The sequence below is a fragment of the Hyaena hyaena genome, unplaced genomic scaffold (assembly GCF_003009895.1).
Source record: "Hyaena hyaena isolate Hyena2069 unplaced genomic scaffold, ASM300989v1 scaffold_351, whole genome shotgun sequence".
Classification (NCBI taxonomy): Eukaryota; Metazoa; Chordata; class Mammalia; order Carnivora; family Hyaenidae; genus Hyaena; species Hyaena hyaena.
The window spans coordinates 755,461-822,976 of record NW_024080983.1 but is presented as its reverse complement, the minus strand read 5'-3'; the positions used below and the strand labels follow the sequence as shown (position 1 = coordinate 822,976).

Here is a 67,516-nt window from a genome sequence, read left to right as displayed (position 1 = left end):
GATCACTAAATAGGCAATAGAACATTCAAGGGTACATTCAAGGGTACCGCCTCCCGTGGGAGTTTAGTAAGGTGAGGAGGAATTGGCTGAGGAGAGTGAAGAGAAATGGCCATTTATAGTTCCTTCCGAGATGTTGGCTGCATGTAGACCTCAGTTTCTTGCCACGTGGGCATCTCCATGGGGCAGCTCACAACCTGACAGCGGGCTTTATTAAAGCTAGCGAGGGAGAGAGTCTGCTAGCAAGATGGAAGTTATATGACAACATAACCATGGAGACCACATCCTACCACCTTTGTTATACACTATTGGCTAAAAGCAAGTCACAAATTCCACACACACTCAAAGGGGGAAGATTACATAAGGACATGAATATCAAGAGGTGCGACCACTGGGAGCCATCTTAGAGTCGTCTGCTACCACTATCCTGCTCTTTAAGACTCCTAGAAAGAATTCTTTTCAGATAACCATACAAAGAATGCTGGAATGCCATGGTGCCATGGGAGCAAAGTGAAGACACTGTGAAAGGAGAGATGACCAGCTGGTGAAATGTTAGGGTTGATGTTCTGATTGGAATGGATCCAAGAAAGTACGGGAGGAGAGGAATTGGAGGTCTCAAGTGTAGGCAAGTCATCTGAAGAACTTGGGGGTTAAGAGGAACAGAGAAGAAAGGCTGTAGGTACAAGTAGATTAGGTCAGAAGTGTTTTTAAGATGACAGGAGAAATTATAGCATGTTTGTATGCTGATGGGAAAAATCCAACAGAGGAGGAAATTAGCATGATTCCGGAAAGAGGAGGTGATTGAAAGACTGATGTTATTTTCTAAGTTAGGGACTTGGGTAAATGTTGAGCAGTTGAGTAGAGCAGAGCACAGACAAGGTGCCGATATTGACAGAAAGGCATAGCATATGTGTACATTTATGGGAAGGTATGTGATATATATAGGTATAGCTTGTAAAGTTCTTTTCTGAACTTCTTTATCTGTCTCTCTCTTCCCTGGTTTTTTTTTTTTTTTTTTTTTTTTCCCCAAGCAATGTCATTAGCCGAGAGTAAGGGTTGAAAAGAAAGTATTGCAGATCTGAAATGGCAGGATCATGGAGAAAATAGGTTTCTATGCCAGTGAGGGAAGGAGGGAATTACGGGAATTTATTACAATTGCCTCACAGCATTAAGGGTCTTACCTAACTTCAAGAGGTATAGAATGGAGATGTTTCTGGGCTTCCAGAAGCAGAGGAAGAGCAGTTATATAAATGTGTATCATACTGATGGACTGTGGAATTTAAGCTAGGTGGAAATGAGTGAAAAGTTACGAAGGGCAATGAGCCTCGGTGGGGAGAAGATCATTGGAGTCGGGGTGCTGGAAGAAATGAGCTGTAAATAATGAGCACAGTAGCCAGAATGGGACGTTTGAAATGGAAACTGTGGAGTGGCTACACCTTTGATTATGACAGGGTCTAGCGTATAGCCATGGGAGTAGGGAGGTGAGACAAGCTGGAAAGCAAGAACATTTAGGAAGAGGAAGTCAAGTGAAGCTTCAGGGTGTTTGAAGCATTATCCACGTGGACAAGGAAATCACCAAGAATTATGGATGGGGTAGTATTTGAGACTGACAGTGAGCTAAGAGATAATATCTCCAGGAAAGGATGGAGAGTGACACCAATGTCTGTAAATAGTGGCAACAGGGAGTGGTTTAGGAGAGTATGATTCAAATAGTTCATAGTTCTGGGGTGGCAGGGGAGGGGGCAGGGCTGGCCATTTTCAAGTTCATTACAAAGACAGAATGTTTACTGTTAATCTGATATCAGCTTGCTCCTCTAAACACCTGAAGCCACTATAGCTAATTTTAATCTCTTACCGAATTGAAACATTTGTTCAGATAATCAGTTAATTTAGTAGTCATCTGTGACTGACCTGGAAGTGGATCATTAAGCGTGGTGATTTTCCTCAAAGTAGAAGTATAAAATTGAAAACTGGGAATCATTATTTTTTTAATGTTTTTGTAATTTATTTCTAAGAGAGAGAGACAGCGTGAGCAGGGAAGGGTCAGAGAGAGAAGGAGACACAGACTCTGAAACAGGCTCTAGGCTCTGAGCTGTCAGCACAGAGCCTGATGCGGGGCTCGAACCCACGAACTGTGAGATCATGACCTGAGCCAAAGTCAGACGCTTAACCGACTGAGCCACCCAGGCGCCCCAACCATTCTTATACTTAGGCATGACAGCTGTGTCCTCAGGAAGCCAGCTCACTGGTTGTCTCTGCTTCTTTCCCTGTTGCTAGAGAGCCTGATTGTATAAGTTATATGGGGTGTGTGTGGGTGTTTGTATGTGTGTGTGTTGGGGGAGGCTTCTTACAAGAAACAATGGTTTGTATTTTCTTTGTGCTTAAGCATGATACTTTTAGAGTATTTTATAAGAGTTGAAGACAATTATAACTAAAAGTCAGATAAGCCAAACCGATGTGGCAGGTAAAGTGGTTGTTTTGTTGTTGTTTTTTTAACGTCTATTTATTTTTTAGAGAGAGAGAGCATGAGAGAGCAAGAGAGAGAGGAGGGGCAGAGAGAGAGGGAGACGCAGAACCCAAAGCAGGCTCCAGTCTCTGAGCTGTCAGCACAGAGCCCGATGTGGGGCCTGAACTCATAAAGCTCAAGATCATGACCTGAGCCGAAGTTGGATGCTTAACCGATTGAGCCATCCAGGCGCTGCAGGTAAAGTGTTTTTCTAAAGGCATTGTCATCACACTATGCATCCGTCCCTTACAAGCACTATTTCTTGTCTCTTTCTGACAGTCTCACAATTCAGAAACTTCTTGCCAAGAATAATTGCAATTTCTAGGGAAAGGAGAAATTTTTTTGGACTGTCCGGGAAGTATACTCATCTGTACCATTCTCTCTGCCGTAGCTTGTTGGACTTATTTAGAATCATGTTGTTAGCATAAATAGATATGATTTATAAACAAGGACAATGAATGGTCACTAACCAATGTATTTTCTATGAAACCTTCGCCCCAAACTATTGCCTGATCTCTCTCAGTGACGGTACCTGTAATCCCACAGCTATTCAAATTCTCTCTAAATGACTTACCACATCATTAGAGATCACAACTCTCTCCTGGACAAAATCAATCCGTTTAAATAGGAAATGATTTGCTCCCAGATTAACACACCATTAACATTTCAAACTATTGACTAAACGTGTCAGCCTTTCACATTTTAAATAAACAGGCTTGCAGTTACCAAAATGATGAGGTGACCAAACCAGTTTTGGTTGGTTTCATGCTATTTGGCAAAATGGCATTTAAAAAAATTGATGCGAGAAACGATTTCCTTGCTATTCCTTTGGCTCTGCTTCTATGTGCTACTTAATGTGAGTTGGAATTAATCAGCTATTGGGCATCCTTTTTCTAACATCTTCCTATAAAGTCTTGATCTTTAAAGATATAAGGTTTTAGTTCCTGAAGATGCTTTGGAAATGGTGATTGATTACAAATACAAGAAAATAAGTCACATAAGGCAATATTCGACTATTAATTAGCCACTTAAAAGCTTCCATAACAATGAATTAGTGTCTAAATTGCCCAGTGGTACTAAGTTAGGTTTTTAGAAATTGGCATGAGCTTTCTTAAATTGATAATAACTTTCTTTTACTCCTGAGTGCATATATTGTGCCATTTATTTCTCATAATTGAGGCTGTGCAATTAATTTGGATGTCAAAACTGAAGCTCAGAATGTTAAGTAACTTGTCCAATGTCATGTAGCTGGCAGAGGTGAGATACAGATTCCAAAGCGTATGTTCTGTTTGCTGTGGAGTTACACAGGCCTTTGAAAAAGAACTCGATATTGATTGGTGATACATTTTGCAAGACGGTTTTTGATGATTCTGGAAAAAAATTATTACTCATCATTATTAGTCGCGGACAATCACCTATTTGTATATTGTGTTATCGTTATTATGCTACCTCAGTTTCATTTTAAACTCATATCCACCATCAGAGATGGGTAAGGTCAGTATATTTAGCTCAACATTACCAATAAAGTAGCCAAGAGATTACGTGGTGTTGCCAAGGTCGTAGACGAAGCAACAGAGCCAGGAATCAGGAATCAGGTCCAGACGCCTTGTCGCTGAGATCCTCCACACACCATGCTGATAATGCCCTTTGGATGCCATTGTCATTCACTCTGCTTGGGCCCTGACAATCCGTCTTTCGCAGTTGCCCTCATTCCTCCATTTGGTTTCTCATACCTGAGCCATGGCCTCCCTTCCATGGTGCTGCCTGCTGTCCGTTGCTCTGGCTCAGAAAGCCTTCTCTGTGCCGTAGGGCTTCTTCCAGGCTCCGGGCATGAAAACCTGCCTCACTCGTCTCATCTAATTCCTTAGGATCGAGTTGTTCTGGAACAGAAGAGAAGGAAAATCTCTTGGGGGATATGGTCCCCAGGTGGAGGGAAGCACACAAAGACAGCTGCATCCCTACTTAGTTTTCCCTTTGTCGTTTGCTGAAAATAAGTGCGGGGCTGAAGCTATAGAAGTCAGGGTCTGAGGCCGGCAGATACTGAGGGGCGAAATCTCAACAGAGGAGGGAACCACAGAATGGCGACTCCGCATTCTGTGTTTCTCATAAAAGGTAGAGCTGGCTCCCTCCAGAGTGGCACAAAAACAAGGCGAGACTCCAAGGAACCCAGCAGAGATTAGCAACTAGGACATGAAGGAGCTGAACAGCGATCCCGCTTGCTTTGTGTTGGAGGCATTTTATTTGCATAATTATGTGTTTAATATTTAATTTTCTTCCCACGGGGAAGAAAAAGTGTACAGCGTGTTTTTTTCTCGCTCATCAACCTCTGGATTTCTTAGACTATATTAATGTAATATAGATATCATATATTTTCCGCTATGTCTGTCTGTAATAATTGTTTTTACGGGGCTCCTGGGTGGCTCAGTCGGTTGAGCGTCCGACTCTCGCTTAGGTCATGGTCTCGCGGTTCGTGGGTTCGGGCCCCGCGTCGGGCTCTGTGCTGACGGCCAGCTCAGAGCCTGGAGCCTGTTTCAGAGTCTGTGTCTCCCTCTCTCTCTGACCCTCCCCTGCTCACGCTCTCTCTCTCTCTCCTAGAAATGAATAAAAAACATTTTAAAAAAATTATTGTTTTTACATGGACATCGAGTTTTATATCCAACTTAAGTTTGCTTTAAGTTTGAAGCTTAGCCCTACACCCGTCAATAGCAGGTGGTAATCGTAAAGTTTGCAGCTCTGTGCAGAGAGCGTTAAGTGGTTGAGTTCAGTCTTCTTAAAATCACGATTCTGCATCCACGGGTTATTTGTTTGAAATGTGTTTTTGAGTGTGTGAACTCACGTAATGCCCTGACGGGAACAATGGCAAATGACATGACCAAACAATGCAGAAACGGAGAAATACAACTAACCAGGAAGAATGTGCAACTGGGCAAAGTGTTCAACCTGATTAGTTATCACTAGAATGAAAATTAACTAACAGTCATCACATTTGAAACCTCAGAAAATAAAAGTGCTAATACTCAGGGTTGGCACAGAGATGGGAATATGGGTCCTTTTATACATTGCTGGGGGTAAATGCAAATTCGTAAAAGGTTTTTGGCGTGCACTGTGACAAAATGTATCAAATTTCTTAATGTGGTCATATACATTTTTCTTTAAAAATTTTTTTAATTTAAAAAGATTTTAAATGTTTGTTTATTAAAATAGTTTATTGTCACATTGGCTTCCATATATATATAACATATAACACCAAGTGCTCATCCCCACCAGTGCCCTCCTCCATGCCCATCAGCCCCTGTCGCCTCTCCCCCATACCCATAAATGTTTATTTATTTTTGAGAGAGAGAGAGAGACAGGCAGACAGAGGGTGAGTGGGGGAAAGGCAGAGAGAGAGGGAGACACAGAATTTGAAGCAGGCTCCAGGCTCACAGAGCCTGATGCGGGGCTTGAACTCGTGAACCACAAGATCACGGCCTGAGCCAAAGTCGGGTGCTTAACTGACTGAGCCACTCAGGCGCCCCCACATCCATTTTTCTGATGAGATGTTATAAATATTATATGTGTTGCTATAGACATACTTTAACATAGACCCTTGGTTCAAGAGTTTCTTCGAGGCTAGCAGCTCTCTAGCGTTGTCCTCCAACACCTCAGGACCTTCGGACCTCTTTAAACTCTTAAAATTAATTGAGGAGAACCCCAAAGTGCTGTGCTATATACACATACACACTTATGTGTATATATACATAAACATACCATATTATATAGTAAACTAAAAAAATCGATATTTATGTCATTTCATTTGAAAATAATAAACCCATTACATCGTATTAAAATATTTTCATGAAGAGTAACTATATTTTCAAAAATATTAATAGGAAGAGGAGCATATTTTTACATTTTGCAAATCTCTTTTTAGTGTCCAGATCAAGAGCAGCCAGTTGGGTTCACGTATCTCTTTCTGTTCTCAGTCTATTGTGTTATAGCATATTGGTTGAAGTAATTGTTTCTAATATATACATTTGAAACAAGAAATTTCACTTTATTAATGCTTTAACTGCATTCCCAAAATTCTGATATGCAGTATTTTCATGAACATTCAGTTTGAAATATAATTGTTATTATTATTTTTTATGTTTGGTGTGTGTTTTATTTAGACCAGTGAGGTCTTCAAAAGAAAAGTTCAAATTAAGTTTTCTGAAATCTCCAAGTATCTCTAATGACAAATGTAGCTTTTATGTTCATTTATTTTCAGGGTTCCCCTTTTTCCTGTTAATTTCATACTTTCTCGTTAGTTATTTGCTGCTTTTAAGAAAGTGTGGGGACATTTCATAATATATATGTGTATCAAATCATCACACTGTATACCTTAAATTTATGCATGTTATATGTCAGTAATATTTCCTTAAAGCTGCAGGAAAATGGCAGCAGGGTATATGGTCCATGTGTAGAAATTCAACTTCTTTAGTTTCAGAAGTGTTGGACTGAATAAGCTAGCCCCCGGTTTGTACAAAAGGAAATAACTTTAATAACTTTTAAATTATTAGGGGTTTTTTTCTTTTACGTTTTAGAAATTCTGTTTGGCTGTTTTATAAATCCCCCCAGTTTTTTAAAAGAATATATTTCTTCTTTTTCATATATTTCATTAAAAAATGTAATCATGTATTTCATTTTCTCTTTAATTAATTAATTTTTACTGAAATCTATTTTTTAAAATTCAGGTTAGTTAACAGAGAGTGTAGTATTGGTTTCAGGAGTAGAATGCAGTGATTCATCTCTTACCTAGAACCCTCAGTGCTCCTCCCAACAAGTGTCCTCCTCACTGCCCATCCCCCATTTAGCCCATATCTCCCCACCTCCCCTCTAGCAACCCCTTGTCTGTTCTCTGTATTTAAGAGTCTCTTTGGTTTGCCTCCCTCTCTGTTTTTATCTTCTTTTTCCTTCCCTTCCCCTATGTTCATCTGTTGAGTTTCTTAAATTCCACATATGAGTGAAATCACATATTTATCTTTCTCTTCCTGACTTTTTTCACTTAGCATAATACACTCTAGTTCCATCCACATCGTTGCAAGTGGCCGGGTCTCCTTCTTTCTGATAACCAAGTAGTATTCCATTACATATATACACCACATCTTCTTTATCCATTCATCAGTCAGTGGACATTTGGGCTCTTTCCATAATTTGGTGATTTTATTTAAATACGAATACACTAGGGGTGCCTGGGTGGCTCAGTTGGTTGAGCGTCCGACTCTTGGCTTCAGCTCAGGTCATGATCTCATGGCTTTGTGGGTTTGAGCCCCACATCGGGCTCTGTGCTGGCAGTGTAGAGCCTGCTTAGGATTCTCTCTCTTCCTCTCTAGCTGCCCTTCCCCCATTCATGCTGCCTTTGACTCTCCCAAAATAAATAAACTTAAAACAATTAAAATATATATAAATACACCTAAAGTTTAGATTTTGTATTAGATAATTCCATTAGTACAGATTCTGGGCTGTCTCATTGTAGAGTTTATTGTTTCTGCTGATTCTGGTTGGAGGTGGATTATTTTCTGCTGTATTATGTATCTGGGGACTAAAAAACTCATAGGATCCAGCTCTTTTTGTGGAGATCCTAGAAAGCCTGAGTTAAGGACCCATCTCTCCTCAGGATATTATAATGCATTTTTCTTCCGAGACCACCAGGATGCCACTCAACTAAAATCAATTGATTTTAATTTTTTGTCTTCCCCCGCCATGCTACAGGGGGGATGTAAATTTGAGCCCTCTCCTCTGCATAAGGATTGTGCTAATGTTAGGCCTTTTCAGAGGAGATTTGTTTTTCACCTAGGTTCCAATAGGAAACAGAAATTTATTATCTTTTTTTTACTGTCTTGGGGACTTTCCTCTCAAGTCCATCTTTTCACTGAAGGTGTAGATTTTTTAGAATCCCAAATTTATGCGGGGGATTTTAGCCTTATTTCCTTACCTGTGGAGGCTCGGGGCTTGAACTCTTTACTTCACTTTGCTGGTTAATAAAAAGTCTCTTGGGGTGCCTCAGAGGCTCAGTCATTGAGCATCCAATTCTTGATTTTGGTTCAGGCGGTGAACCTAGGGTTGTGGGCTTGAGCCCTGCATCAGACTCTGCAGTGAGCGTGGAGTCTCTCTCTCTCGCTCTCGCTCTCTCGCTCTCTCTCTCCCCTTCCCTCTGCCCCCTCTCCTCTGCTTGCACACATGTACTCTCCCTCTTAAATAAATAAATGTCTAGTGGTTACCCAGATGGAAAAAACTTGTAGGGATTAGCGTTGGTTTAATATGCCGATTCTCAGCTTCTTCAGTTTGATTCTTCATTAATATAGTGTGAGTTCAGATATGCATTAAAAAGTTGTATTTGATATTTTATCTGGCCTATCTATCCATTTTATACTGGAGTGATTTTAAAGTTAACTAATATACCGCTGGAAAGAGCAGTCTCAAAAAGATCTTTTTAAGGACCTTTTTATGAATATAGTTTTCAAGGTTGTGGTGAAGGGAATGCCCTCTGAGCTCCCTCAGGGGTTATTAGCAGGTACACATGGGGAGGGCATGCAAAGCAAATCTTTCTCATTGGGTTCATTCCATACATTATACCCAGAACTTTCTAACATTTCAATTATATTTACCATGACTACCAATACTAACATGTTTTAGTTGACTGGGTAAACAGAAGCACTCTTAACTTTCTGCTGGCCATCAGCAAAGGATACCTATAATGATCATTTTAACCCAATATAAAAATGCTTTTCTTTGACAAATTAAAAATGTCCTGTGATCTACGCCGTTTATGGCTTGCATTCTAGCATTAAGCTTTTTAATTAATTGCCCAGAGAATACTGGGATCTGGCTCTATTATTAGACAAAGGAGAACACTGGCTTGTTCTCAGAAGGTGTCTCCCCAATGGTCGTGTTAGTATCTGAGAGCAAGAGGATAGAGAGGGATGCTTACATTTATTAAGGGAGGCTGGGATAATCGGGCGGTGGGAATTCAGGCTCAGGAATACCCTGAGAAGTCGGCATCGGCTGATATTACCCTTCCTATTATCTGTACCCAGCTTGTTCACGTTCAACGTGATAACTCCCGATAGAGACTTGGGGCAGCTATGGATTTAACAGGAATTGTGAGTTGGCAGCTGCCAGGGTCATGGTAAGTATTTGGTGCTCCTCTTCCTCAACCCTGTAAATGAAAGAGACAACAGATTCATTTAGCATGCTCCTGGTCATATAAATCCTTGTCTTGAGACTAGAATTTAGAGGTTTGAGAATCTTGTCCTTCTTCCATGAAGTGTCCAGAGCTGTTGGAAGCAGCCATCTGTACCCCATGGCCCTTGAATTAATTTCTGCATATTGTCCTAAAAAGTGACAATCACTCCCCCAAATCGTACCTTCAAAGATCACCACATTCTAGGTGCCTGGATGCCTAATTTAATAGTCCATTTTGTCACTGTATGCCATGGGCTACTGTGTGATTATCCACAGATGTGAATGTCATCTTTCATAGCACTCAGTCCACACTAAGCCAAAGAATCAATCCTAGATTTCCTGTATTTCCAGGTGTCTGCGGCATGCGGCACACCCACTGCAACACTCTCAGTATCGCCCGGTGTTCTTGGTTGCAAAGAACAGAGGCCAATCCTAGTTGGCTTAAATAAAAAGATCAAGTGTATGGAAAGGCTGCCAGATTTCTCATAGAACCGACATAAGTGAAGGAGAAGTGAGCTCAAAATATAAATAGGGGCCAAGGGAGACTAGGGCTTGCCTTCAAGTGTGTTTAGATAATAGATAGCTGAAAACAAACTAAAAAAAAAAAAAGACACATGAAAAGTATAGTGAGTAAAGGCACGGTTTTAAGTCCTGGTATGTCGTGTCAACAGGAATTGGTCAAGCCGGGAAGCAAGTGACTTCAAGAAAGTAAAAATGAGTTTCAGGAGAACCAAATCAAATAGGACTCTTGCATGTGCACACAGTGAGCAGATACAGGCTGCAAGACTGGAGCTCAATCCAACTTGGAAAGAAAAAGGCAAATAGGAATGAAGTTCCCATAGCAAGCTAGCAGGGTTACGTGAACAGCATATTAGGACTATGGCTACAACCGAACGGCAAAGCTTTGCAAGCTTAAGTCGTAATCTCAGAATACCACTCTAGTTTGTATGAAAAGGTAAGGGGTTGCATGATGAAAGTCAGAAGTAGAGTCTATTTGATAGCTCTTTTGGGATTCCAGCAGTTGCAGACAGCAGCTTAAACAACGAGAACAACACTGAATAGCCAAAGGTTAGGTTAAGTTAGATCAGAACCATTATTTGGTTCTGATATTGAAATTTTATTACGAGAACCGTAAAAGCACTAAGAGTCTCTACTGTATTTGGGGCAAAGCTCTGGCATTTTGGCTTTTAAATTTCATAGTCTAGGTGGTGCCTGGGTGGCTCAGATGGCTGTGTGTCGGATTTCAGCTCAGGTTATGATCTCACAGCTTGTGAGTTGGGGCCCCACACTGGGTGGGCTCTGTGCTGACAGCTCAGAACCTGGAGCCTGCTTAGGCGTCTGGGTCTCCCTCTCGTTCTGCCCCTCCCCTGCTCGTGCTCCGTGTCTCTGTCTCAAAAATAAACATTAAAAACATTGCACAGTCTTCCTTTCTAGCTAAGTTCTTCAAAACATATTCAAGCAAGTACCCCTCAACAATTACCACCTGCTCTTGCATTTGAACTTTCTTTACCTAAGTAGGTAATATCCTTAATATCTGTCATTCTCAGCACGATTAGCCCTCTTATTAACCTATAGAGGGAAAACCGGGTGAAATCATGGTCTGTTTTCTTCATTTGTCCATTTATACAGTTTGGTCCAATTAGAAGAGACCTCGGTGGGAATTGGTTATACTTTGAGCTCAAAACATGATGTTTGAATACTACAGATTTGGGGGAAAATAATCATTGGTTTCCCGACAGTCATGAACTTTCTCTTCTAAAGAGCAAATATAAACTCTCTTTTAAATTGGAATATTATTTTCAGTACGCAAACCTGAAAGCAATGTTAAGTTTTATATCTAAATTCAAAAGTATCTTCCTTGTTTCAATCTGCCAGTATTGATACATAGGTTTGCGTCAAGCATTCTGTTTGACTTTTTCAGTGTCAACCTGAAATGGGATTTTTTTTCTAAGATTGATATTAAAAACTTGACTTCTTTCTTGCCAAAATGATAAAAAAAAAAAACATTATAAACAACAACTTAAGATGTTGGTTCTAACCAAAAGCAAAATTAAGATAAGTTCAGTGATTTTAGGTTTTATTTTTCCAATGTATCTTAGGTCTTTGGAGAAGGATAATTTGAAAAGTTTAGTTTTGGGGCACCTAGGGGGCTCAGTCGGTTAAGCGTCCAACTTTGGCTCAGGTCATGATCTCACGGTTTGTGGGTTTGAGCCCCGCATTGGGCTCTGTGCTGATAGCCAGCTCAGAGCCTGGAGACTGTTTCAGATTCTGTATCTCCCTGTCTCTCTGACCCTCCCCTGCTCATGCTGTCTCTCTCTCAGAAATAAATAAAAAACATTGAAAAAAAAAGAAAAGTTTAGTTTTCTCCTATGAATAATCAAATCTAAAGATTCAAAATTATGTGCTGTAGCACTTATCATACTGTATTGGTATCATACTCTATGAACTGCTAGGAAAGAAGATATAGAAGATATAGGAACCAACCTTCAATATGGCTCCCAATTATGCCCCTGTGTTGTACTCTCCCAAGTGAATCAGGGCTGATTCTCTGTAACCAATAGAATACGGAAAAGTGGCCATTTATGACTTCCGAGGTTGTCATAAAAAGCAATATGGCTTCCACATTGGTCTCTTTTTACCCACTATAGGGAAGGCCAGCTTCCGTGTTAGAAGAACACTCAAATAGCCCCACGGAGGGGCCCATATAGACAGAAGCAGTGTTCTCCTTTTCTCAGACAGCACCACCTCGCCAGCCATGTAAGTGAGCAACTTTGAAAACTTCTCTCCCAGCCACAGTCAAGCCTTCAGATGATAGCAGCTCTGAAAGACATCTGATTTAGAAATGGAACCAAAACTGCCCAGTGAAGTAGTACTACTGGAATTTCAGACTCAGAGAAACAGTTAGAGATAATAAAAGCTTATTGTTGTTTTAAGCTATTAATGTTTCAAAGCAATAGATAACTAATCCATAAGGGAACGTGTGTGACTTATTACCAAGAGTTGACAACCAGTAAATTTTTGGTTTTTTTATGTGACTGAATAAATGAATTTCTATAGAAGTAGAGGATCTCTAAAAAGCAGTGCTGATATATAAGTGTCACCGCCTCTGCAGAGGCACCTTTGGTTGGCCTTTGGAAACTGGACTCACTGGAAAAAAGGCCTCTGCCCAGTCGATACAGAGTTAATATTAGTAATACACATGGAAACAATAATGCTTTTCTTTACCACTCCTGTGTTATCAGGATGTTTCACTGGATGAAGGTTACTGAGATGACCTAATATTTAGGATCCTGAATTCCTTTGTAGTTGCAAGTGTACTTGCTCATTTTATGCGGTCGGTCTGCATTTGCCCTCTTCTCAATTAAGGCTCCTTTATTATTCTACGGTGAAACCATTTTATAAAGCAGTATTGTAGGCAGAGGAAAATCTGTCCATTTTTTCTCCCTTTGACCTTATAAAAGATAACCACTGATAAGCCTTTTGTTCTAATGGAAAATTACTCCAAAGCTATTCTAATGAGACTGTTTATGAGATGTTACTTATAGCTTATTAAAATATGCAAAATCCTTGCCCATGACAGCCATTTAGTAATTTTGACTGAATAAAGCAGTCAACAAGGAATCAATTCTCTAACTGATGTTTTGTTTAGTGTTTATATTTCCTCCTGTATTGATGAATCTTGGACTAAGTCAATTGAATTGACTGCATGTTTTATTTTTTATTTTTATTTTTTTAATTATTAAATTTATTAAATTATTTTTTTGACTTATTTGAGAGAAACAGAGACAATGCAAGTGGGGGAGGGTCAGACAGAGAGGAGACGGAGAGTCCCAAGCAGGCTCCGTGCTGCCAGTGCAGGGCCCTATGAGGGCTTGAACTCACAAAATAGTGATACCTGAGTGGAAACCAAGAGTTGGATGCTTAACAGACTTAGCTACCCAAGTGCCCCAACTGTATGTTTTAGTGTCATATACACACAGCATTAATGTCCAGAAACAGTGGTAATCTGAATTAGACTCTGGGGATATGAAAGTGCTTATTCACTGGTAAAGTCACATCTAGACATCATTGACTGTACCAACAGTTTCCATCTTAAATTTTTATTTTTAATTTCTTTAAAAATTTTTTTTAAGATTTTCTTTCTTTTTTTTAATATTTTTATTTATTTCTAGGAGAGAGAGAGACAGCGTGAGCAAGGGAGGGTCAGAGAGAGAGGGAGACACAGACTCTGAAACAGGCTCCAGGCTCTGAGCTGGCAGTCAGCACAGAGCCCGACGCGGGGCTCGAACCCACGAACCGCGAGATCATGACTTAAGCGAAAGTCGGACGCTTAACCGACTAAGCCACCCAGGTGCCCCCTTTTTTTTTTTTTTTTTTTTTTTTTTTTTTTTTTTTTTTGAGAGAGAGAGAGAGACAGTGTGAGCAGGGGAGGGTCAGAGAGAGAGGCAGATACAGAATCTGAAGCAGGCTCCAGGCTCTGAGCTAGCTGAGCCCAACGCGGGGCTCAAAGCCACAAACCGTGAGATCATGACCTGAGCTGAGGTTGGACGCTTAACCGACTGAGCCACACAGGCGCCCCTATTTTTTAATTTCTAATTTATAAAATCTTTCAGATGAAGAGCAAAAGTAAAGAGCAAATATGATCCTCATTCAGATTTTAACAGGTAGTAATTTTTGCCTTGTTTGTATCAGATTCTTAAATTTTCGTATTTTATTTGCTTCTATTTAAAGAGTATTTTTTAAGTTTAATTTAAATTCTAGTTCGTTAGCATACAGTGTAATGTTAGTTTCAGATGTACAATGCAGTGATTCAACACTTGCATTCAACACCAGGTGCTCATCAGTGTATCAATCTTTCAAAGAAATTAACTAACCTGAATAATTTTTTTTTCTCTTCTTTTCTTGGAGAAGTTGTATATCATCCCAATGCCAAGTTTTAAAATTTTACTATATATTATGTGTTTATGAACACTATGTGGTTGTACTGGGTTATTTAAAAATTCACATAAATTGATAATAGCTAATAAGCCTAATAAAAACATAAGGCTAATAAAAACTACATTAGCCTGTGTAGACGATAATAACTTTGCTTCTTCCTTTCTAATTCTAATATTTTTTCTTGTTTTATGTTATGTAAGATCTCAATATTAGATTGATAATGATAATATTAGACTTACTTCTCTCATTCCTTGTTTAGAAAGGAATGTTCCTATAAGTTGTACCATTAAGATACAGTGTTCAGTATAGATTTTGGTAAATACCCTTTATCATGTTACGGATGTTCTTTCCTTTCCATTCTTAGTTTGATGTTACTTTTTACAAAATCAATAATCTACTGATGCAATTCAGTTTCTTTTCTTCTTTAATATGGTAATGCATAGAATTAAACTAGTAGGTTGTTGGTTTTTTTTTTTTTTTTTCTTTTTTTTGGTTAAGTCATCTTTGCATTCCTTTGGTCAAATCTGTTTGGTTACAATATATTATTTTTTATACATTGATGGGATCACATTGCTAATATTTAGTGTTTTAGGTCTGAACTTACAGTTGAGATTTGCTTATAATTTTTGTTCTACATCTGGTCCTTGTCTGTCTTGATAAGAAGTTTGGTCTAACCTTATAAAATGGTGTGGCGGAGTTTTTTTTTTTCTGTGTGCATGAGTGGAGCTGAAGTAGTTCATTGCCAGACTCATCATCGCTAGAATCTATTGGTGTCTTTTGGCATGATCTCATTCTCCAGAGGAATTGTGGGCCGTCACACAAGTGGCGGTGGTGGTGGGTGCGTGGGGGAGGGGCATATATGCCCAGCTGTGAGTTTTCTAGAAAACAACATGGAAAGTGGTCAGTTTTACCTTTTAAGATGTGTTGTATTTAAAGGTATGGCCTCTGGGGGGCGCCTGGGGGACGCAGCCGGTTAAGGTTCTGACTCCGGCTCAGGTCGTGACCTCACTGTTGCTGGGTTCCAGCCCTGTGTTCAGGCTCCGTGCTGACAGCTCAGATCCTGGAGCCTGCTTCAGACTCTGTGTCTCCCTCTCTCTGCCCCTCCCCTGTTTGCACTCTCTCTCAAACATAAAGAAAACATTTAAAAAATAATAAAAAAATAAAAATAATAAAGGTATGGCCTCGGAAAGTGACTGTTTAGTTCCCAGCCTTGTCACGTAATAAATCTGCATCCTTAGTCAAATGATGTAAGCTTACCATATCACAGGTTCTTCCTATGTGATGAGAATATTCTAGTACATACCTCGCAGAGTGCTTGCGTATATTTAATGAGCTGACACAATTAAATGCTATAATCGCCTTTGGCACGTACTAGTACTCGGTGAATGTTAGCTCTCCTTCTCTACCTATTTGACCGCTTTTCTTCTTTCGTCTTCCCATCAGCACACTCTATTCACTTTCCCGTTTTTAGTACAGTGCCTAGGTATCACTTGTGCCTGGCGTTAGAGTCTCTTTGCTTTAACATCTCCAGAGAGTAAACTCTTCTGCTGGGTTATGGAGGTTTAGTCACCTACTTTGTGTGGGATGGGTACGTGGACCTACTGACTGTTAATTAATTTTCTGGTTTTTAGTTCCACTCATTAACTCTTACTTTTAATTCCAAATCATTCTGGGATTCTGGGGCCTGACCGAGCTGACTTCTTGGGTTTCTGAACAGCTGCTGCTTTAAATCAGCTATTCCATCCTGTATGTTTTCCAACTTTCTTTTTAAAAATTTTTAAAAATATTTTTTAATGTTTATTTTCAGAGAGAGGGAGACAGAGTATGAGTGGGGGAGGGGCGGACAAAGAGGGAGACACAGAATCCGAAGTGGGCTGCAGTCTCTGAGCTGTCAGCACAGAGCCTGACGCAGAGCTTGAACTCCTGAGCAGCGAGATCATGACCTGAGCCAAAGTTGGTCACAAATGCAATGAGCTCCCCAGGCGCTCCACAACCGTGAGATCATGACCTGAGCCCAAATTGAGAGTGGGATGCTTAACTGACTGAGCCACCCAGGCACCCCAACCTTCTCTCCCTTTTTGTTATATGTTTATACCTTCTTAATTCTTTTAACTATTTATTTAGTTAACAAAACAGTATTAAGAGTTATTCAACAAAAATCTCATTCTTTCTGTACACACACACTGGTCACTACTTGTATCAGTTTCTTGTCTATACTTCCAGAGTTTTTATTAGGCAAAAATAAGGAAATATGAACACATATTATTTTTCTTATTTTCTTTTTCTGTTTCTCTATTTCTTTCTCTTATTTTCTTATTGTCTTCTATGAAGAAGGTGGCGTACACTCTACATTCTACACTATTGAACTTTGCTTTTTCTTTTCACATTGTATACTGGAGATCTTTCCATATAGGTATATAGAGAACTCTTATTCTTTTTTTTCTAATTGCTGATGAGTACTCCATTATATAATTGTACCACAATTTACTTAATTATTCCTTTTGCATGGACATTTGGATTGTTTCTTATTTTCTGCAGTGTAGACTAGTGCAGCAATGAATAGACTTATACGCTTCTGATATTTAATTCATGCATGTACGTCTCTAGAATAAATTCCCAGAGGAAAGGTTGCTTCATCAAAGGATAAATGCATTTGTAATTTTCATAGATATTTACAAATTGCCCTTCAGGGGAATTTCACCACTCGGCACTTCTATCAGCAATGTGTGTGAATGCATACCCCCCGACCTTGCCCACAGAACTGTCACACTTCTAGATTATTTATCAATCTGATAAGTGAAATATGTTATCTCAATAAAATTTTAATTTCTAATTTGTATTTATCTTATTTTGAGTGACACTGAGCACCTTTTATATGTTTAATGGCAATTTGTAATTAATGTGACCTGTTTGTTCATATATTTTGATGGTTTTTATTGGGTTATCAGTTTCTTTAATATTACTTTAGGGAGACAAGGCCTTTGTATGTAATGTAATTTTCAAGCTATTTCCAAATATGTCACTATTATTTGATATCGATTTTTTTCTCTGTGGAAGTTAATAGAGGTTTTAAAAATTATATATACATACTCTACTTTGTCAATCTTTGACGGCTTCTGAATTCAGAGCCTTTCTAATGGAAAGGTTTTCTCCAACCTAAGGTTGTAAAGAAATTTTTCCGATTACTTTTATGTTCTCAAAAAAATTTGGCACATGTAGAGTTTATCATGACATTTGATAGGAGAAGTGGATTCAAGTATATTTTTTTCTTCATAAGGCTGCATAGCTATTTCAAAACCATTTACTAAAAAGTCCTCTCCCAAATTGATGTATGATGTCATCCCCATAGATATCTTTGTGTATTTCTGGAACTGCTATTTTTTTACATTGTTCTATATATATGCCCTCTATATTCTTTTTCACCACTGAAGCTTTATATAACATTTTATTATCTGGTAGGGTTAATATCCCCTCGTTGACAGCCCTTTTTAGCATTTTACTGTCCATATTTGCTGTTTCAGTTTTGTGTATGAAAATAGAACAATAGAAACAGCTGTCTAGTTCCCCCGTCCCCCCAAATCCTGCGTATACTTTTATAGAGCTGGTGTTACATAATGAATTAATAATCCTCTAAGTAGAAGTGACATGTTTTTGACATTGTGTCATCTATCTTACATACATGGTGTAGTGAGGGTATTATATAAAGGTTTAATTATAAAAATAATCATTAAAATAACATGTAACTTCCAATTAGAAGACTTCAGTTTAAAAAAGGAGACCATATAATAAGATGCATGTTCAAAAGACAAAACAAATACCAAGCATATCTGCTATATCATTAATTTTAATTGGGCTAAATCCACTTGTTAAAAGAGAAAAAAAATTATACTACATCATGAAATCAATCCATCTCTACAGTGTACATAAGAGATATTTTAATATTTTGATTTCAAAAGTTAAAATTAAAATGATGGGCAAATATGAGAGAGTTTGATCTTGAAAGTTCTCTTCAGAAGGAAAATGATTTTGTAACTTCGTGTGGTGACTGGTGGTAATTAGACTTGCTGTAAGGCTCATCATGTAGGGTATACAAATACTGGATCGTTGTGTTGTACGCCTGAAACTAATATGATGTTTTAAGTCAATTAGACCTCAGGTAAAAAATGGGCAAATGGGGCGCCTGTGTGGCTCAGTGGATAAGTGTCTGACTTTGGGTTCAGGTCATGATTTGGCGGTTTGTGGGTTTAGGCCCCCCCGACCGGCTCTGTGCCGACAGCTCAGAGTCTGGATCCTGCTTCAGATTCTGTGTCTCCCTCTCTCTCTGCCCCTTGCCTGCTCACTCTCTGTCTCTCTCTTGAAAATAAATAAACATTAAACAGTTTTTTTAAAAATGGGCAAATAGGGGTGTCTGAGTGGCTCAGTCGGTTAAGCGTCCGACTTTGGCTCAGGTCATGATCTCACAGTTAGTGGGTTTGAGCCCCACGTCGGGCTCTGGGCTGACAGCTAGCTCAGAGCCTGGAGCCTGTTTCAGATTCTGTGTCTCCCTCTCTCTCTGACCCTCTTCTGTTCACGCTGTCTCTTTCTCTCTCAGAAATAAATAAAACATTAAAAAATTAAAAAAAAATAAAAATGGACAAATATATACCAGGTAAATAGAAACAAAAAAAAAATCAAGTCTTAATATCTTTTTTTAAAAAAAATGTTTTAATAATGTTTTATTTATTTCTGAGAGGGAGAGAGGTAGAGTGAGCAGGGGAGGGTCAGAGAGAGGGAGACACAGAATCCGAAGCAGGCTCCAGGCTCTGAGCTAGCTGTCAGCACAGAGCCTGATGCGAGGCTCGAACCTACAAACCGTGAGATCATGACCTGAGCCGAAGTCAGATGTCTAACCGACTGAGCCACCCAGGCGCCCCTTAATATCTTTTTTAAAAATTATTTTTTAACATGTATCTATTTTTGAGAGACAGAGAGACAGAGCATGAGCAGGGGAGGGTCAGAGAGAGAGAGAGGGAGACACAGGATCCAAAGCAGGCTCCAGACTCTGAGCTGTCAGCACAGAGCCCGACTTGGGGGTCGAACCCATGAGCCGTGAGATCATGACCTGAGCGAAGTCCAACGCTTAACCGTCTGAGCCCCCCAGACGCCCCAAGTCTTAATATCTTAATATTAAAGTCAGTGTAATTCAAGCCTCCTAAATATTAAAAAAATTTTAAATGTTTTTATTGTTTATTTTTGAGAGAGAGAGAGAGAGGCACAATGCGAGTGGGAGAGGGGCAGAGAGCAACAGAGCTACAGAATCCAAAGCAGGCTCCTGGCTCTGAGCTGTCAGCACAGAGCCCGACGTGGGGGTCGAACCCATGAGCCGTGAGATCATGACCTGAGCGAAGTCCAACGCTTAACCGTCTGAGCCCCCCAGACGCCCCAAGTCTTAATATCTTAATATTAAAGTCAGTGTAATTCAAGCCTCCTAAATATTAAAAAAATTTTAAATGTTTTTATTGTTTATTTTTGAGAGAGAGAGAGAGAGAGAGAGGCACAATGCGAGTGGGAGAGGGGCAGAGAGCAACAGAGCTACAGAATCCAAAGCAGGCTCCTGGCTCTGAGCTGTCAGCACAGAACCTGACGCGGGGCTTGAACCTGCCAACCATGAGATCATGACCTGAGTGGAAGTCGGACTCTTAACCAACTGAGCCACCCAGTCGCCCCCAGAAATCAATCATTTTATAACCAACACTTATTGAGCAAATATTATGTGTCAGGTGTTTTAGGTGCCAATGATGCATTGACAAATAATATGGACAAAAATCTGCGCCTTTCCAGGTGTATATTTTAGAGAAGAAAAACAAATAGAGCAAGGTAAAGGATATCGAGATTAAAAGAAGGAGTGAGGATATTTAAAAAAAAAAAAAAAAAAAAAGGTGCTGGCGTAGGCCTTCCCGAGAAGGTTACATTTAAGCAAAGACTTACAAGAGGTGGAGGTTAACCTGTCAAGATGCTGAGATACAAAGCACCTATGCCTTGTGAATAGACAAGTCAAAACCCTGGATGTGATGCAAAGGCCTGGCATGCTCAGAAACAGCAGTACTGAATTAAGTCATGCAGTTCTCTTTAAGTGGATAGTCTCATACAGTGCATCACAAATCAAGATGGATTTGGGGGCACCTGGGTGGTTCAGTGGGTTGAATGTCACCTTCGGCTCAGATCATGATCTTGTGATCTGTGAGTTTGAGCCCCATGTCGGGCTCTGTGCTGACAGCTCAGAGCCTGGAACCTGTTTCGGATTCTGTGTCTCCCTCTCTCTCTTATCCTCCCCCACTTGAGCTCTGTCTCTCTCTGTCTCTTCAAAATGAATAAACATTAAAAAAAAAAAAAAAAACACGACGGATTTGCTCATGAAGGAAATTTGTTTACATACTCGATTAACAATTATTGTTGAAACTAAATGCGGAGAGCGGGCTGTGTTTCTGACCTAGTTGCATTTATGTGAGAATCTTGTTAGAGTAATTGGGACTGGAGAACTCAAGAGGAAAAACAGAATTAATAGGGATTGTACATCAGAGAAATTAGCGAACTAATAAAATAAAAATGTCACACTTCTTAGTAATTATTTTTGATGGAGAGAAATCAAGATGCAGATTGCCATCCTTTGATTGAAGACTTAGTCAAGACAATAATTCATGTCAAAACAAATTAATAGAATGTCAAGGATTCTCATAAATGAAACTGTATCATCACATATGTGCAATATCTTTCCAATTATCACATGAATTTTTAAAATATCAGTAAGAATTTATAGAAAAGAGATATTTAGGGGCACCTTGGTGGCTCAGTCGGTTAAGCGTCCGACTTCGTTTCAAGTCATGATCTCACGGTTCGTGGGTTCGAGCCCCGCGTCGGGCTCTGTACTGACAGCTCGGAGCCTGGAGCCTGCTTCGGATTCTGTGTCTCCCTCTCTCTCTGCCCCTCCCTTGCATGTGCTCTCTCTCTCTCTCAAAAACAAATAATAAGAAAATTAAAAAATTAAAATAAAAAAGAAAAGGGATATTTAAAGGTTACTAGCACATAGAGGAATCTTGAATTTAAGGACCAAATATAACTTCCGATTTTATTGGTACTGTGATTGCAGAACAGCCAGGAGCCCTTTTATTTTTATTTCTTTACAAGCCTAGGTGGTGATATATTGCATGTTTTTGAAATCACTGGATCTTTCTAAGGAATTCCTTAGTTATTTCCAAAAGAAAGTGCTGAGTGTGATTGTTCCTCCTTATAATGTAAATTGCACTCATTAGGAATTTGATGCACAGTTTTTCTTCTCTATTGAGCTGTCGGATTTCTTAGGCAGCAAAGACACGCTGGATTAGCCAGAACAAAGGAGATACTGAAAATTTGCCATCCATACCGAACAGAATTAAGTAAAAATTAACAAAATAAGTTTGAAACTTAAATGGCATAAAATCATTTATAATTATCAAGTGAAACCTAATGTTCTTTCCTGGTTTATTTAGCTTCTGTATGACGAGTTCTTTTTCTATAGATTAACATTATACCTTGCAATTAAACTTCTATAACTGCTCAGGTTCTCAACTCATTCTGTGGGGTCTCTACCAAACAGGTCGAATTCGATATCAGCTCCTGTTTGTTTTAATTCAAGGATTTTTCTGATCCCAATAAACTCTCCAACCTTTAAAATTCAATGTCAATTATTTTGCAACTTGGTATCCTACATAAATTAAGAGACTCTCAATAGTCCTCAACGTTATCAGGTGAAATTGGTGTTATCAGTAGAAATATATACTTTGAAAGAGCTAACGAGGAATCTACACGTAACCACGGTTCCAATTTTGTGAAAATGAAGCCGTTTTTATGAAAAACAATAATCACAGTCTGACTAAAAGACAGTTTCAGCTGTGAATTCCCTAATTTACAGTGGAATGAAAAGTTTCCCGCTCATTAAAAATGCATTGAAAACCAGGTCACTAAATAATCAAAATAATCATAATATGCAAATCGTTCAGTGCTTTGAGAATTAAAGCAGCTACAGTAGCATTGTGTTTGTGGATTAATAATGTTATAAGCAAGAGAATTCAATAAGGGAAGGTGGACTGACACTCTAATTAATGTGATGTGGCTATATTCAAATACGCAATATACTCCAGTCTATTGGCAGGCTCCGGGTCATTTCTTTTGGGTTGAAGGCAGCTGACATTATTGGTGGCAGGATTCCTGTAGCCTCTGTCCTTCTAGATTTCCTGAAAATCAGCTGTGGCTCTTTTGGTGTTTTCTGCCCCAGGCTTCTGATAGTTGCATAAGCCTCCCATTTTCTATTTTCATGCTTGAACTCTGACAGATTCTTCGAAGACACAGTGTATTGCTCTTTTAGTTGTAACTCCTGGTGGATAATGCCCACTTACTTGACCTCTCTCTTGTACCTGATGCTGTAAATAATTTGACTTCTTTCATTTGTTCCTGGCTACTGCTTACCATGAGCTCGTGCAGGGCCCTTTCCCTTCAGTCTCCTCTCAAATGATGGTGTGCCCGGATTCCATTCTTGAGTCTTCTTTTGCTGTACACATCAGCTCTCTATTATCTTGCCCTTTATCTCAAAAATCTGTGTCTTCTAGCCCAGAAAAAATTCAATGAATGAATAAAGGAAGTAGAGAAAGAAAACTGAATGGCAAGAGAAAATGTGCACTTTAACATGCATTATGTTTTAATTGAGCATATCGGTTCCACCTCCAAAAAGGGGAACACATAGTTTCGGGAGTGGTTTTAAGCAGATTGAGGATGTTCAGGAAACTGAGGAGAAATTTAAACTTTCTGGAACCTGGAGGAATGTGTTTTCTGACTTAACTTGCTATTCTTTTTGTTTTTTTAATATTTTTATTTATTTCTTGGAGAGAGAGAGAGAGACAGCGTGAGCAGGGGAGGGTCAGAGAGAGAGGGAGACACAGACTCTGAAATAGGCTCCAGGCTCTGAGCTGGCAGTCAGCACAGAGCCTGACGCAGGGCTCGAACCCACGAACCGCGAGATCATGACCCAAGCGAAAGTCGGACGCTTAACTGACTAAGCCACCCAGGCGCCCCTTAACCTGCTATTCTTGAGTGTTGATGGCACGACCCTGTGGAAGGCAGTTTGGTAGTTTCTTGCAAAACTAAACATACTCGTACCATACAGTCTAGCCATTGTTCTCCTTGGTATTTATCCAGAGGAGCTGAGGACTTATGTTCACATAAAACCTGCACAGGGATGTTTATAGCAGCTTCATTCATAGTCATCCAACTTGCAAACAACGAAGATCTTCTTTAGTAGGTGAATGGGTACATAAACCATGGTACATCCAGATGATGAAATACTATTTGGTGCTAAAAAATGAGCTATCAGTCCATGAAAAGACATCAAGATACCTTAAATGCATATTACTAAGTGAAAGAAGTCCATTTGCAAGGTCTATACTGTATGATTTCTACTGTAAGACATTTTGGAAAAGGAAAGCTATGGAGACGATAAAAAGATTGGTGGCTGCCGGGTAGCACACAGGATTTGCAGGGCAGTGAAGACACTGTATGGTGTTATAATGATGGATATATGTCATTAAACATTTGTTGAAATCCATGGAATGTATACCACCAAGAATGAGCCCTACGCTAAACTATGGACTTTAGGTGATTATGATGTGTTTGGGTTCTTGCTTCAGTAAAATAAATAATACCCTTCTGAGTGCTATTGATGATGGGCAAGGCCATGCATGGGACATGGTGTTTGGGGAAATCTTTGTACCTTCCTCTCACTATCATTGTGAACCTAAAACTTCTCTGAAAAAAAAAAAATGAAGCCTCTAGGAACAATTACACTCTTTTGTCACTGTGTCATATTGCATTTACTTTTTAAGCAGGTTTCCTCAAGGATTTAAGCAGGTATGTTCTGTAGCCCGAGTTGTTTTCTTAAATAGAACCCTGATTCATTTGCAGAACTTTTGCTGGGGGAACGGAGGAGTACACTAGAGAGAACAATGTTGAAAAGAACATGGCAGAAAGGAAAGATTTCCAGAAGATAGGAAAAACACAAAGGTCTTTTTGCCCTGCCTGCAGTCAAAGCCTTGGTTCAGAACCCTTGAGGCCAGCGGCTGTGGGGAAGGGGAAATGCAGAGGGAGGGTCAAAGGGGACGACATTTCAGTTATACACGTTAAATACGTTCTGCAGATCTAGGATACAGCATAGTGCCTGTAGCGAACCAAAGAGTATTGTATACTTAAAATTTGCTAAGAGAGCAGATCTTATGTTAAATGTTCTTACCACACACACATGCAAATAATGACAATAAAGGGGGCAGGAGGAAACTTCGGGAGGGAATGAATGTGTTTATGACCATAATGGTGGTGATGGTTTTATAAGTGTATACCTATCCCCCAATTCAACTTATATACGTGACTTCTGTACAGCTTTTTACATGTCATTAACACAATAAAGTGGTTTCAGAAATATAAACGAAACGTGGAAGCACCCCAAGTGTACGGCAGGCCATCATAAGTAATGTTTACAAGGGACGCCACTGAGGGTTGTAATATTTCCACCAATTACCTATGCTTTAAGCATGGCCACCAGCTGCACAGGGTCAGGACAGAAGAGGTCTGTTAATGGAGGTTAGAGTGGTAACATGTATAAACAGATAACATATGAATAATGGAGCCCACTTACCCCAACCCACCGCTTCGTCTTGTTGCTACATAGGATCCTAGGGGAGGGGAGGGATAGCTCCAAGAATTACTCAGATAGGGGTGCCTGAGTGGCTCAGTTGGTTGAGCATCCAACTTCAGCTCAGGTCATGATCTCGGGGACCCTGAGTTTGAGCCCCACATGGGGCTCTGTGGTGACAGCTTGGAGCCTGGAGCCTGTTTCAGATTCTGTGTCTCCCTCTCTCTCTGCCCTTCCCCCACTCATGCTCTCTTTCTCAAAAATAAATAAGTGTTATAAAATTAAAAAAAAAAAAGAACTACTCAGATAAAATTTGTCACCAAGGTGGTGTCATAAAAGGTTTTATTTGGAAGATAATGTGGTATTTCTGGCTTTACCTGTGTTTTTGAACTTTAATTCATAACGATTACGATCCACTGGGATTTGGTGTGAGATTTCATTGGAATAAAATGGGTTAACAAACTACGAACTGCAGTCCAAATTCAGCCTGTCCGTTTTTATAAAGTTTTATTGGAACACAGCCATGCCCATTAGTTTACATATTGACTATGATTGCTTTTGTGCTACGATAGCAGAGGAGAATAGTTGCAACAGAGATCTTATGGCCAGCAAAGTAACAAATATTGACTGCTTGGAGTCTTCCCTATACAGAAAAAGTTTGCTGGCCCTGGAGCCCAAGACTCTGTGCCTATAATAAATTGGAGAACTTTTGAAGTAAAGGAATCTCAATCATTATAAACAGAGAAGAAAGAAACATGCTCACGATTTTGGATGAATCCCAGAGAGACTACTGATTTTCCCTATCAGTATAAGATGGCCAACAGAACTGATAAGGAAATACCTGTCCCTGATCAAAGACTCCCCCTCCCGGGCTCTTCTTCCCACCCTACCGGTCGCTCCCAAGTAGTAATGAGGAATGTGGAAGTAACTATAAATTGTTCCCTCTGCTGATGCTCTGGGCTCACTCTGGAGAATGATCTCCTCTGAGCCCACCGGTGTCAAATAAACCCCCTGCCTTCCAAGAGCTCAGAGTGCCCCTTGGTTCTTCTGCCGGGTGATCCAGACCAGATTCCATAAACACTACAATTTTCAAGTGTTTATTGGAATATTTTAACCTCAAATCCATTTTAGCTTTATTCTAATCTTAGGAAAATTCCTTCAAATATGATCTTACTTGCATTTATCCACAAGCATACTACATACTGCCCAAAGTCTTGTAACTGCTCATATTTACTATGCATTATTCAGAAACGACATGTACTGTATTCTGCTGGAATCACCCCACAGGGAATTTAGGCTACCCAAGCTGATTTTGAAGTGTACATTTTGCTTTTAGCTGGATGTGTGGATTCTGATACTGATATGGAATTGTGTTAAGTCTCGAACTATAGACTCTGTTGATATTTTAATTTTTCCTCTATCAAAAATTAGGGTGCAATTCATAATAACCTTATGATGAGTTAGAGCTTCCAAAATGACTGGATCAAGATGAGAACCACTTAAGAAATTAAACTGGACATTTTAATCCATTGTCTAGACATTCCTAGATGGATGAGTAAATAGTAATAGTTGAGTGAATCAACTGTCTAGATAATTAATGGATGAATGGAACTTTTCATTTTTCCTCAAGATACTCAACATATTGCACATGCAGTATTTGTCTAGCAGTGTGGGGTTGGTTCATCAGAGGAAACCAGAGGAGAGGAGTATATAGGAGTGATGCACCTGGCCAAAGTGTCTATAAATGCTGAGTCTGATAGAAAATCTTTAGCCACAAACTTTAACAACCTGAACAAAAATCCCAGTTTAAAAATAGAACTCTGGCCTTGGTTTAAGACAATTGGCTCTTAAGGAAAGAAGTCACTAGTAATTCTAATCCCTTTCTGTCTGTAATCTCTGAAGACAGCTAGGTGAATGTCAGGACAGCTCACCCCACCCCACCCCCACCTACACCCCCCAACCCTGCCAAGAAAGTTCATCATCTTTGTTGATATTGGGCTTAAGCAAAACTCAGAAAACCACAGGGTCATTTAGATGCATTTTCCCTAAGAAGAAATTGCATCACTAAGGATTCAAGGCCAAGAACAAAGTAGGAGAGAAATTCATGCTGTTTCAGCTGGAGAATTTCAAAGGTAATGTAATCTCCAAGGGAACTCTCACAGCCTGAATTTGCAACATCACTTAGCATATATAGTTGTGCTGCCACTATATCAAAAAGATTGCTTGTGCTAATTGAAAAGGAGGAAAAAATATAGTCCTAAATGAAAAGATAGAGTATTTCTCCTCGGTTTCTACCATTTGCCTAAGTTACCTGTTTTCTTATATGTTGATGAACACTAATGATGCCAGTTGGAATCTAATAGAAATTACCTCTATCATGTTTGGAAATCTGAAAGAAATATAACAGAAACTTCTATTTTCCTTTAAACAGATTCCCTAGTTAAGTGAGAAGTTGGTTAGGACATACTGAGAAAGGCTAACTAACTGTATGTCATGGTAATTTAGTTTGGAAAAAGTGATATTAAAGGAGACAACAGATAGTTAAAGGGCATTCTAAAATCATTATCTGATATATGCTCTAACATAGTATAGAATAGCAATGTCCAATAGAAATATAATGTGAGCTTCCTATGTAGTTCTAAATTTTTTAGAAACCACATTAAAAAGTAAAAGGAAATTATTTAGTAATATTACATATTATTACAATATATATATATTATTATATTTAGTCATGTATTTTATCTTACCCGACATGTCCAAAATACTATCATCTTAAACTTATACTCAATATAAAAACTACAACATAGCTTACATTCTTTTTTCGTTTTTCTTCAAAATATGCCATGTAGTTTACATTTATGGCACATCTTAATATAGACTTGTCACATTTTGAGGGCTCAATAGCTGTATGTACTTGTGGCTATCATATTGACATTAAAGGGCTAGATTGTTTGACAACCTATGTGCAAAGGAACATCTTCCCATTTAACACTGAAAATTCCATGTGCTTCTTAGGTTAGCATTTAGCTATGTATAATAGAGCACATCTAGAGGGTATGTGAGAAGTGGTTTAACACAGCACCTTTTTTACTACTGGGTAAATGATTTGAACATAAAAGTAGTTATTTTTTGTGGCTCAACACTTTAAATGTTTCTTGATGGCATGATAAAAGATAGGCTGTTTTAAAGAGGTTATTTTCTCCCTTGCTTCATTGAACAGTTGACGGTCCTGCTTACTGATAGCTTCAGTGACAAGGGACTTACTGAGAAGCCTTGTTGTTACTATTTTTTAAAATTTGGTGATGACACAAAGGCACACTGGTAGTCACAGCATTCTGAAGATGGAGATCCTAGATTGTCATTCCCCTCAGCCCATCATGTTTTTTGAGGTTGGTCATCGATATGAATACATTGAGTCCAAGGCATCATGTGGTTGACCAGAGATTATCTTGAAGATGAGTAAGTCTTAAATAAGGGACATCATCCAAAGCACAGGGTTAGAGACTGGGCAAATTTTTGGCAATAATGAGTTTTTGAGCTTACATATGAATAAGGATGCATTTTGTGATCAAGCAGGTTGGGATATGAACCGGAACAGGATTTTACGAGATTACCTAGTCAACACAAAGAGACACTACGCAACTGAAATTCAGAATTTAGGGCCTACAAAGCACACTGGACATAACTGAGTTTCAGTATTGTTTGGGGACTGAGCGATCGCAGTCCACAGTGCACCTCATCACACAAGATAGAAAGCTCGCAGTCGTCTTTAACTCTTCCTCGTCCTTTGCCCACACATGCACATCATCTCCATTCCCAGGCCTGTCAATGCTTTCACCAAAATAGCCTTGGTCCATCTCCTTCTCTAAGGTCTCATGGCTTCTGCTTTAATTCGGCCACTCATCAAGTCTCTGGGACAAGTATTATTTTTCTTTGACTGAAGACTGATGAATAAGAGTTTGTGTCTTCCCTCATAACTCTTAAAATAACTATACTGGATCTGAATTTCAGGGAGGAGTTTATTCAAACTTTTCGTGTTGGTATGAAAAAGATGGCTCCGTTTGGGCTGTATCAGAATATAGTTATGTGGATTGGTTATGGATTAAATAAATACACTGGACGACTAGTGAAAGTTATGGCTAGAAAATGTAGCATAGCCTGTGGTGCCTAACCCTAGGCCCTGTTGATAGTATGGAACACACGGAGAGACTATTTTACTAGAAAAAGAAAACGTATAGGTCAGTAATTATATATAGTGCATGTAGTGAGATCTTATCGGCGGGTAAGTGGCATAATCACGAGGCTGAAAATGTTTGAATATGTTTTGTGTGTTAGTAAAAATTTATATGAAATCAGTGGAATTAGACAAGTGAGACTTTAATGAAAACACTTGGTCAGCAAGGTATGAAGATATAGGCAAGACAAAGAAGAAGATACATCAGTCTTCTGTACTTATGGGACCATAGAAGTAAAGTGTGCAAGAAAGGTAGTTGGAGACTAAGTAGAAAAGGCATTTTGATCATGGATAAACTACATGTGCTACCCCAAGTTGCCCTAGTTACTGCTTCCCTTCATGCTCATGACATGATAATGGACACAGCTTGTTTTCACAGAAGACTGAGCCTTCCTAGCTTTTACTAAAGAGAATGTGACCACTTTGGAAAACTCCAAGCATAGGCAACATTGGATGGAATCTTTCCAGAGGGCAAAGCATATAAGTCAGTATCTAATTGTCTTATTAATGGGCCAAGAAAGCATTCTATTTCCCAGAGGTTACAGGGAGGCAGTGCCCAGATGGATAGAAGGAGGATTATCTTCACAGAAAAGGGAAAAACAGATTTTACTGCCTGGCCCTGGTTGAATTATGGGGCAGGTCAGAATCTGAGGAAGAAAATTGATTGGGTGCAGAGTTGGATGGAGCTTCCAGTAATTAAAGACTTCCATTTAAAATCACATGGAAATTTAGGATGTCTAGAAATACATCCTGACCTTTTTACAAGTCATTTTGCCCTCACGGGAGAGTAGAGGAAATTAGAAGAGTTTTTAGTGCTCCAGGGACCGTCAAGGCTAAAGGGCAAATTCTGATCATATTTTGAAGTTGAACCATCAGCACAAAAGGGGAAAAAATGTTGAGGCCACATCTCTTCAAAATGGGAGGCAGGGGATAATGGATAGGAGAATTTTTCATTGACTATCCTTATAAAAGAGGTTAAAGAGAAGAAGATTGAGCATAAATATTAGAAACCATTAAATACAGTTAGACCCTGTACTAGTCACAGGGTTGGTTTTTTTTGTTTTGTTTTGTTTTGTTTTGCATTTTGTATTTTTTTAATTTGAGAAACCATTTGAAAACTGTTGTATTTAATCTCCCCTTGAGGGAAACAAGGATGGAATCTAAATTAAAAAAAAAAAAACACCCAACTAACCATGAAACTGTAACTTGGACCAATTTACTGAGTGCTAATTGATTTGAAAATGTGTTTAGAGATTTCAGATTTTCAAAAATAATTACCAGCTTGGGAAGTGCCATTTCAACCAACGGTTAGAACTACCTAAGTGGGAACATAAAATTTCCATTGATAACATTTTAAGAACTTGTTTCAAAACATAGTTTTGGGAACATATTTGAACATCCTGTGCAAGTTAGATGCTTGGATCCTGTGTGAGAAGAGTTAAAAGGCTAAATATTCTCTCAGGGTGAGTATCCACTGTGATCTTGGAGTACATACACTAAAATAGAAGAGAATGACTATAATTAGTTGCTGGGTTATTATAAATTAACTTGTCATTTAAGTCACTAATCTTTATATTCAAGGTATATGTAAAGACTTGGTCATGTTAGAAAGAATATATTTCTGGGGCTCCTGGGTACCTCAGTTGGTTGCGAGTCCAACTTTGGCTCAGGTCATGATCTCATCATTCATGGGTTCAAGCCCCACGTCGGGCTCTGTGCTGACAGCTCAGAGCCTGGAGCCTGCTTCCGATTCTGTGTCTCCCTCTCTCTCTCTCTGCCTTTCCCCTGCTTGTTCTTTGTGTGTGTCTCTCTCTCAAAAATATTTAAAAAATTTTTAGAAATATATATTTCTGAATCCTAACCTAGATTTCCAACTGTATGCTTGATATCCTCATTTGAATATCTGATAACAACCTGAATTTATTTATTTATTTATTATTATTTTTTAATGTTTTATTTATTTCTGAGAGAGAGACAGTGTGAGCAGGGGAGGGACAGAGAGAGAGGGAGACACAGAATCTGAAACAGGCTCCAGGCTCTGAGCGGTCAGCACAGAGCCTGACACGGGGCTCGAACCCACGAACCGTGAGATTGTGACCTGAACCGAAGTTGGATGCTTAACCGACTGACCCACCCAGGCGCACCAACCTGAATTTAATATGTACCAAACCACACTCTTCACATTACATTCCATGTCAACTCCTCCAACCATCTTTGCCATCTTAATTAATAACAACTTCAGTCCTCAGGTCAAAATATCTTACCATATTCTTGACCTCTTTTTCATAGCCCATATATTGTCCATTAATAAATCTTATCACCTCTATTCCTGCAATATATTGTAGATTTGACTACTTCTTCTTTAAAATGTTTTTATTTATTTATTTTTGAGAGACAAAGACAGAACATGAGCAGGGGAGGGGCAGAGAGAGAGAGAGAGACAAAGAATCTGAAGCAGGCTCCAGACTCTGAACTGTCAGCACAGAGCCTGATGTGGGGCTCGAACCCACAAGCTGTGAGATCATGACCTGAGCCGAAGTCAAATGCTTAACTCACCAAGCCACCCAGATGCCCCTAGAGTTGACTGCTTGTAACTATTCCCACTGCCATTGACTTGGTTTAAACCACCACCCTCTCCCTGGATTATTGTAATAACCTCTTAACTGGTCTCCCTATTTCTTTGCCTCCCTGTAGTCCAGTCTCAAATTAGGATGTCAATCAGCTCATGGCACTACTCTGTTTAAAAACCTCCCATGATGTCCCAGCTCCTTCAGAATATAACCCATAGTCTTCACCAAGACCTAAAAGGCTCTGCATCATCTGGTTCCCTTTCCTCCCTCACTTCTCTGACTTCATCTTCAATAACACTCCTGTCTCTTTTCACTTCCGCCACATTGATCTCTTGGCTACATTCTATTTCAGACATTTGGTTTTGTATTTTTAAAATTATTTCTATTGTCCTGACTTGAAATTATAAATTCTTTTTCTAACTTCTTTAGCATATTCACTTTCCATTTTCATTATTAATGCAAGAGCCACATTAGCTGCATCTAACAGGTTTGGTGATTTGGTATTTGGTCTTTTCAGTATTATCTACTTTTACATATTTTCTAATTTCCATCATAATTTGTTTCTGACATGTTTTTAAATTTCCAAATGTATGTTTTAACGTTGTCTTTTAATAACATTGGTATTTGGAATGCATTGTGGTCAGAAAGTTAACTTTTATAAATGCTTCACATATGCCTGCAAATAATGAATTTCCTAATGTGGGAGTAGAGGATTAAGTTTGTAAATTGTGTTGCTTATACCATTATCAGTCCATTTGTGCTTAGCGTGATTACCCATGTATTGGGATTTTCTATTTTATTTTCTATCCTGTCATCGTACAACTTTTCCTTGATTATTTTCTTTACTTCTTTGTCTTTATTTAACTGTTGTTTTATTTCTCTCGTTTCACTTTTTCTCCCTATGTTTCAACAAAGTTTTACATTTTTAATTTTAATTTAATTTAATTTTAATTCTATATAGTCAAAACACAGCGCTATGTTAGTTTCAGGTGTACAATATAGTGATCCATCAATTCTCTATATTACTCAGTGCACATCATGATATGTATACTATATTTTCATTAAAATTTTTTTTTGTTGAGACAGAGAGAGAAAGAGAGAGAACATTAGCAGGAGAGGGGCTGGAGAAGAGGGAGAGAGAGAATCCCAAACAGGGCCTGTGCTAGCACAGAGCCCTATGTAGGGCCTGAACCCATGACCCTGGGGTCATGACCTGAGCCAAATCAAGAGTCAGATGCTTAACCAACTGAATCACCCAGGCGCCCCCAGTAGGTGTATTCTTAATCCCCTTCCCCTATTTCCCCCACTCCCCCCCACCTCCCCTGTGGTAACCATCAGTTTGTTTTCTAGAGTTAAAAGTCTATTTCCTGATTTCTCTCTCTCTCTCTCTCTCTCTTTTTTCCTCCCTCTGCTTGTTTGTTTTGTTTCTTAAATCCCACATACGAATGAAATCATATGGTATTTGTCCTTCTCGGACTGCCTTATTTCACTTAGCATTATACTCCCTAGCTCCATCCATGTTGTGCAGATGGGCAAGATCTCATTTTTTATGGCTAAATAATATTGTGTTGCATGTATATACGACATCTTTATCCATTCATCGATCAATAAACACTTGGGCTGCTTCCATAACTTGGCTATTATAAATAATGCTGCTATAAACATAGGGGTACATGTAACCATTTGATTAGTATTTTCATATTCTTTGGGTAAATACCCAGTAGTGCGATTACTAGGTCCTATGGTATTTCTAATTTTAATTTGTTGAGGAGCCTCCATACCCTTTTCCACAGTGGCTTCCCTAGCTTGCATTCCCACCAACAGGGCACGAGGGTTCCCTTTTCTGCACATTCACACCAACACTTGGTATTTTTTGTGTTTTTTATTTTAGCTGTTCTGACAGGTGTGAGGTGAGGTGATAGCTCATTGTGTTTTTTTAAACGTTTATTTATTTTTATGTTTTATGTCTTTATTTTATTTTGAGAGACAGAGACAGAGAGTGAGTGGGGGAGGGGCAGAGAGAGAGAGGGAGATACAGAATCCGAAGCAGGCTCCAGGCTCTGAGCTGTCATCACAGAGCCCGATGCAGGACTCGAACCCGTAGACTGTGAGATCATGACCTGAACCAAGGTTGGACGCTTAATGGACTGAGCCACCCAGGCATCCCATTAAATGTTTATTTATTTATTTAGAGAGAATGTGTGCATGTGCACTTGCATGCAGGGGGGCGGTGGCGCAGAGAGAGAGGGAGAGAGAGAATCCCAAGCAGGCTCCATGCAGTCAGTGCAGAGCCTGATGGCGGGGCTGGATCTCACAAACCATGAGATCATGACCTGAGCCGAAATCAAGTGACTGATGCTTAACTAATACTTAACTAACTGACTGAGCCACCCAGGTGCCCCTCAGTGTGGTTTTGACTTGATACGGCTGAATAACCTTACTCATTTGCAATCTTGCCATTTGCAACAACATGGATGGAACTTGAGGGCATTATGTTAAGTGAAATAAATTAGACAGAGAAAGACAAATACTGCATGATCTCTCTTATTAAAAATAAACCGAAACAAAGTACGCTCCTGTCTGTTGGAACTTTAGACCTGGTGCAAACAACATCTCTCTACCTTCTGGGTATGGAGTAACGAATGGGGTACTGTCTAATACTCATCTTCTTAGACTTTTTCCCCCATGAGCTCTATGTTATTTCTGCACCAAGTGATGTTTGGAGTATATGTCCGTGAACTCTTTGCATGACAAAAGTCAAAGAAGGGAAAACATAATTTCACAAGGCAAAGTGATTGTTTAGTTGAAAGTAGTCTTTGTTTTGCTAATTGAAGATCTTCTGGATTTAGTGAAGCTCAGGCACAAACATATGAATGATTCCTGGATCTTTTTATTGAGGCTACATAGTACAGCTATATGCTCACTGGCTGTTTTTCCATTCACTCTAAGTAGTTTTTCTAGAAGCCCTTGCTCTGCTTCTTTTTTTCTGAAGTCTTAAGTATTTGCTATCATACTCTCTCCAGGCTCAGGGAAACCAATTCCATATGTACATGGTCAAAATTCAGTGAAAATTTCCTTTTTTACAACTAAAAAATGTTTAATATTTCAGCTATGATTTTACATCCCCCAAACAGGACATTATTTTTTATACTAACAATTTCTGTTTAGATTTACACACATGGTTAATATTTTCTTTGATAACCATTCCTCTTGCATCTTACACTTAACTTTTGAGATCATAATTTTCCATTCTTGAAGTGCTAGGTGTTTCTTAAATGGGACTCAAAAAACTTTCCAGGATTTTAATTGTATCCATAGATGAAATGGGGGAGAAGCAATATCTTCCTAGTATTGAGTCTTCCACATCTTGACATCCTGTCATTCCTGACATTATTTGTATCTTTTCCTTCTTCCTCAACAAGTCTTTCCAGAGGTTGGTTATTTTAGCAATTTCAAAGTAGGATCTTTCAGTTTGATCGTCTCTATTTTTTAAGTTTGTTCTCTCTTTCACTGATATTGGTTCCTTTATTATTTCTCTTCTATTCTCATTGGGTTTACTTTGCTATTCTTTTCTTTTTCTTTTTTTAAAGTTTATTTATTTTGAGAGAGACAGAGACAGAGACAGAGACAGAGAGGTGGGAAGAGGCAGAGAGAGAGAGAGAGAAAGAGAGAGAGAGAGACAGAGGGAGAGAGAATCCCAAGCAGGTCTGCATGATCAGCACAGAGCCTGACGCAGGGCTCAATCTCATGAACTAGGGATGATGACCTGAGCAGAAATCAAGAGTCAGATGCTTAACCGTCTGAGCCACCCAGGCAGCCCACATCTCGCTATTTGTTTCTCATATATAAGATGAAGACTCACATAATATTGCTGATTTTCAGCTGTTCACTTATAAGTATTTAAAATTATAAGTATTTCTTTGATGACTGCTTTAGCTGCATTCTACATGTTTTAATACATCTGATTTGCATTATCATTTATGGTAAAATACTATCTAAATGCAGTTATTATCTTTTTGTTAATGAGTTATTTAGATGTGCACTGTTTAAATTTTAAAACATATGGGAACTTTATAGTTACTCTTTTGTTATTCATTTCTAGCCTAATTGGTCAGAGAATCTTATTTGTATGTTTTTATTCTCTATATTTGTTGAGATCTGCTTTAAGGACAAAATAAATATAATTTATATGGTAGGGGTTTTTTGGCCTTCATCTTATGTAATATCGATATTATTGGATTTCTTTTGATTAGAATTTAGTGTATATCATATCCCACCGTTTTCCTTTCAATGTTTATTTTGTCATCCATACACTTAAAATTATACAGGGTAGAGGCCCCTGGGTGGCTCAGTCGGTTGAGCATCCAAACTCTTGATTTCTGCTCAGGTCATGATCTCACGGTTCATGGGACTGAGCCCTGCGTTGCTTGGGATTCTTTCTCTCCGTCTCTCTCCGACTCTCCCCTGCTTGTGCTCTCTCTCTAAATATAAATAAATAAACATTAAAAAATAACAAAATTACACAGGGTCATACTCTTTTGGGGTACAGTTCTATGGGTTCCGAGAAATGTATACACTTATGTAAGCACGACCATGCTCATGATACAGAACAGTTCCATCACTTCTGCAAACCCTCCCATGCTGCTCTTCTGTAGGAGCCCATCCCGACTCCCAGCCCAGGGAGACAGACCACTGGGTTATTATCTATGTCTACATATAAAGTCATAGAAATAGAATCATATAGCATATATAATTTTTCCATCTTCACATGATAATGCATCTGATATTTATCCATACTGTTGTATGTATTCATGGTATATTCCTGTGTATTGCTGAGTAATAATACATGATATAATACATGATAAGCATATACCATAGTTCACTTTATCCATTCACTTACTACAAGCTGTTGAAAGTTTTTAATGATGATGTATGATGCTGCCTTAAACTTTCCCTTAGAGGTTTCTGAGTGAACATAAACGATTATTTTTCTTGTGTAATATCTAGGCGTAGGACTGCTGTTCCATATGGTGAGTGTAGGTTTGACTTTATTAGAAACGGCCAAATCGTCTTCCCAAGCGTTTGTACGATGTTGCCGTTCCCACCAGCAATTCCCGTACGAACGCTCCCGTTTCCACGCATCCTTGCCATCGCTTATTATTTTCCTATTTGTCAGAAGCATGAAATGTTTACATTTTAGAGTAGTATGTTTATCAAACCTAAGAAACTCACGCTGGTATATCACTCTTAACTAAACTCCAGATTTATTTGCATTTCACCAGCTTTTAAATTTATGTTTTCTTTCTGTCCTGGGGCCCAGTCCAGGACACCGCATTGTATTTAGCTGTTATGTCGCCCCAGTCTCCCCTGGTCTGTGCCAGTTTCCATCTTTTTCTGTTTGTTTTATGACCTTGCCATCTTGAAGAATAGTGATTATCTAGTAAAATGTCCCCCTGTTTATGTATGTCGGATGTTTTTCACCTGATTATATGGGACTTACGTGGATGTTAATTTTCATCATTTGGTTAAGGTAGGTTTTTTTTTTTTTCTTTTTTTTTTTTTTCAGGTTTCTCCACTACAGTTACTATAGGTTCCCTTTGCTTACTTCATCCTAGGAAGTCAGTCACGAAGTCTATTTTTCTGATATCATATAGTAACTCCTTTCTTCTCTTATTATTATTTGTGTGATATATCTTTTTCTTCGTCTTTTGACCTATTTATTTATATTAAAAATGGGTTTTTAATCAATAGCATATAGTCTATGTTTTAATCTTAAATATCAATCTCTCTTATATTTACTGTAACTACATTTACCATGGTTACAAATAATGGTGGAGTTACCTCTATCCTTTTGTTGCTGTTTGTTTGCTTGGTTTTCTGCTCCTTTGTTTCTCCTTTTCTCATCTTCGTTTTGGATGAATGTGCTTTTTAGAAAATGTACCTTATTTTTTAGAATAATTTTAGATTTACAGAAAAAAGAAGACAGTGCAAAGTGTGCTCGTATACTCCATACCCACTTTCCTCTATTACTAACAGCCTACAGTAATGTGATACATGTGGCAATTAATGAACCAGTATTTTCTAAAATTTTTTTGAAAGAGAGAGAGAAAGAGAGACAGAGTGTGAGCAGGGGAGGGGCAGAGAGAGAGGGAGACATAGAATCCGAAGCGAGCTCCAGGCTCTGAGCCGTCAGAGGGGCTCAAACTGACATGGGGCTCGAACCCATGAACTGTGAGATCATGACCTGAGCCAAAGATGGAGGCTTAATGGACTGAGCTACCCAGGTGCCCCTTAATGAATCAGTATTGATACATTGCCATTAACTAAATTCACACTTTATTCAGACTTCCTTAATGTTTATCTAATGTCATTTTTCTGTTCCAGGATTTCACTTAGAATACCACATGCTTTTAGTTGTTACGTCTTCTTAAGCTCCACTTGGCTGTGACAATTTCTCAGACTTTCCTAGTTTTTGATGACTTTGACAATTTGGAGGAGTACTCATCAGGTATTTTGTAGAATGCCCCTCTATTGGGATTTGTTGACTGTTTTTCTCGTGATTAAAATGACCTTATGGTTTGTGTGTGTGTGTGTGTGGGAGGAATGCCTCAGAGGTAAAATGTCATTCATCACATCATATAATGTTTTACCATGATTTATAGCAGTTCATATTGACTTTCATAATCTGGCTAGGTAGTGTTTGTCAGTTTCTCTTCTGTAAAATTACTCCTTACCGCTCCCACACCCCTACCCAGCCCTGCCAAGCTTCTCTCTTTTCCATTCTGTCTTTTTAGGAAGCGAGTCACGATGTGCACCCTACATTTAAGGAGTGGAGAGCTACGCATCCTATCTTTGAGGATAGAGTATCTATGGATATTATTTAGAATACTTGAATGTTTTGCATTTTATTTTAAGTGTGTGTGTGTGTGTGTGTGTTCGCTATGTCCCTGAATTATTTTTAAAGTAATTCCACTGGCTATTGCTGTATACATATCTAACCTTTTCCACTTTCCTTAGAGTTACAATTTTACCACTAGAAGTAAAATGTGGAGGGCTTTTAAAAAATCTAGGCCCCTTACCTTCTCCCTTTATGCTGTAGTTATCATATGTATTATAAATCCATACATAGAACACTCCCCTACACAATGTTCTAATGTTATGTTTAACATTCATACATATTTCACAGAAATTAAAGAATTTTAGTTCTTAAAATATTTACTTAGATATTCACAATTTTTCTTGCCATTCTTTCCTCTTTTCTCTTACTGGTCTTTCCAAGTTTCCGTCTGGTACCATTTCCTTTAAGCAAGAAGAGTTTTCAGAGTAAGTGTACTAGTAACAAATTCTCTTCACTCTCCTTTGTATGAGAATGTCTTTAATTTGCCTTAAGTCCTGATGGGTATTTTCATTGGATCTATAATTATAGATTGACAGTTCATTCCCTTCTGCAGCATAAAGCTATTTTCAACTGTCTTTTGTTTTCCATACATTTTGAAGTAAGAATCTATGACCATTCTTATTAATGATACAACTTGAAAACCAAAGAGAGAAACTGGAATTAGGAATAAAATTAAGAGAGTCTTAGAGATATTTGGGAAAATGTAAAGTTATGGCCTTAGAATTCTATAAGGAGAAGAAAAAAATATTGAAGTGGAAGAGAATAACGAAGAAACAATGACTCCAAAATCCCCAAAATTATCAAATGGATTAATTTACAGATTCAAGAATCTCAAACCTCAAACAGGATAAACTTAAAACCATGCTCTGATGCATTATAATTACATTCTTGAAAATCAAACATGAAAGAAAAAAATATTATGGGCAGCTTGAAAAAGTCACATTTTATATAGTTTCACAAATGTGTATATATATATATGCAACTGTTATGTAGTTTTCCATTACCACGTAATATGTTGCTATTTTTATGTATTCAATATTTGCTTATACTTTCCATATATTTACTATTTTCTATGCCTTTTTATTTCTTCTTGCAATTTAGAGCTTCCGTATGTGATCCTTTTTTGTAAAAACTGATAGTCTGTTTCTTTAAAATGCCCAGGAAAAAAGCAATTTTAGTGGTTAGTTTATCTTTTTAGGTCCCTGCCTTCACTAAGATTTTATTTTGATAATTTGTTACTATCTTTTCACATCCTCAGCCCTATGAGAAGATTTTTTTTTTTGACTGGTGTTTTTAATAGTTTTCAGCAGGACAAACGAGAGAATAACTATCTCTCTCTATCTCTAACTCATGCCTGGAGTATGAGAATCAGAAGTAAAATTTTTTGATTATAAGCCAACCTACATAGTTTACTTTGAAAAAATGCCTTGCATTTTTGTGTGTCTATTTTTGAGAGTCAGGGTGGGACTTTGACATAAGTCTTCTGCCATATTACTGGGAGTCTCTGAAGCAACTTTTAAAAAGTTTATTAAAAGGTTTAGAATAAACTAAATGGGAAAACATAGTAATATGTTTTATAACAGAAGTGGAGACTCTAGTATTCCATGATCGTTAATATGTCTATCTAATCGTCTCATAATTTAATATGCCTCACCATTTAAGGTTGTCATTTTTTCTCTTATTTTTGCATGTTTTTAACCCTTGAAGGTGACTGTGTTTTATCACTGTGGTGACTGTACCACAGAGTATATGATACATGCATGACATATTTTAATCTATGTGAAATTTTGGTTATTGACACTAAAACTAAATGGCCATAAATTTCTGTACTTTCAACTTTCTGAAATACTTTGTCCTATTTAAAAAATCTTGGGCTGTATCAAAAATATCTATGAATTATTTATGATGATAATTGGGGAGTTGCTTCTGAATATAAAGTGAATATAAGACTTTATGTAGAATGTACTGAATTCTAACTGAGTGTGTGTCTTTTATGAATTGGTTCTTGGTAGCCATGCCTAGATTATAGAAGTAACTTTATTTGTGGTTTCTAGTCTGGGGTTATAAAATGGAACCATTCTCTAAGTAATTCTTGTTATTAATTAAGTTGCATTAACATTTTTTAAATGTTTATTCTTTTATTTTGAGAGAGAGAGACAGGGACAGAGCATGAGTGGGGAAGGGGCAGAAAGAGAGGGAGACATAGAATTGGAAGCAGGCTCTGAGCTGTCAGTACAGAGCCCGATGTGGGGCTTGACCCACGAACCAGGAGATCATGACCTGAACTGAAGTTAGACGCTTAACTGACTGAGCTACCCAGGCACCCCAATTAAATTGCATTTTTGACATTCAAAACTAGTTTTGTGGAATTATGATGGTTTAAAATTTAGGCAATGGATATGTGAATACTTCTGAAATCGGTGGTTCATTTATCATCCTGACTGAGATGAAGGAATTGCCTAGTGACACGACTAAAAACAATATTTCAATGACAAATACCAATGAAATAGTATAAGCTCTTTTTTGAATACTAGGTACCTTAAATTTCTTATTTTACTGGAGCTCTTCTCTGTCTTTGAATGGAGGAAGTCAGTGGTGGTTGGGATGTCTTCATCTTTTTAGATAGTTGATGCTATGTTGAGATGATATTGGCAGGAAGGATCATCTGGACCAGTACCTTTAAAACCAATTCCAATTTCAAGCTGTTAATGGCCAATTTTGAATGTGGCATATTACAGTAGTTAAGCTGAAAACGAAAAAAGAGATAAATGCATCTCTTAAAAAGAGACTTTAAAGTTGATCGAAAGTACTCAGATTAAAGAACTTTGTAAAGTTAAACTGGAACTCAGTACATGAGCATGTATGACTTTATTATCAGTAAAATTAAGCTGTTTCTACTCTCTTTTTTGTAGTTTCCAAAACAAAGCATAGTTAATATACCTTCTAGACTGATAATAGCATTCAAATATGAATGTAAGAGTGGCCAAGAAGTGAAGGACATGGGAAAATATATAAACAGGCCTCTTTTTATAGAGACATGTATTTTTTAAATTATTTTATTTTATTAAAAATATTTTAATGTTTTTTACAAATAGTTTATTGTCAAGTTGGTTTCCATATAACACCCAGTGCTCATCCCCACAAGTGCCCTCCTCCATGCCCATCCCCCCTCCCCCCCACATCCATCAGTCCTCAGTTTGTTCTCAGCATTCAAGAGTCTCTCATGGTTTGTCTTAGAGACATGTATTTTGAAAGACACACATAATTGGTAGGAAAATGATGGGTCATATTTACCTGAAGAGAAACGTTATGCTGATATAGGAGGTTTTATTAAGTACAAGTTTATACACTATATTTGATTGTGTGTTATATAAAATAAACAGGAAGGTATCCTCATATGTTTGTATATTTGGAAATGCTTTGTGAATTAACATACTAGAAATAAATGCAGTGAATTAGTGGGATTAGGTGAATGTGACCAGGTAATAAATACTCCACGTTGGTCAGCAAGATTCATAGAGATGCAGGCAGTCTAAACAGGAAGAGTATGTATAGATTTTGCATTTGGGGGGCTCCCCCAGAAGTGAGCTGAGATGCCTTGTGACCAAATTACTAGGAATCTAATGAAGTTGAGCAAGGATCTTTGTTAAAAACAGACTGACTGTGGGGCGCCTGGGTGGCTCAGTCAGTTAAGCATCCGACTTTGGCTCAGGTCATGATCTTGCAGTTCTTGAGTTCGAGCCCTGCATTGGGCTCTCTGCTGTCAGCACTGAGCCTGCTTCTTATCCACTGTTCCCCCATCTCTCTGCCACTCCCCCACTCACTCTCTATCAAAAATAAATAAGTAAACTTAAAAAAAGCCAGACTGACTGCAAGTACTACTCTTGATTGCTCTGGTTCCTGCGATTTTTCCTCATGCTTATGACATTACAAGGGACTAACCTGCATGTTAATAAAGTGAATAGAATTTAGGGTTAGAACAGCAAATGCTGTTGCTTCATCTGCCAGAAGGAAGATGCGTGGTAGAATTTGGGAGGACTTTGTACAAATAATATGGGGAGAAAGGATTCAGTTGTGAGCTCCAGAATAGTTTTGCCCTACCTTCTGGTTTTTCTCTCTTACGAATGTGAGCCTTTTATCTGCTGGCATCATACTGAGGAGGCAACCCTGAAATGAGAGGTAGAAGAATTCATTGTCTAGAGAGATTTTCCACCAAAAGGCTTGGGTTCCTAAGTCTGCTGCTACAGTAGCCTTCTCTAATCTCTTGCGGTTAAAGGGGGCTGAGCCTGTCCAAAGTAGGAACAATATGGAGTTTAGAGAGTGTCCTGATTGCATGTTGACTGAGTTAGTAGGATTGACGAAAATGAGGAGAGAGACTGAATTAGTCAAGATAGACTGTGACCATGTACTCACAATTCCCCATTACTTGACCAAATGTTTGTCAGGCTTCTCTCCTCCACACAGGTCCTTGAACTTTGGTTTTGTCCCTGCTTAAGCCAGCTCTAACATACAGACATCCTCCCTTATAGCTCATTCCATGAACTGGCTAACTACAGAAAAAAAAAAAAATTTGTTGTTGTTGACGTGCCTGGATTTTTCCAACTTCTCACCCCCACCATTTGCCTCCCTCCCCCAATAAAGTTCTTACTAGCCTTCTTACCCCTTCCTATTTTTTTTTAAAATCTTTCACTGTTGGATTTTGAGACACTTGCAGATCCTGAGGTCAGCATGTTCTATTTATTGCAATCATCTTTCTGAAGAGTCTTTCCTTATGCAAGTTCAGATTTGTTGTTATTTGACAGCTATTACAAAGAATCCCTACATTTCAATGGCTTAATACAGACAAGTTTCTTTTTCTTCACACTACAGACCAAGATCTGTTTTATGCAGTCTTTCAGGGACCCAGGTTCTTTCAATCTAACTGTTCCATTGTTTTTTAGGGCTTTGGAGTCCTTCAGTGGATCATTTGTATTTAGCCAGGAGACAAAGGATGATTGTGGAGGATTACAAAAGAGGTTTTACAGGTCAGGCCAACAAGTGACACACTTCAGGCTCCCCCGCATTCTATTTGGCTCAAACAGAACCACCAAACTGCAAGATCCCTAAGAGATGTTGTATACAAGGAGTTTCGGGTAGAAGAGGAGAGTACAATTATAGCTGAGGGCTCGCATTCTTGGCTACATTGTGTATCTCTGTCACAATTAGAAATGACTTTAATAGTCTGGAATGATGAACAAAATCCAAAAGCAAATAATAATAAGATATGAACAAAAATGTTACAGTTCTAAAATCCAGCTACACAAGTATCATATTCAAAGAAAGTTACAACTGTGAGAACAAGTTAGAATGACCTAGGCCAATAGCTTATAGCACAGGTGTGATGTCACCATATGCTTAAGAGAAAGAATAATGACTCAAATACCGTTATACTTCCCTCTACCCCAGAAAAGTAAAAATCTAACAGTGACATGGTAATAACAAGTTTCTTTTAGTAGCAAGCAGAGGAAACTAATTTTAGTGTTTTAACAAAATGTTAAGTACACTGAAAGGGTACTGTTGTATTTCACGGTTTTGAAGAAAGATTTTTTAATAGCCAAGACACACAAAGGGCTGAAATCATGGTGGATCTGGAACTTCAATAGCAGAAAATTGTGACTCTTTTCCATAACATTCTGTCATTAACATAATTTGGCTCGGAATACTCCCAGTCTCTGTTTCAATGTGTCTGATCTCCTGTGGAAATAATTTTATTTGGTCTATGGAACAGTCTGCTATAGTTACAGATTTAAAGTTCACCTGGTCATTTGTACTGGTTTCCTCTCTGTATTGAGGTTTTTCCAAGGGAAGGGAGAATTACTATGAATCGGATAGTTACCCAAAGAAGAGTGTACTACAGGTTGGAAGTAAAATGGTAAGATTTAAATAAAGCCCAAGAGAAGTGGGAGATGAGGTGTGATTTCAACCACACTAATTGGGTCCCATTTATTCCAATGCCGTATGCTGGGAGTACGTGATACAAAGATGAGTCAGACACACAAAACCTAATCTATCTGCTGTGCTTTGCCATCGGGTCACTGGCTGCAATTCCATATTCCAGTGCTACAGGCCAGAAGGCAGAGTTCCAGTGTTCCTGTCTTTAATAGCCATCAAATTTAGGCCCACCAGTATCTGCATTTCAAGTAGAGAAATTTGTGTGTCACGAAGAGCGTACAAATAAAACTATGGAGATTCATACAAAGGAGAAATGAGAGTAAGAGAGGAAATCATGAATGAAGCAACACTGCAGAATCTTGACAGATGGTGTACAGAAACTAATGACTATTTACCATAATTCATTTTTGTTTTCCTCCTAGGCACATAGCTGAACTACATTTCTCAGCCTCACTTGCAATTAAGCATGGCCATATGACAGAATTATAGTCAATGTAACATGAGAGAAAATCATGTCCTAGATCGTAAAGATATTTTTATATGAGTTCTTACTTGTTCTTCTCCTCTTCCAACAAACTTATGACAACCACCCAGATGCACTTTGAAGCCACATGTTGAATATGGCAGATTGGCTATCAACCTAGGTCTGGTAATGACTGTGGAGCAGAGTCTCTTTCAACAGACCAGAACCATCCTGGACAGTTAAACATTTGAGAAATTAATGTTTAATATGCTGGGGTTTTTTTCCATGTTTTGATCAATTTAACACACAGTACCCTACGCTAATGTAGAAGTTGGTATCAGAAGAGAGGAACTACAACAATAAAAATCTGAAGTATTACCCATTGGTTTCATGGATAGGAAAAGATGTGCTAGGATTAGAAAGTGAACCCCATTTGATGTAGGATCAAAACATTTGGTAAAACAACCTTTTTCAATACTTTTTAAGCTAAGACAAAGATAATATAAACCTATAGCTCTACCCGAAGTGATCGACAAGAGATAGAGTGCTGGCACCAGTGTATTACTTGGGGTTGCCAATTACCTGCTATCTTCAGCAAGAAAGAGCTCAGGTACCAAATGAATGTTCTTGCAGAACAGAGCTATGAACCAATCTGGCCCACTCATGCCAGAATGATATGTAAGAGGGAAAAACTTTTCCTGTCATATAAACTTCTGTACTTGAGTCTGTTGGTTATATCAGCATTGCTTTTACTTTAACTAGTTGGGTGGGGACGCTAGGGTTTGGTGGAGAGCGTTTGCAAAGCCACATAAGTAACTTAGGTGTACTAAGAATATGTCAAGGCATTTTGTCTAGAATTTGGCTCAAGGGCCAAATTCAGCCTGCTGACTTTTTTGTTTCAATAAAGTGTTATTGTAACATGGCCATAGTCATTCATTGATGTATTGTTTATTGTACAGTTATTGTCTATTGTACTGTTTATAACATATTCAGTAGCTATAACAGAGACCATATGGTTTGCAAAGCCAAACATATTTATTATCTGGCCCTTTACAGAAAAAGTCTGCTGACCCCTGGTCTAGGTGTGTATTGTAAATAATGTACAGAAATTGAGATAATGCCTAAGAATATTTGTTAAAGTCAATGTTGAAGGTCTTAGAAGTCAGAATGAATGGGGCGATGAGGAACTATTACAAGTATTTAAAATGTGAGTGATGTCCTTAAATGTTTCTAGAAATCACATTGTAGGATGACATTGACACAAACTAGAGTGGTCAAAGGACCATAAGCAGGCAAGTAAAGAATCTGAACCAGGTCATAAGTGGGCATAGTTGGAGAATCTATAAATATTTAGCCTGCAGCAGAGAAAATTTAAGGTGTACACTATGTAGGTATTCAAATATTAAAAGCCTGACTAGTGGGGAAAAATCCAATTTATTTGCAAATATCCAATTCAGTATCTCATCAGAAGGCAGCGCTCCTCTAAGACACTTGAGTGGAGCTAAATTGAGATTCTTTAAGAGGTCAAATCAGATAAAAACAAATCTACTCTAGAAATGCCGAGCACAAAACTATGCCATCTGTTTTTTATGTTGAAATTCCATGTTATATTCTCTCATTACTGCACTGTGTTCTGACTTGCATCATCACCACTGCCACTCCCCTGAATTTGCTTTTGCCAAGGTTACCACTAGCAGCTTTGTTGAAAAATTCATTGAATACTTTTCTGACATTTATACTATTCATGACCTGCTTAGAAATGTCTTCTTGTCACTTTCATTTTGCAACACTAACCTCGCTGTTTTCTCCCTCTTTCTGGACGTTTCACGTTACTCTCCTTCAAAGGCTTTTATTTTGTTGGCCTTCCATTATATATTAATTTCACCCAAAGTTCTGCAATGGACCCTTTCTTTATTCTACCCCATCTCATTGGCTACTGCAGCATATTTTAAAAGTAAATGCTAAAGCCAAAATGCATCATGTTTTCAAAGGGTTTTTAAGAGTTCATGAGGTTTTAGGAAAGTTTTAAGGAAAGTTCGTCCCTCTCAATGACTTTCACTGATTTTCAATTGAGTGCCCAATGGCACTGTCCTTGGTGCTGGAGATCCAACTGTGTTGGGCAGGGGGGGGGGGGGGATACATGGGTTTCTTGCTCTTGTAGAATTTTAATTCTAGTTGGAGGGCAAGAAGAGATGTAAACAAAAATTAGTAAACATGAAAATTTCAGAAGGGCCAAGTACTATAACATAAATAGGCCATGATAATTAATCAGGGAATAGCTGGGAAAATGATGAATTTGGATAAGATGGTCAAAAATAGTTTCTCTGAGTCTTGAATAAATGAGAAACGAAGACTTTTGACCTAGGACCTGGATAATAAGAAGGAACTAGTCATGTGAAGATCTTTGAGGAATAGTATTGCCACTGAATTGAATAGTGAGTCCAAAGACTTGAAGGTAGGAGATAAATGTGGCATTTCAATGGGACTGAGAGATTAGAACATAGTTAACAATGAGGAAAGTAATAATTGATGAGAATAGAAATAATGGGAGCCAGAGTATTCTGTGCCTTGTGGGCTATGATGCAAAGTTTGAATTATCTATAAATGCATGAAAAGCCATCGGGAGAGTTTTTAGCATGGTGGTGACATGATATCACATTACCTGTATTTTTCTATTTGTCAAATGGTACAAATTATATAACTTTTTAGTTTGCTGCAAGGAAATTTAGATCCACAGTAAATTCTTGACCACAGGATATGGATTAGCTTATGACTTCATGTATATTTATTATCTTATTCTTTTTTATTTCTGTTACAATTTTTAATATGTTAGCTTCTATTGAAAAATGCCTCAAAGTATTTTTGAAGAGCTGATAATATGAATCATATAATATACTCTGACTTGACATAAGAGCATTGGACTTGGATTTGGTAACCTGCATCCTATGCCAGTTCTAACACTAAATTATTCATGTGAATTTAGGATAATAATTCAAACTGTTGGGGCCTTAATACCCTCATCTCCAAATGAGAAAATTAATATTTCTTATTTCTGTGCTTCTTAGGAATATTGTGTGGAGAAGATTGTGACTGTATACATAGACAGATAGCTGTAGAACTATATATACTCAGTACATATTTCTTAAACTTCTTCTATGGGGCAAAAATTAGATATTAAAATTTGGGGATTCAAGATGTACTTTTATAAGAAGAATCTGGATAAAGTTATGTTAAACATATAGCACCAAACATGTTTCATCCATGTATATTTCATATGGAAAGGGAAATATTGTACATCTTCTCAAGTGTATGATCCTCCTTAGATTTTTTTCAGTAAAGATGTTGAATCTCTTGACAAACATATGAGATTTGAATAAGGAACAGTTTAAGTTCAATGCTAAAATTAGGAGAAAAGTTTGAACAAGTTCCCTGTATGCATCCTCATCAGAATTACTGCTAATGGCTATGTGCAGTTTAGCTGATGAATTATTCAGTTTGATATCAATCTCGTCTGTTGCCACAGACTTTTGAAACAAAGAATGCTTTGCACTTCTTAAGAATATACCTTTAGGTAACAATGGAAATATTACTTGACATCCACAGCTCATGCTTTTAAAAATTATTTAAAGTTTAAGTAAATTGCATAAGAGGGGTTTAATTCGTATACCTTTTGAATAATTTATTTTATCTTTTCATCAAGCTCTTGTGTGTGTGTGTGTGTTGCTATGAAATACTGTTCAGCTCCATGTGCACATTATTTTTACCCTAGATAGGACTTTGTAAATATTAAGATAAGGCTGACTTTGTAAATATTTACATGATGCACGTGGCTCATGAGAAGACTCCTTAGAACTCAAGTGCTCTGTGAACCACATTTTGGAAACCAAGGAATTATAGAAAGCTATTACCTACACACTGATCCCAGCCATCAGAACTGTAATGTGTGCATTGATTGCTATCTTTCCATTTTGTCCATATCAAAATTTAAGTGCCTGTTTGTGGCATTGTAGAACTTAAGAAATCTGCTCTCATCCTACCTCTTACACTTCCATAGCATGGCTTTGGTCTTCCCATCTATACTTGTCTCCATCAATAACCACTTCTTGCCAGCTTTAATACTACGTACCATTGAAGACTCAGTCTTTTCTACTATCATTTCACATGTCTGGAATAGTTACAAATAGTCCTTCCTCTGCACTGACTCAGAGCTTTGCCAACTGGTTATTTATTAAATGCATCCATGGGCATCACTAGAAATAGTTGCGGCCCTGGGGAAACAACCAGTGAAGGCTGCCTGGGAAAATCACTTGTAGAAGGAAGCCACTCCCTAGGTAGGTATCTTTCATAGGATCCCTGGGTAGCCAGAAGACGTGAAAGTGCAGCATCCGTGCTGTCACTCCAAATAAGTGGGGCATAGTACAACCACCCACAATGCCCTGCCCAAGAAATAGGCCTGTTTCAATTACTATACATTCTCCAAAGATTGAAACTGTATTATTTATCTTCATATGTCAAGTCCTCTGCATATTAAATGGTACAAATGAGGCTTCCCTATGTACTTGTTGAAATGAATTGTGATAGAATTCTGAGACATTGCATACCATTTGTATGCTTTTCATAACATCACTGTTCTTTCTTTTGTCACAGAAATAAAATAAACCAGGTATTTCTGACTAGGTAGACTAAACGAGAGAAGTTTGAAAATTCTCATAAAGTGGTTGGAATGTATTTTTATAAAGCAATTAAGTGTGCAGGCAAAAACGATAGTGCTATACTCACTGTTAGAATATCAGTCATTGAAGACGCTTTAGAGCCCAGTTTTATAAAGTGCAGATTTATGTTGGGGCAGATGTAGATTCAGGTGCTAGCTTCACCATTTACAGGCTGTGTGACCTGGACTAAAAGTCCTGCTTCCTTAGCTGCTGTATAATGGACACACTAATAGTATCTGGCCATGAATATTTAACCAAGATACTGCATATAAAATACCAAGCACTGTAAGACTTAGGAGTCATTGTTGCTTTCTAGCTATTAGAGGAAAATGAGGTAGAGGGTAAATTGCTAGGTTAGAAAACTTATTTAAGTCCACCTTCACATTTAGCATCTCATTCCTAGAAAAGTTCTTACAGTATGGGCTGGGCAAGCAGAATCATGATCAATTTGACCACTACTGCCGACTACTTCTTACAACAGGCCCCATACATGCTCTGTTCTGTTCCCACATCCCATGCCCAACTTCAGCGGTCAGGGATCTCTTTTTCTTTCCCTTTTCCTCTTTGTTATGTTGGCCGAGTCCTAGTCTTCCTTGTACTCTTTAATCCTCTAAAGCCTTAAAGAATGTAAATTAGGGGCGCCTGGGTGGCTTAGTCGGTTAAGCGTCCGACTTTCGCTTGGGTCATGATCTCGCTGTTCGTGGGTTCGAGCCCCGTGTCGGGCTCTGTGCTGACTGCCAGCTCAGAGCCTGGAGCCTGTTTCAGTCTGTGACTCCCTCTCTCTCTGACCCTCCCGTGCTCATGCTGTCTCTATCTCTCTCCTAGAAATAAATAAAAGATTAAAAAAAAATTTTTAAAAAAAAAAAAAGAATGTAAATTAACCCACCTTGTTTTTTCATCTGCAAAACAAAGATAATAACCTTCCCACCGCCTGTGCTCAAACAAACATGGTGAGAATTAATGAAATAAAGCCGAGACAGGTTCTGAGATTAAAAAAAAAAAAAAAGTCTAAGAAATGTCAAAGTACATTAAGTTCATTCGAAGAAATAAAGTTTAAAAAGCATAAGAATAGAGTTTGATGGGTAGCGGGAGCTGAGAGCAGAACCCAGAGAGCCCTGAGCAGCCCCATGGCCTTGGCTCAGTTACCATCACACCTGGGGAGGAGCAGTTGCGGAGGCAGCCGGCCCCAGGCATCATCACCTTAACCCTGAGCAGAAAGGCCTACACCCAGCAGCTGCCCACACCCTTAGCACTGCCGACACCCACTGAGACTCAGCCAGGCACCATGCTCAGCAGCCAAGGGAGTGGAGACAGTAGGCCTCACATCTGAGGTGCCTGCTGGGGGGACAAGAATGTCATCTCAACAAAGGGTTTGGGAAAATGGTTCCGTGTAAGGTTTCATCAACATGAATGACACCGAAGAAGATAAAGAAGTGCCATAAAGAAAAATTACCCCAGAAAGTATCTCAGAGTGTAGGAGATGGAGAGACTGTGGAGTTTGATGCTGAAGGAGAAAAGGATGCGGAGGCAGCGAATGTTACAGGCCAGGCTGGAGCTCCAGTGCAAGGCAGTGAATACGCAGTGGGCTGTAGCCATTACGGGCACTATCCACATGGCAGGGGTCCTCTACAAGATTCCCAGCAGAATTACCAGAATAGTGAGTATGAGGAAAAGAGCAAGGCATCTGAGAGTGCTCCCGTAGGCCAGGCCCTAACAGTGCCATGCCTACTGCAGGCGATGGTTCCTACCTTACTACATGTGGAGACCTCGTGGATGTGGACAATGGCCTTCCAACCCTCCTGTGCAGGGAGAGGTGATGGAGGGTGTTCACAACCAGGGTGCAAGAGAACAAGGTAGACCAGTGAGACAGAATATGTTTCAGGGTTGTTGACTCACGGGCTCCTCCTTGCCAAAGACAGCTTAGAGAGGACAGCTGTGAAGAAGATAAGGAAGATCAAGGAGATGAGACCAAAGTTGAGCAGTCACCTCAACTTCTGCCGCAATTTCAATTACCAGCACAGATGCCCCCAAAACCCTAAAGCACAAAATGGCAAAGAGACAAAAGCAGCCGATCCACCAGCCAAGAATCTGTCCTCTTCTGAGGCTGAGTAAACGCTGTCTTACTGTCTCTACCATCATCCGGTTTAGTCATCCAACCAGAAGAAATGAATATGAAATTCCAGCTATAAGAAATGAACAAAAGATTGGACCTGAAGACCTTAAGTGCTTGCTTCTTGCCCACTGACCAGATAAATGGGCCTATCTGCATTATCTATGTACATGGAGTTTTGTTATTTTTGCCTAAAGAGGTCTCTTTTTGGTAAGGCTGTTTTTTCCTCAATATACCTTTAAATGTTTTAAAATTGTTTCATACCTGATCAAGTTGAGATCTTTAGGAACCTCATTTTTAATTTGTAATAAAAGTTTATAGCTTTATTTTTTTCCCAAAAAAAGTCAACAAATGGCAAGCACCTGTTAATAAAGGTTTTAAATAATAATAAAAAATAAGAGTATCAACATGACAGCATTGATATGGTGAATTTCTTGTCAGAAAAATTACTTTGTCTCTCTAGATACAAAGTAAAAACTGCATGTCTTAATTCACCCAATTTTAGTCAGAAATCAACACATCACCAACTATTTGAGTTGGATGGGGACTTTGAGATCACGTCCTTCAGCTCTACTCTATTGACATGAAAACTGAGGCCCCATTAAGGGAAGTGACCACCCTAAATTCATGCAGCGGTTTAGTGGAAGTGCCAGGTAAACTCCCGTTATGTACTTATGAAACAAGACAAAAAATATACTTTGTCAAGTTTACGCTAGGTGATTGCCATGACTCAAAATTTCCCAATGGGATCCTTGTGATGTTAGCGCAGTGTTTCAAGAACAGTATTTTATCAAGAATCCCAAAATGTAGGACAGAGAAACAGACCTGATGTCTCATCTCCTCCACCACTCTCAAGATATCAACACAGAACAAGAGCTGCTTTTAATCAACCTCAGAATAGAGGACAATATAGTGATGATTTTCAGCAGCATAATCTGGACCAAAGAAGGTTCTGGTTACCAAGCAAAGACTGAAACAAAACTTATTGCAAGGTACCAAAGGCAGAACCTCATTGTTCTCAGTCAATGACAATTACATAATATTTAGGATCCCTTTTGTCTCCTCAATGATCTGTGGCTTTGGTTTAGCATGAAAGTGAAAGGCTAATGGAACTATTAATCTTCATTACCCTAATAGGACTTTGAGGACTATTAGGGTAATGAAGATAGAAACCATTCCAGATTCTTCACGTCATTATGGTCATTGATGACCTGAGAAGCAGTATTAGCCTGTCTCCACATCAGTGCTTATTTTCAACCCTAAAAATGGAGGGGATTTTCTGAAGGCAGGGGGTGATGGCCTTGAAATTGAGACTGATGTTAACTAGAGATCTGACACTCTAGCCTAAAACTTGCAGCAGAAACATGTCTTTCAAGATACTCAAAACACACGCCAAAATGCCTAACAGATATGCCGCAAAGAGAACACATATTTTGGAAGAAACCCATTGGTAAACATTTAAAATATATTTAGAAACTCAACTGATGAAATTCTTTGCATTCAAATCTGATTACAAGTAAAGACAAGACTTAAACCTCAAAAACAAAACAAAAATTTGGGCACTAATTGAGGAAAAGAGTAATCATCTCTCACTATCAGTGATGAATATAATTGGGACAGAGTACTGCCAAAATCTTACAAAAATACTGAGCCTTGCCCCCCCACCCTCTTTCCCACTGCCACCAATTTTGGCTATAAGAGATATTTCTTCACCGAGACCCGTGGCAACTATCACTTGATTCTAGATCACTATTCACATGATTCTTCAGATCCATAATAATCTGCTTCCTGTGGCCCTCATAATGAGCCTCAGCTGGCCCCTGAGTAATGAAAGACATTGTGGGTTTCAAGTTTGGTTATACACTGATATCTGAGGAGCTTTTAAAAAGTCACAATGGCTCAGCTCTACCCCAGACCAATTAAATGAAAACCTGACTATAGGACCAGGCATGAGCGTTTTTGAAAGCTCTTCAGGTGATTGTGATATGTATCCAGAGTAGAGAATCTCTAAAACAGGCTCCTGTGGCTGCAGATACTTGGAGGAATATCCTTGTTCCCCATCATCTCCAACCACACCTACCCCAAAACTTGAACCAAAAAGTCTATGGAGGTCTCCAAAGTGCATAGTACCTTTTTCTATTTTTTTTTTATCGTTCTGCCACCATTAGTACCAAATGAGCAAGAACAACTGAGTGGTCACAAGACAAAGACCAGGACATAGACTCAAACACATGGAATATACCCAGTGCTAGAGCAGATGCATATGGACGGAAGCCAAAACTTTCTCCAAAAGTGACAGCTTGGGGCAGATTTGAGAGTCATCCAGGTTTGGTTAATAGGACAACTAGAGGAGCTCACAGATGATGATAAGTCCCCTCCATCTCTAGGGAACAAAGTCAGGGACAGGATTATGATGAGGCAACTGAGGCACTCAACCCAGGCACAAAGTTGGAGGAGCCATCAAAAAAACTCAGTAAATTGAGATGCACATGGTTTTGATGAACTATTTTAAGAATTCTAAATCAATGAAAAAATCCATGATGAACAAAATTTTAAATCAATATAGGATCCAATCCTGCACTTGCATAATTCATTTCCCTCATCCTAACCCAGGCCCTGTCAGATACTGTCACCCTAGTCCTGGCTCTGGGACAAATTCCATCCAGGACCCAATCCACCTATAACCCAGAAGAGGAAGATACTCCTATTCAGGAGAAAGGTGATGGGACTCCTACCCAATTTTTTTTTTTTTTTTTTTTTGTGAGATGACTAGGCATGAAATAAATTATACCTTAAGCTTCTTACCTATAACAGGTCAGGAAAGTAACCCTGCTTTATCTCAAAATAAATCTTATGAAATTTCACCAATATAAATTAAAAAGCTGTAAATGAGAAGAAAGGATGACAGACCCCAGAAAAGGAATTTTTCCTAAATCCCTGCTCGGTGTATTGGAGAGGAGTGGAAGAATGGGATGAAATGGATAGAAGGAGGCAGCTATTGGTCTGTTGCTTGACTTTGCAGTTGAAACTCTTGACATCTCTGTCCCCAGATCGATCATTCCTAAAATGATTCTCTGGTGGTTAAATTTCATGCATCCAGCAGATTTGGGAGAGAGGTAGCGATGGAAAATTTCCAAGTTCTCCCTATGGGGTACTCATTAAAATAAGAGACTTAAGAATGAACAAATGAGTGAATGGATGAATGGGTGGGCACCTGCTGTCTCTGCATTAGAATAAAATCTGTTCTCTACATTTTCAAGGTCAAATAAAAAGATATGGTGGAGTTCACAGAAAGAACCTGGCCTATCAATTCAGTGATGATTATTGCTCAAAAAAATGTTATATGAAATAAAATTGCACTATCAAGAAAAATGTTAACAGTAGATACATATGGAGAAAAGGAATTTTTGCTTTATATACTTACTACATGGTTGGAAACTTTAAGAGCATCTATTATTTTATGATTAAAACGATTCAGATATTAATAAGAAAATGGAGATGCTGGTTTAACAAGTAGGGACTAAAAAGTCGTGGCCATATACATCAAGACATAGAAATTACAATGATAAAATAAACATTGAATATTATTTAAAAATAAAATTAAACAATAGTGATATGCCATTTGTCATATAGTAAATATGACAAATATTTATAAAAAATAAATAAACCATAGTGATGCTCACTGGTAGCAAGGCATTTTGAAACAAGCATCAAGTATTGCTGTTACAACTAGAAATTAGTACAAATTTCGTGAATTTATGGAAAGAAACCGTAATGCATAGCAACCTTCAAAAATTCTCAAGCATTATGACATAGAAATTATACTTTGAGGACTATATCAAAAAGAAAATCAGAAATAGGGATATACATCAGTGAATGAAGATGGTCCTCCCAGAATTACTGTATAATAAGAAAAAGCTGAGAAAAAAAATGGAAAGATTTAACTGTAGGGGAATGGGATAAAAGAAATTATAGCACATTTGTGTGATCACGTCAAGTGTCGGGCTTAAATTTTATTTGGGACAATATGGGGAAATGTCGATCATGTGTAAATGGGAATAAAGCAGAATCCAGAATTGTATATCCACTTTTAGTATGTGTGCTGCCACAACGAGCTCGAGAACCATATATCCAATTTACTCTAAAAGAAAGACTGGAGGGGAGCCTGACTGGCTCAGTTTGTAGAGTGTGTGACTCTTGATCTCAGGGTTGTGAGTTTGAGTCTCACGTTGGGTGTAGAGATTGCTTAACAATAAAATAATTTAAAAAAATGTTAATGTTTATTCATTTTGGAGAGACAGAGAGAGACGGAGCGTGAGTGGGGAAGGGGTAGAGAAAGAGGAAGATACAGAATCTGAAGACAGGCTCCAGGCTCTGAGTTGTCAGCACAGAGCCCGATGCAGGGCTCGAACTCATGGACTGCGAGATCATGAGCTGAGCTGAAGTCGGACACTGAGCCACCCAAGTGCCCCTAAAAATAAAATCTTTGACACGAAAAAAAGCAAGAGTGGAAAATAGTGACCCATGGTAAAAGAGTTGTTATCTCTGATAGTATAAATATATATTCCAAAGTGTCAACAATGAGCTTATTTAATTTTTATAATCAAACATGTAAATAATATATACTTTTTTTTTAAGTTTATTTATTTTTGAGAGAGAGACACACAGAGAGAGAGTGTGTGAGAGAGGGATAGATGGAGAGAGGGAGGGAGAGAGAATCCTAAACAGTCTCCAAATATCAGCACAGAGCCTGATGCGGGGCTCAAACTCATAACTGTGAGATCATGATCTGAGCTGAAATCAAGAGTCGTCCGGACACTCAACCAAATGAGTCACCCAGGTACCCCTGAATAAAATATAATTTAATTAGATCCTCATAAAGGAATGGATTCCTAGATTATTATACCTCTGTCCTTGTTCTTTCCATACACCCTACTTTGCCCATGAAAATGCCTTCTGAATTTTGGATTTACTGCCTCTCTGAAAGATAAAATATAAAACCTTAGCTGAACTATTATCTATGCTATTCTCCAATATCCTTTATCAAAATTACATCCACATGCTATAACATACAATCTTTTTTTTAAGGTAAAATAGTTTTATTCAGGCAGAGTTTTCTTTTGTTAGATAGGGACACAATTTATTCAGTAAGAAGTGTTTTTTAGGGTGCCTGGGTGACTCAGTCAGTTAAGTGTCCAACTTCAGCTCAGATCATGATGTCATGCTCCTGAGTTTGAGCCCCGCATCAGGCTCTGTGCTGACAGCTCAGAGCCTGGAGCCTGCTTCAGATTCCCTGTCTCCCTCTCTCTCTCTGCCCCTCCTCCACTTGCACTTTGTCTCTCTCAAAAATAAATAGTCAACAAATTTTAAAAATCAAAGTAAGTCTTTTTTGAGCATCTATCATGTGCCTTGTACTATGGCAATGGGCATTTAATGGTGAACATGGCACACTTAACTCTTGAAATATGCAATCCTAAAGTCTATTCAAGGAGATAGATAGAGAAAAACACAGGCATAAATGAATATTGAAAAACAGGATGTTCAGAGAGAATCAGCCATGAGCTGTGGAGGTGGGGGAAACCTGCTTTAGTACTTTCTTTACACTGGTGGCCGAGAAGGGCATCTGCGAATGAATGGCATTGGTACTGAGCCCTGGATGACAAATGGAAGTCTACCATGCGAAGATCCAAGGAGAGACCGTTGCATGAAAAAGAACTGCTAATGCAAAGAGACCCTGAGCTAAGAAAGTGGTTGCACCCTATCAAGGAATTCAATACTGGCTTGGCGACTGAGCTCTGGGGAAGAGGGTACAGATGCGGTTGGAAAAGAGACGTAAGGGCCAGATCACGGAGGTCCTGGTAGCACATGTCAGGAACTGGAGTTTCGTGGCAAAATTGGGAGGGAACCACTGGAAGTTTTTTTACCATATTGAAAAAATTCAGTTTATTCTTTTTAAGTCATTTTGTCCCTCATAGGGTGGGTGAATTGTAGCAGGACAAGAGAGAGAAAAGAGATTGTTTAGGATGCTCTTGCAATGACCCAAGTGTGATATGATCACAGCTTGGACTAAGGTATAGAAATGGAAATGAAAGAAGTGGATGGATTTAAGGTACAGTTTGGAGGGAAATCCAGCAGTGCCTGCTGATGGAACAGAAGTAACTGGGGCCAGTTTGGGGGTGAGTGGGGAGTCAATGTGCCCTCAGCTATCTACTTGGCGTGTCATGGTGGCTTACCTGGTAAAGTGATCCAAGCCTTCATTCCTTAATTTTTTATTGATTTATTTTTGAGAGACAGAGCATTAGCAGAGAGAGAGGGAGACAGACGATCTGAAGCAGGCTCCAGGCTCTGAGCTGTTTGTCAGCACAGAGCCTGAGGTGGGGTTTGAACTCAGAAACCATGAGACCATGACTTGAGCTGAAGTCGGATGCTCAACCAACTGAGCCACCCAGGCACCCCCAAATCTTCATTCTTGAGCACTTGGAGAACTTTTCAATCTGGGATTGCTGCACTTGTCCATTCGTAGTGACAAGGGGGCAAGAGAGTACCAGGAAGTACCAGGAGATACCAGGAGACCACCCAGGACCCACACATGCTCCTCATGGCCCCAGTGGAAGAAAGAAGCCCTGCCTAAGCCTGGTGATCAGGACCAGTTATACATACATGCCAGTATCTGGCTGCTCCTCTCACCTACGGGTCCTTGGACATAGGGAATACAAAAGGCCCTGGGGGCAGCCATAACTTGCCATTACTTATGTCCCCTGGCAAGAGTGGGGCCTCTTTGTGAACTAGACTTTCCATCCCTGCAGAGCCCAGGACTGTGAGGGCAGGCAACACAAAATCCGCCATTGGGTTACTGGGAGTGGCAGTGTGGGGCCACTTCTGCTGCCCATCCTTGGTTCCCAGGCACATGCACCTTCATAAGGGAGACACAGTGCCATATAGAGCCCTCTGATTTAACAAATATACTCTTTTTAAAAAGGTTTTATTTATTTTTGAGAGAGAGAGAGAGAGAGAGAGAACAGGGGAGGGGCAGAGAGAGAGGGAGACAGAGGATCTAAAGCAGGCTCCGGGCTAAGAGTGGAGAGCCCCATGTGGGGCTTGAACTCATGAACTGTGAGATTATGACCTGAGCCAAAGTTAGATACTTAACCAACTGAGCCACCCAGGTGCCCCAATAAATACACTCTTATACACTGCATCTCAAAGGATGACCTCCCATCCTTTCAATGTATGGATTTTAACCTGGCACTTGGGTTGCATCTTTAGAAGATAGTTGCAGTGTTCTGCGAGTCCAGCTGCTACTGCATGGTATGGTACTTGATACGGCTAGGGGAACCCCACTCCTGCACCTGCTTTTCTGTGACGTGGGTCCTCTGGTTAGATGCTATGTCATGTGGCCTACAGACTAGGAATTCCATAAGCCCACAGATAGCATCACTGACGAAGGCTCTACAAGCAGGAAGAACGAACTTATGTCTGGATGAGTCTCTATCCCTGTGAAAATGAAATGCTGGCCCTTCCAGAATAGGCAGCCCAGTGTAGTCACCGGTGTCACCGTGGGGCCAGTTGGTCTCCTGTGGGACGGTGTCACACCAGGGGCTCAGCATTGGTCAGGGTTGCTGACAGTTTGGACGTTCAGAAGTAGCAATAGCTAGATGAGTGGAAGTCCATGGTGCTGGGCCCACATAGAGCCTCCCTCTCTGTCACTATGGACACCCCATTCATATGCTCATTATGGCTTTCTGGGATGGCTGATGAGAAAAACTGGCAACGTCAACTGACTGAGTCTTTCTGTCAACATGGTTTCGGTGCTTCTCTGTGATGAATGCTTTCTGGTGAGTACTGACATGTGATATAAATGTTTTCACACTTCATGCCCACTCCCATATGTCAATCCACATGCCTCTTCCTTAGATCTCTTTGTCTTTGCCTTCCAGTCTTTGTCTTTTCAAGCCCTAGATTAGAAGTCCAGGCCATTGACCACTGCCCAGGAATCTATTATTTTTCTCACCTCACGCTCTTTCTCCCTCTACAAGAAATAGATAACCAGGTGCACTACTTGCAGCTCTTGCCATTGGGAAGATTTTGCTCCCCACTGTCTTATAAGGTTACCCCTGAATGTGACTATAATGCAGCCAGTGTCTATTTTTGCTTTGCATTCCCACAACATGCTGATCCATCCATACATCGAGTTCAGGGTTTTTCCTCTTTTTCCAGTCAGTCACACAGGAACCCCCAGATGTCCATAGGTGCAAGCCTTGAAAGGGCTCTGGTGCAACTTTTTGGTAACAAGAGTTCTAGGCTTCCAGCTCATGAAGTTTACGGGCACCCTCTTGTCTTGCTTAGGTTCAATTCGAGATGTGCATTTCCATTTCAGGAGAGACTGCTGTTAGGCATGCCTGACTGTATAACTCAGTGCATCCAACAGATGATATAGTTGTGGATGCATGTTTACTTGACACTTGGTGAAATGTTGTCTTTCTACTACAGCACAGTAATACTTAAGAAGTTGTTTCATATAAGTCATATAATGTCTGCTATGAATGACATAGCTTTGATACAGAATCCCAAGGACTTATACTGTGAGTATTCCACTGGAGCATATGCTCCAAACTGGATTCTTTTCCAACACTATAGGGTTTAATGAATTCTATGGTCCATGCGACAAAGATGATGGAATTGTGGCTTGGACCTGCTCCCATTGCCTTTTCCTCCTTGGGCCCTAAAAAACTGATGGATTTCTATGGCAGCAGGTATATAGGGTGGAGCAATATTTCCAGGTATGGAATTCTAAGCCTCCAGAATCCAAAGATGGCTACCAGATGCTATGCTTCCTTCTTTGTGATGAGGGATTCATGATAGATATAGCAATGTGTCTTTTGATTGGAAGGGAATATCCCACCATGCCCCTGACTACTGGAAACCTAATAATTTCACTGAAGTTTCAGGTCCCAGTAACTTAATAGGCTTTATCTTCTACCTTCTGGAATGTGTCTTTTTTTTTTTTTTTTTTTTTTTCTGAGAGAGAGAGACAGCATGAGCCAGGGAGGGTCAGAGAGAGAGGGAGACACAGAATCTGAAAAGGCTCCAGGCTCTGAGCTAGCTGTCAGCACAGAGTCCAATGTGGGGCTCAAGCCCACGAACTGTGAGATCATGACGTGAGCCGAAGTCGGACGCTTAACCAACGAGCCACTCAGGCGCCCCATGGAATGTGTCTTAACAAGGCACTTTAGATGTCACTTTTGCCTGCCCTGTCAAGCCAGCACAATGTGATCAATGCAATGGATCAGTGAATGAAGTTGTCCAGGTGGTCCAGAGATTTCCAGACTGTATTATGACAGAGGGGAAGAAAGTTAATATAGTCATGACACATTATAAATGAATACTATTGATCGCACATGAAAGAACTATTTCTCATGCTCTTTGCTAATTAGAATGGAAAAGAATGCAATCACTAAATCACTGATCACATGCAATGCTCCAGAGGGCTTATTACTATGCCCTAGCAGTGATACCATGTATAGCACGGTATCTGCAATCAGGATTGTTACTTCTTTAACACTGTGGTAGTATACAGTCATTCTCTAGGATCCATCCATCTTCCACGGGGTCCAAATTGGAAACTTAGAGATGTAAGGACTACCACTCTTATATCCTTTAAATATTTAACGGTGACACTGATCTCCACCATTCCCTCCCTCATGATGATATTGTTTTGATTTAGTATCATTTTCAGGTAGTTTCAGAGGTTTCATTTGGTCTTCCTTAGTATGATACTTCTTATTTCACAGACCAAAGGGCCAATGTGAGGTTCATCCCACCTTTCAAGTGGAACCTGGAGAAATGACCCCTGGGTATGTTTATAGCCCAGTGAGCCCAATGTGAGCTGCACTTTAGCCAGTACTCCATTTAGCACCTGGCTTCTAAGTTACCACTTCAGTGGGAGAGGGGAGTGTGAAGACACTGTGAGTCCCTCGTATCAATGTCAACTATGATTAATAGTCTTCGACATGTCTTATTATTCCCCTTTCCTCACTGTACAGTCACCTAAGTCAATGACCCACAGTCTTTTCAGGGGAAGGACTTTGGGAATCATCATGGAATACACTTGCTCTGGTGTTTAAGAGGTCTTCTTCTTAGAGACGTGGCCATCTTTTCAGCCATGGATTCCAGATCTGAAAACTCATTCAGGTCTAAGAATTGAGCAAGAGACATGACTTTTTATTGTGTCAACCACCCTCTGCCTTTTGCTTCTCCATCTTATTTGTTATTTTTACTTGTAGATTTTAAGTGGCAACCTCGTTGGTTGCTTTTCTACTTGCATCTAGCAATGTCATGCTCAATTATTTCTACAAATCCCAGCTGTCCCTCTAACCTTGTTGGTCATTATGGTGTTTGTGGCATCATGGGTTCTGGCATTTAAGTGCTATAACTTGGTCTCTGGTATTTTGGGGCCCCTTCATCTTCATGGATATTAACAACTTAGCTCCATGACTGCCTTTCTTATCATCAGCCCTGGCCTGCAGAAGAAGAAAACCCACTGAACTCCTTAGTGATGCTGGGGCCCCTCTCACCAGCATATTCCTGATGGCTTTGGTGAACGGTATGTCCTCTTGGCCCTTTCCTGAATCTTAAGACTCTGGCCTTCCAGATTCACATGATCAGTTCTAACAGTCTCTTTTTCCTTCCTCTACTGTTTTCCATAGTTCATCAAATATTGCCATGAAGTATTGACCATCAATTTTTCCTGATATCTAACAGCTATGCCAACAGTGAGTTGGTTCCATCCTCTGGGCCCTTGCTAGGGTGTCCCATGTTCTAGCAATTATCCTCAGTTAATAGATTATTACTGATCCAGTCTTGCATCCTGGCCTCCTTGATCAAGTACCTTCAAAAGCTAATCCTAGGATACATCCCTGACTCTGCCAGTTCTTACCAGATAATTAGTATAATTCTTTACATATATAATACCTTCTCTTTCTTATGTAGACTTAGCATATTCCCAGTCAGGCTATACTAAGGTTCAAGTCCAGTTATGGGACTAGGAGCCAAGAGAGGAGGTGGGGGCAGATTCTGAGGGGATAGCAGTTGCCTTGTGAATCTTGCACCATGGCAGAAGCGCTCACTCTTTTTAGGGAAGGATGAGCTACCTTTGTGAGCCTAGAAGTTCTCGGGGCAGTTGCAGTGCCAGCTTCCTCAGGGAGTGCCTCAGTCCCATGTATCAGGACTCCAGGTCTCTGATCTTTACGTAACCCACCTTTCTTGGCTAAACATTGAAACATTTCTGGATCTCTGGTCCTCTTCCACTTGGGTCTACAACCTGCTATTCAGCTATGTCTGCTCTTGTGCTATAGGTGATAAGACTGTCTTATATGTCAGTGACTGTCAACAAGGGCCTCTGGCCCTTACACTGACTGCTTGTTAACGTCTTATGAACTGCTTGTTAATGTATTTCAGTCTCTCATTAGCCTTCCACAGCGTATGGATACAACTTAGCATTAACTAGCCAACTGCTGCCCTGTAGCCATTTTACTCCCCATATTCTTCAAATGCCTACTTCATTACACCTAACACTAAAGTCTCCTCCACTGGAATATTTTCCCAGATCACCCCCTGAGAAATCTTTAGCAATTGAGATATCAACTTGTACTATGGACTACCCGTGTCTTAGCTCCCAAACAGGCCCCACCTTTTCATCTGCTGGGCCATGGATGAGCCAGTACCGGACCCCCATATTATTGCCTCTTTTCTCAGACCACCCTAGTTTGGGTACCACTGTTATTAATCTGAGTCCTCTAAAAGGCAGACTCCAATATAGTATTAAACATGCATGGATTTTATTAGAGCAAACACTTAGGAGAGGAAATGAGGAGGACGCCAGGAAAAGTTGAGAGAGTTATCATATCCAAGTGTAGGTTTGCCCTGGAGTCGAGGAAAGAAGGAAGTTTGAGTAAAAGCATATCAGACAATCTAGCCTGGGGAGGGTTCAGCAAGGCCACTGGGGAGTCCTTCAGCCAAAGCTGGTTATATATATATCCCCCCCATAAATACACCTGACTTCGTATCCCTGCTGCTTTCTGTCATTGGCTGGGAGCAGTCTGTGGGAAGTGTAGACTCCCCACAAATGTGTGAGTGGATTTCAGAGTTTAGTATCTGAAGACTTGGTCCTCAGATTACATTACATTCCCTGTATTTAGAGGTCTGTGAGGAGCATTCTCATGGCTGCTCTGATTGAGAAGATTTGGGGTGAGGGAGGAAAGATTTGGATGGACAAAAACCACAAACTACTGTCCCATGTTGAATGTTGAACGGTGCTTTTGAAATAAATATTAGATATTGAAATGGACATATAGGTAGACAATGGGATAGTTGATGTGAAATTCAGAAGAGAGATGGGGACTATATTTATACCTTTGAGATTTGTGGACATAATTGATGCTGAAAGCTATGGGTGTGAATGAGACCACTTATGGAAAGAATCACAGACAGGGGAAAGTGGCCCAAGATGTAGGTGAGAGGAATTCTAACCTTTATAAGGAGGGGAAAAGTAACAAAGACTGAACAAGAGTAACCAGTCAGGTAGGGGAAAACCAAGACAGTACATTGTCAAAGAACTTGAGAAGAGAGTGTGTCAGAAAAAGGGGACGCGATTCCCTCTGTGCCTGGTTCTGAAAGATCAGGAGAGGATACACAGAAAAGTGTCCTCAAATTTTATAATTCACTATGGCTCCTTTATTTCTTCGCTGTCAAGAAACTTAGGGCCTGTTTTTGTGTCTGCTTATAACTGCGAGCTATTATTTACTAAGTCCTTTGTCTATACCAAGCACTTAGCAAGGTCAGTTTACTTGCCACCAAATAAGTAGCATACCCCGAACCTGCCAGTGGTCTTCAACCTTTAAGAGACACATGCCACTATAGATGGTAGCACGGGGGCTTAGCGCAAGACAAAGGGACAGGTACCTAACTCAACCTTAAGAGCAGAAAGGGAGCAGGGCCAGGGAACGCTTCCTGGAAGAGACACAACTTGAACTGAGTATTAAGATCACCTCTGCTCTAATCTTGTCTCATCTTGCACTATTTCAGTGTGAATAAGACTTAAGTTGCTTTGAAAGTAGTCATGATATTTTATCTGAAAGAACCTCTCTAGCAACCTTTTAAGGGTTGCCAGTTAGCACACCGGTTTCCTAAGTTGGCGCCCGGATGTTCGATGCTGGCCTGAATCTTGTTTTCAGGAACCATTTTCTCATCAAAAGCTCATTTTCATGAAGCTCAGTGAGTGTCCTAATAGCCACTCCCATCGTTTCCTTCAGGAACCTTTCGCTTGACACCACAGTGGTATGTCTCTTCACCCCGAGCTGTTCCTCCTAAGGGAAGTTAGAAATGAAAAGGGAAGTAATCACTGGGGAAGACTTCATTTTAGGAAAAATAATTGGATTCCAGTAGTGCGAACTGTGTACAACTGGGCATTGCAGTAATTCCTACAGACGATGGACACTTAACAAAGGTGCCCAGAGGTCATAGGGAAATGATTTGTTTTGTTTGTAAAACGAAATGTTGCCTAACCCTCAATTTCCCCTTATGCTTCCAAAGTAGAGAAGAAAGAGACTTATTAGCAACGATTCTTACCATACTAGTTCTCAGTGTAATTTTGAAAGTTATTGCTTCTGAAACACAGATGTTTGTCTTATATATTTCAAATAAGAAACACAGCGAGGATGGGTTCTGAGGGTCAGAAACCTGAAATGTTGCAGGGCCTTTTCCAACCTCCTATCACATCTCTCCTACAGAGCTTTATTGGTGAAGTATTTGGAGCCCCCTGTGGTCTCTATTCAGCCTTCACACACCCTGCCCTGACTGCTACATCTGCTCAGCATTTCTTAGATGTAAGCTTAGGTCTGAAATCATTGCGCGCATGATCACTTCCCCCAGCTTTGGGGAACTTCGGTCTTCAGTGGTCTGGCCCAGGTGCCCGTATCTTTAGCGATCACAGCACCGCTCCCAACACACTCTTCTTCCTGAATTCTATCTTTTTGCTTCTTGATATTGGCCGCAAAATTTTACGTCATGGCATCTGCCACAAGGTTACCCACGAGGACAGGACTGTTTCTTATTCAGCTCTATCCCTTTCATATGGCACAGTCTGAGTATATGTCATTCATTCAGTAAAGACTTACTCATTGGAGGAATAGAAGAAAAGAGGAAGAAACTGATGTACAGTTTATCCGTTAGGACTTCATATCCCTGTCCATACAGAGACTTGTCTGAATTTGCCACGTGTGGCAGGCATATGTCTAAATCTCTCTCCAAGAGTCCTATCACCTAGTTATTCAATCAAGCACTCAACTAGGTACCGCGCTGAAGAGATTTTGCAGATGTAAGAAGGTTAGTAATCAGGTGACCTTAAATTGGGGAAAGTAGTTTAGATTATCCAGGTGGGCTCAATGCAATCACATGATACCTTATAAGCAGAAGAGGCAGGCGATAAAAAGCCAGAGAAATGCATCAGAAGAAGAGGAAACGGACAGGAAAGATACGACAGAAAAAAGGTAGGTTAAAGAGATTGCAAGTGGGAGATGGATTTGGTGTTTCTTTGCTGGTTCTGAGATGTAGTGGCCAATGTGTGAGGAAGGAAGAAAGTCTTCTAGTCCTAATTGGCTGAGTTTTTAAAAAATCATGATAAGCCTTGGCTTTTTGTCAAACGCGTGTTCTACTTCCCTTGGTGTGGTCATACGGTTTTTCTTCTGTACCTGGAGTGAAACCAAATTGCTCATGGTGGTTTATTCTTTTTTGCTAGATTCAATTTTCAAAGATTTTATTGAGGAATTTGCATCTATATTGGTTAGAGGTACTGGCCTACAGGTTTTTTTGTTTTTTGCTTTTTTCCTGTGTTTGTCTGGTTTTGTTATCAGGGTAACACTAACCTCATAAAGCAGGTTGGGAAGCAATTATTCCTCTTTAATTTTCTGGGAGAAATTGTATACATTTGGAGTCATTCCTCTTTAAATATTTGGTCGAAGTTTCCTGCAAACCATCTGGGCCCGGACTTCCTTTGCAGGCACTTGTTAATTACAAATCCAATTTCTTCAGCGGCCACAAGACTACTGCAATTGCCTATTTCATTTTGGGTGAATTTCAGTAGTTCATGGTGTGCAAGAGTTTGCCCATTTCTTCTGTTTCCAATTTACGTGCAATGAGTTTTTGACAGCATTCCCTTAACATAATACATAATCCCTTTATATTATCCGTATTATGGCTGCA

At 39.3% G+C, this 67,516-nt stretch overlaps 1 pseudogene; it reads left to right on the top strand.

Annotated features, from left to right (window-relative positions):
* Positions 1-49,676: 49,676 nt before the first annotated feature.
* LOC120243668 lies at positions 49,677-61,309 on the top strand (annotated as a pseudogene).
* The last annotated feature ends 6,207 nt before the right edge of the window (positions 61,310-67,516 follow it).